A 58,676-nucleotide genomic window follows, 5' to 3' on the forward strand; every position below is an offset into this window, starting at 1 on the left:
ACCATCAGTGACTACCAAGGGAGTGAGATAAATCAAAATCAGCTAATATTGTCAAATTAGGAGCAGGGTAGAGAAATGTAGAGGCATCAACATGTTCAGAAATAAACATTTAACAAAAAAGAGTGGTATCATTGCTACAGAGGCCAGGATGTTAAGAGGGTCAAGAAAAAAAAATGACAGCAACTCGATTCAGAATGGAAATGTTTGGATCAAAGAACAAGAAGAGTCCAAGGCAAACATGATAAAATAACTGAAAGACTTAGAAAGGTATGGGGATGTTCATTGATCAATGTGATATAAAATTAAGTTGAAGTTACTTAAGCAAATTACAGAAACTTGAACATTGATCCAGCTTTAAATATCAATAATTAAACAGGTTATGAAAAGGAACCTGCAAAAAAAAGTATATTTTAAATAAAGAATGCAAGAACTATACTGTACAATTTAACAATGAGATCTTGGTTTAAAGGATGTTATCGGTTATCTATTTCAACAGTATGGATTTCTTCATCCAGAAAACATTTGGGGTAACTTGATCAAGTTCAGATAAAGGGATATGAGATGTATTATTTAAATAAAAATTGAAAAGGTGGGTAGTCTCTTGTACAAGAGTAACACAGCTGATAACATGACTGTTGTTAACAACACTATGGACGTTATTACAGTAGAAATCTTGGGAGAAGAAACTAAAGCAATTGTGTCCATAAAGCACCGAGCTACTGAGTTGAGGTTTTTTGCAGAAAAATATTATTGAGTTGTTTAGCAGAATCTCTATGTGGAGATTTTAACATGAATCTTGTGAATATGTGCTTTATGTACAACAAATTAATTTATTTTAAAGTATATTTTAGGTCTGTATCATTTAGTAAGAAAAACCAACAAGAATTACTACACAAAGTGCAACATTTTTGTTACTATTATCAGTTATGCTTCTAAGGGATTGAGGCTGGATCCTGGTGACCGATTCCAGCGATTATTTACCTGTTTGTGGTCTATAAAAATAACTATTATAAAACACAAGTCTTAGTGGAAAATACATTCCTTATATTTTTGCAATAGACTCTCTTTATATGTTAGAAGATCAAATAGAATTGTATTACTTCTCAGTCAGTTAGGAGTTTGATATTTGACTCATCAGCTCTCTGTGATTTTGCATGCTAGCTGATTAAAAATAGCTCCCAAGCATTCAATATTTACTGACATAGATTACAGATCTGTCAAATATTCACAAATAGTCCTGGTCTTAAATTGTGTTTTCTGTACAGCAACTTTCCACATGGTTACACTCAAAGCAACCTTAAAGAGAATAGTAGTGTAAAGATGGTAAAGAGTATAAAACTGTAATGCTGGAAATTTGGTAAAAAAAAAAAAAGATGTTATGAATGTAAAATGATCAAGAACTCCTTTTTTATAAAGTCTATAAAGATGAACACAGATGACCCCGACACTGCATTGGATAAACTTTTAAATGATTTAAAGGGAATTGGGAACAGACACTTTAGAATTCAAATCTCTTTTTTTTTCAAGTTTGTTTTTTGGTTTTGTTCTAGTAAATTGCTACTGCTATCTGCTGATTGCTAACTTAGACTAAGACTAATACAAACTTTATTGTCATTTTGTATACACAGAGGGCCGGATTTATCAAGATCCAATTTTGCGTGCAGTAATTTGCGCTCGCAAACTGGAATTTTGCGCGAGGGGCTGAACCATGGTTTGCGGGTGATTTAACAAGAGCGATTGCGTAACTGGTGGCAGGTGCAAAACTGTTGGAGACGCCCTATTTAAATGATGGTTTTGCGCGTTTGGTGGTTTGCGGCAAAGTAGTTTGGACAGCAGAAAGCGCAAAAGGAAATTCGACCCCATGGAAATGGAGGTGTTGGTGGATGAAGCCAACAAACATTTAAGTGAGCTACAGCAAAGAAGTGTGACTGTCACACAGAGGAACGCTATATGTGAACAAATCTGTAATAAGGTAAACGCTGTTGGTGAAACCTTGCGAACAGTGGATGAAGTAAAAAGAAGATACCAGGATATTAGAAGGCGAACCAAAGAAAAACTGGCATATAACAAAACATCTGCGAACAAAAGAGGAGGGGGCACAGTAGATGAGATGCCTCTGACCAGCATTGAGGAACAAGTACAGCAGACGCTCTGTGAGGAGCAAATCACTGGAATTGCAGCTCCAAAATGGCAATGCTGGATAAACGATATGTTTTGATCGTTTCTTGTTCATTCCAAAAATATTCACACGGAGTGAAAAAATGCGTTCTCTGCGTCTCCTTGCTTAATTTCAATGTCTCCTTCTTGCGGCAATAACCGCTGCCATGTGTGCGCAATTACGCATACAGACCATTTGCACCTTCTTTTGAAACGTGTTAAATATAGAGTCAGATACCGTTAGCAAAATTGCTTTCAGGTTTGATAAATCACTTTGCGAGTGCTAAATTAATATATTTACATGTTCTCCTCCAACAAGACGCATTTTTGCGTGTAAACGCCCCATATTGCATATTCATTGCAGAAAAAGTACTAAATGGATATCAGGCGCTATTTAGCACATTTTAAAGACCAAATCCTTTTAGCACGCTGTTGATAGATCAGTTTGTACATTTTTAGCGTGCGCAGTGAAATAGCTCACGTTTTTATACACGCAAACCTTTGATAGATCCGGCCCAGAGTGTATACAAAACGAAGTTTTGTTTTCTACAGCTTTCAGAACATTTCCATTCTATAAAGTACAGCAGTGACCAAAATTAAACAGTGTGGGAGGAAAAAACATGATGCAAAAAGAGCATTGATATGGAAGTTCAGAGCATTAAATATGTATGGTGCAATCATGCAGTATTTTGGTTTTGATATTATCAGTGTGATGCAGAGTCTGTGACACTATTTAGAGCTTTCTTAGCATTCATCTGTCTAATACGGGGGGGAAGAAGCTGTTGCAGAATCTGCTGGATGCTGCGAAGCCTCTTCCTTGAGGGCAGCAGGGAGAACAGTCCAAGGTGGATTTTGAGGTGTAACTTCCTCTAAGGGGGCTGCTCAGTGGCTCAGTGGGCAGCACTGCTGCATGTTCTCCCTGAGCATGCGTGGGTTCTCTCCAGGTACTCCGGCTTCCTCCCACAGTCCAAAAACATGACTGTTAGGTTTATTGGCTTCTCTAGATTCTCCTTAGGTGTGAGTGTGTGTGTGAATGATTGTTTGTCTCTATGTTGCCCTGCGATGGACTGGCGACTTGTCCAGGGTGTACCCCGCCTCTTGCCCGTAGACAGCTGGAGATGGGCACCAGCACCCCTCGCGACCCCGCTGGGGATTAAGCGTTTAAGAAAATGGATGGATGGATGGACTTCCTCTAAGTCCACAACGGAGTTACAAGGTATTGGTTGCTTTTGTATGTCTTTTCTAAAAAATTACATTATAGTAAAAAGAGTTTAAATGTGTTACAGTGATTATTCTATTTTTCGCTTCACCTCATTAGTTGTTTAAAGTAAATCTTAAAATTTCAATATAGTTTTCTCTAAGATTGATAATATCTTTTTAAGTATTTGCAAAAAAATATTTACCTCACAGTATAAACAGTTGTTTTAACTAATGCTGTTTTCACATTTTATGGTTGAATTAAACTCACAAAAAATAAAAATCACTTTAATTCAGGAAAAATATATTTCAAAGTTTATTCAGTGCACTTTGACACCATAATCTATTCAGGCAGAAATGTAGTTTCAAGTGCTACCAAAGCATCAAATGTTAGATAAAAAATGGGATTAAATACTAAAGATAAAATAAAACCCAAAATAAAATGCCTTTGATTCAACACCTCCTTTAGCTCATGTCCTTTAGCTCATATCCATGCTCTCTGAGGGACCCATGCCTCCTCCCTCCCCTCCCTGGACACTGTGGTAGATGGACGCCATGTCTGCGTTGGACCTGATCTGGTTGGCGAATTCAGCCATGCTGGGACTTTTTTCCACCTCCGGCACAGCCAGCAGGGCGGCGACAGCTCGCATGGCTGAGCGCCGCAGTTCCTCCTGCTTCTCAAACTCCTGCTTTACAGAGCCAGCCTTTACCTGCAGATTGTTAAAATGCATGTTATTTATTTATTTTCTGTTTTGCTTGTTTAGTCTTTTGTATTTTTAAGTTTCAATGCACTAAACAATACCAAGGCCCATTTAAAACTAGTCCTGATTTTGTAGATTATCAATAATTCCATGGCATGCATGTATTTCTGTACTTTGGTGGTGCAGGTGGCTTTTAGCGGTTCCACCAGACGGTCAAGTCTTTGGAGAACAGCAGCAGGACACAAAGAAACCAGTCTGGCTAACATCAGGAAGGTCAACATCTACAGAAAAAAGATGGATTATTTCAGACCAAACAGCTGAAGTGCTGATTGCTTACAATCTATAAAGAATGATAAACAATCTGAATTCAGCCTTTTTCCTGCTCACCCTGATATCATAGTGATCTTTCAGTCCCTCCTCCACATGATCCAGAAACTGCAGGACATCCAGCCCCTCTAGACAGCTGTCCAGCAGAGTGTACATACACTCAAATGCTGCTTTACGCACATCCAAACCATCATCAACAGTGTGTTTGAAGGGACCCATCTCCACCTGCAGTGCAAATGCAAAGCCTTATATCTGCACAGATCGCTATTTTCTGAAAATTTCCCATTAGCTTACACACCTCCCTAATGAGGTCTTTCCTGATCTGGGTTTCCTTGTAAAGGTGAGGCAGAACTGTTCCCAGCAGGCCTTGGACCAGAGACGGTTTGTTGTGAGCAGCAGAGTTAAACATCACCAAGGCGACACGCCGCACATTGATGTCACTGTCCTGCAGGGTCTTAAGAAAGTCACCTGTGGTTAAAAAAAAGGCAGTTTTCTTACTGATGTTGCCTTACCCAGCTTTAAAACTCAGAACAATTAAAATAAAAACTGCTAATATTCTGAAGTTGTTAAAACATTTAAATATAATACAAATAAATGTATTATTTTCATTTTGATATTTAGAAGGAAATTGTATGGGACCAGTCAAGAATAGAAGGGAAATTTTGAATGGCTACTATTGTAAAACATGCTTCCACACAAGTGAATGCAGTGCAATGGAAAGGGTTATAGTACATATGATGGGTAAATCATCGCTCGTGGAATACAGTCACAGTAACACAAGTCTGAGTATTTCTGAATCAAACATCAACCTGTAAAACATTTACAGTAAATAATATCAACAGAAACTAAGGCTGTCAATTTACAATCTTTCAGTATGTAAAAAAACATGTTCAATAAAGTTAGTTTAAAAATCATTCTCAAAGTGTAAATAAAGTAAATATTTTCCCATGATGCTGTGTTTTACCTATACAGTCTTTTAGCAGTGAGTCTATGGGAGCTGGATGGTCAACAATAGTGAACTTTACAGCAGTCACCACTGTACTTCGAGCCAAAGGTGAACCTGTAAGAAAAAAAGTGATGGAGGAATATTATATTACTTGATAGATCTTGTAATATAATTTACCAAAATTAATCAAGAAAAATATTTTTTATAAAAATTAATGTTTAATATTAAACCGCTAAAATATTAATGGAAATAACTGATATTAAAACCCAGAGGCGTAGCTAACATAACCACAGAATTACCTCATGAAACTAATCTAAGAGTAATCTGCTAATTTATCTTCCCCTAGTGTTAGATAAAGCACCCCTGGTTTGGTTATTATCTACCCAGGAAACCATTAGCGGTTTGTACCTTGCAGAGACTGCAGAGAGAATGCAGATATTATGATTACATTTAAATGATCATTAAAATACCTGTATTTTGAAATTAGATTTCACTGTGAGTTGTTAGCAAATACCATCATTGTCATCCGTTAAATATAATGGCAGAGATTGTTGAGAAGAGTTTGGATCTTTAAGTTTTCAGGGAATAAAGAAGATCCACTGCGATTTGGTTAATAAAATAATGACAATATGAATCACAATAGATATCTAATCAGTACCAACAATAAATACATCCAATAGATTGTTCTAAATATCAATGACGTTTGATCCAGAACCACACTGCTGAGACAGGATTAAGCCTCTCAACCTCTCACAGCCAAGCTAAACAAGGTAGGACAGGTAGAATTAAAGGTTATGTTTTAATAGCATATGGGTTGCAAATTAAATTCTGCCTTTGTTCTCTTGGTCATTATCTCAATAAACAAACAAAAAATTAATCAATGGTAGCAACACTACTCCAGACATTTTGAATTGAGAAAGCCTCCTGGGTGGGAAGAAAAACGTCTTCAAACTTGGAAAACATAGTCCATTCGTTTGTTTTTTTTACTTTTTTTGGAACATTTTCAGCAATATTCCACAGTCTTATTGGAAATTATTCAAAACAGATCATTTTGATTCCTTTTATCTTTTGGTTCATTAACTGGGAATATTTAAGCTCTTTATATTTAACAATGAGACATCTAAGGGTTTGAATAATAAAAAAAAAAATGGTGTGACACTTTACAGGGGAGATAAGATTCAACATGCTGAACGGACCCCCTCAGTTGCCACCATACCGGCTTTCAGATGTTGTTTTAGTCTGGGCAGAAGTTGTGCAGGGTTGACCAAGGTCAGTTTTCCCAAGCATTCAGCCACTAGGTTCCTGGTCCCCTCCTCCTGACTCTCACAGTGCTGAAACAGCAAAGCCCAGATTGACTCCACGTGTGGTGAGAGACTAGAGGCTGGGCATGCGCTGAGCAGACAAAGAGAGAAAAAACGTAAGGATCTCTATTAGGACTGAAGGACGTTGATAAAACTTGCCTATCTTTCTAGAACCTTTGATAATATATATATATATATATATATATATATATATATATATATATATATATATATATATATATATATATATATATATATATATATATATATATATATATATATATATATATATATATATATATATATATATATATATATATATATATATATATATATATATATATATATATATATATATATTGGCTGCAAGCCCAGCAGTTGTTGGGCTTGCAGCAAATGCTGGGAGAAGGGATACGGATCGGGCGAGCGTACTGCGCGGGGAAGCTGCCCCTGGAGATAGCAAGATCTCTGGTCAAACTACGTATCCACCGGAATCCCCAAAGTGGAGCACGGTTGTGAGGAGAGGAAAGCGACAAGCGGGATTACGCGGTACTACACCTGGAGTGAAAACAAATGCTAAAAGTATGGCCATTGTGGGCACAGGGGCAGTGAAAAACATAAAAACTGTGACAACAAAACTGGTGAGTGTTTTTGCTTCTAAATTCTCGCCTGACTTGGATGTACAGACTTTAACTGAATATCTTCAGGGCCAGCTGGGTCGTGAAGTTACATGTCTGAAAATAAGCTCTGATAATAGCAGGTTTGCCTCTTTCAAAGTCTCATCTGAGTGTAATGAAGTGGCGGAGATGTACAATCCTGATCTCTGGCCAGTGGGAGCTTATGTAAGGCGTTTTTATGAGCCGCAGAGGGCTGGAGCTGTGGGTATGAGTGGTGCCGTTCCCCCGGGGATGCAGATGAGTGGGGCCTCCTTTGCTTGTGGCACCAAGGCCAAATAAAACTGAACAGATGGCTCTTAAAGTTCTCTCATATAACTGCCGTGGCCTGCGCTTGGGCCATAGTGCAGAGGACAAAGCTCGCCGGGTTGTTGTAGACCAACTTCTGAGTCAATGTGATGTGCTGTGTCTACAAGAGACTTTTCTGACAAAGCAGGATTTAGAAGGACTGAACTCTATAAATGAGCGTTTCCACGGGGCTGGGGAGTCCAGTGTTGATATTGGGGATAGAATAATACGAGGACGGATTGCTGGTGGTGTGGCAATATTATGGGATAAGAGACTAGATCCTTGTGTTAAAATAATCCGACTGGAAGTGGACTGGTGCATAGCAATACACCTGACACAACATGACAGGGAATGTGTTATCCTGAATGTGTACACCCCATATGAGTGCATTGCTAATGAAACTGAGTATCTTAACAAGCTTGCTTTTATTAACTCTTTTATACAAGATAACAAATTTTTTAATGTGTTTGTTATTGGTGACATGAACTCTGATATCACTGACAGTAAATCTATCTTTGGTACTCATTTAAAGCAGTTTTGTGAGGATAGTGGGTTAATTCTCTCAACGAAAGTTCTGCTGCCTACAGATAGTTTTACATATATTAGTGAGGCATGGCATACAACCTCATGGTTGGATCACTGTGTAACCACAGCAGATGCACATGCCTCATTGACCGACATGAAAATCCTGTATGAATTCTCTACTGCCGATCATATTCCATTTGGGATGCAGATAAATTTACAGTGGTTACCAATGACAGAAAAGTACTCTGAAAGCAACAAATTACACTTAGACTGGAGCTCACTGTCAAAGGAGGATCTGCTATCTTATTCGATGTGCACAGATAACTCACTCAGGAATATCTACTTGCCCAGAGAAGCAGTTAGCTGTAGAGATGCTAATTGTAAAAATCCTGAGCACATAAGATCCATTTGTTCTGTGTATAATGAAATAGTTAATGTTTTGATTGCATCAACTAAACACTTTCATAAACAAATAAAAAAGAAAAATAAGATCAGGCCAGGTTGGAATACCCATGTGGTTGAATTTTTTAATAGAGCTAGAGAGGCTTCTAAGGAATGGATTGAGGCAGGTAGACCAAGATCAGGGTCTGTCTTTGAACATAAAAAGTATACCAATGCCCAATATAAGTATGCTGTGCGTTATATTGGTAAAAATGAAAGAGCAATGAGGTCTGACTCAATGGCCAGAAAACTCTTCTGTAACAATACCCAAGGCTTCTGGAAAGAAGTTAGAGGTATGACATCCTACAAAACATCCCTCCCATGTTCGGTTGATGGCATATCAGGCACTGCTAACATTGTGGAGCTGTGGCGCCAACATTACAGCAGATTATTTAATTGCATCCATAGTGAACCATGCACTGCAAACAATGTTGACCATATAGATGAAATCCTGCCTTATGAGGTTCATAAAGCTATTTCCAAATTATCTAACAATAAAGCCACTGGGCTGGATGGAGTCTCAGCTGAACATTTAAAGTATGCAAATGCAAGGCTAGCTCCTCTACTTTCCATTTGTTTCACATCGTTTTTTATTCATGGGCTTTTACCTGACTCTATTTTAAGTGTCCTGTTAGTACCCGTCATTAAAGACAAAACTGGAAACATTGGCAATTCTGATAATTACCGTCCGATAGCGCTGGCCAGCATAGTTTCAAAAATTATTGAATCAATCCTGCTGGACAGGATTTTAGAGGTTGTCAAGTCTACAGATAACCAGTTTGGTTTTAAGGCTAGGCTGGGCACAGATATGTGTATATATGCTCTAAAAGAGATTACTTATAAATATAATAAGCAGAACTCTTCAGTGTTTATGTGTTTCCTGGATGCATCAAAAGCATTTGATAGGGTAAACCACAGAAAACTATTCACAAAACTGACACAAAAAGGAGTACCAGAGTATATTGTTCGTATTTTGAAGTACTGGTATACTCAGCAAACACTGCAGATTAAATGGGGGGAATGTGTCTCTGCTCCATTCAAAGTTAGTAATGGGGTGAGGCAGGGCGGGATTTTGTCCCCAGTTCTCTTTAACTTGTATCTGGATGAACTGTCACACAAGTTGAGAGCTTGTCACACTGGTTGTGTGGCTGGTGACTCGGTACTTAATCACCTGATGTATGCAGATGATTTAGTAATATTTAGCCCTAGTACTGCTGGGTTACAGCAACTACTAAACATCTGCTCTGAGTATGGTCTGGAACACGACATAAAGTACAATCCATCTAAAAGTGTGATCATGATCTGTAGGAGTAAGGAAGATAAATCTACTGAGTTTCCAGATTTTTTGCTGTCAAATACTGTGCTGGGCGTAACAAATAAAACCAAGTATCTTGGGCACATCATCACAGAAAATCTGTCAGACGATGAAGATATTTGCAGACAGCGTAGATTGTTGTATGCTCAAGCTAATACCCTTGCACGTAAATTCGGTTCATGTACTGATAAAGTCAAAGTGGAACTGTTTAATGCATATTGTACCTCTCTGTACACTGCTCACCTGTGGACTACCTATAGAAAAGTCAACCTGCAAAGGCTGCAGGTGGCCTATAATGATGCTATGCGGTTACTTTTGAAACGTCCAAGATGGTCCAGTGCAAGTAAGATGTTTGTCACAGCAAGAGTTAATACCCTACAAGCAGTTCTACGAAAGTTAATGTATAAGTTTATTTGTAGGTTAAATGCATCTGAAAACGATATTATTTTGTCACTCACTGATACCACACGTAGTGCAATCCGATATCAGTCTAAGCTGTGGAGACACTGGTATTCCTGTCTTCTTAAAGATCCTATTTAATCGATAATGGTACTTTTATTGTGTTTTTATCATTAACTATTTTTATTTTATTTTTATGTATGTATTTATTGGACCATGAGTCCGGAATAAAGTTTATCTATCTATCTATCTATCTATCTATCTATCTATCTATATATATATATATATATATATATATATATATATATATATATATATATATATATATATATATATATATATATATATATATATATATATATATATATATATATATATATATATATATATATATATATATATATGTAGCTATGTTTCGGATGATAAAGAGACAAACTGTCCAAAGTTACTAAAGCAAATAAATAAATAATAGATGCTAATTGCATATGGTGCTTGGAAATCCCACCTGATGACCTCTTTCAGGGAATGGAGCAGGAGGTATTGCCTTCTTGGCTGAGCTGAGATCTCTTTCAGCATGAAGGGAAGAAACTCATTCAAAGAGCCGACTGCCATGCCTCCTAATGCGCAGGAGGCTGCTGTCTTTATCTGTAAACACAGAAAGGATGTAGCCTCACCATTTATGAAGGAAATCAGTGTATGTTGTTTTTCTTACAATTTGCAGCTGGGGTTAAAAGAGAAGTAGTGATGGAGCTCTTCTCATGGGTAATTTTTCTAAATATCTGTGTTTTGTCAGAATATGTGAGCTCGTTGTGGAAGAGGATTAAAATGAGGTGTACAAGGTACATTTTGTCAAAAAGCTTAAATAAACATGTTTATTTCTAAGGGTTTTGACAAATGGCCTTTAATTAAAGATGAGGTAGTACACTCAAAAAGCAAAATATGGAGTGACATAGCTAGTCCGTAGAATAAAGAACAAGATATTTGTTTATTCCATTCATCTGATCTCATTCCAAAAAAGTAAATCAAATAAAAAAAAATCCACTGCACCTTGTTTCCAAATGTTTCGCTTCACATCAAGGAACCTTTTTTAATTGAAAATTGTTTTTCAACTTTTTTTGGAATGACTATGACCTGGGTGACTGAGAATCTTCACCAGCATCTGATCTCGTTAACATTTATAAACCATCTCAAGTGTTTCATTGTCTTACCTCTTCATTGGTTGAGGAAAGGGCCTCTAAAATGACCCCCTGAACCTCCTTACTCCCTCCCAGACTGCTGTTCCTCCCCACCTCACCCAGACACAAAAGAGCCAGGACACGAGCCGACTCCGGAGAGCTGGAATTCTTCACCTGAAGGAAGAGGGAGAAAGACTTTAATAAGGCACACACTCAGGATACATACTCTTAACATCCATAATAACAGAAAAGAGTCTCTGATATATGAGAAAGGTATACATAAAAGAGGTAAGAGAAAAAAGGTATTTTTTCTTTATATAAACATTAAAAAAAATGTCCTACCTTCTCAACCCTTTTCATATCTTATGGTTGTGCTGGGCATTGGCAATATAATCGCAACTTTTAAAAAACCCAACAATTTTCAAATTGCAGAGGCACTCTATTTTGGTCGCATTAAATTTAAGAGGTAAGACACTGACTTTCTCCCTCCAGGATTTTATGTGGAGGTAACAAGTGTGAAATGGGTTTTGTCAGCACACAAAAGGGAAAGGAGGGCTGCAGCTACTGCACAGATCCAGCCATGCAAGTAGAAGTAAGCACATTTCCACACAACAGTAACAGCAAATTAATTCGACAATAGACTCTGGACAAACCAGCTTTAAGGTAATGAAAGCAATTAAACTGTGTTGTGAAATATCTACATGTTTTTAATAAGTGCAGTACAAAATCAAATATAGATTTGATTGGATTATCTGTGAAAGGTCCTTTATAAATATGCTGGCATGTGCATGCACATAACAGTCACACACCTGTTGTATTAGGCTTGTTACAGTGCCAGCCGTGTCTTTTGGTGAAGCAGAGGAAAGAGCAGCCACACAGCGAGCCACAGAGTGGTACGACTGTCTGTGCAGGATCTCAGCAGAGGACTTAGAGCTTTGAAATGGCTCCATAAGAGACTTCACCAACTGACTGTTAGAGAGGAAGATGTGGAAATAAGAAGAAAGAGAAGGAAAGGAGTCTGTTTTATATACAGGTGTTAAAGGAAATAAAAGGGATCAGAAAATGCCCATTAGGCTCCGTATTTTTTTCGTACATCAAAAATCATTGCAAATGATAAGAACTGATTTTTGTTACTAGACAAAATTCTTGACCGTTTGTTATCTATTTGTGATTTTCAGGGTTATGATAAATAAGAAAAATATGCCTTTAAATCCTTGGGTTTTAAATATTAAGACATAACAGAAACAGTGATGTCTTATACATTATCTATTTAGCTTTGATTTCAAGTGTTCATTTCAAGTATAAACAAATCTTTGACAGAGATCGATACAGTGTGTTACTGCCTGCCCATTCTGGAAAGATTAATTAATTAAACATTATTTGGAAATTCACAGTTCAATGTTAAACTCAACAGTTCTGTTACAGTAAAAAAAAACAAAAAACTAGTATAAATAAACTGTATAGATGTGTCAAAGTACAAGACATCTGGACCAGTGGTCATCTAACAGATGAGACAGCACCAGAGATCCTTGGTCATAATGTGAACAAGCATGTTTCATGGAAGGCAGACAGCTTATCAGGACTAATATTTCCTTTAAACTATCATCGTCAGGCATGGTTTTGGTGGGGTGATGGAAGATGATGTTTAGCGGAAGAACAACCTGGGCCCCTTTTTGTCATTTTATTCCCCGTTGGACCTTAAGCCTCTAAGTAGGTCTACTTTCTTTACGCCATGACCATGATCTTCGAATCATTTCAGAATATTTCTGTAACAGAATAGAGCAGAGGTATCTAGCTGTAAGACCCCTGGAATAGAACAGGGAACAGCCTGATCATTGACTTGATTATACATTAAAGGTTTGCCATGAAAAGCTGGATTGCAAGTTTCTAACCCAACCTTAGTCATGTTGCTCCTAAATCCAGGAATGTATTTTTTTTCTAATCCTGATTGATGTCATTTGAAAGAATTCTGCTGCGTTTTCTTTGTTGCACAAACAGAAACTCTATGCATACATTTCCATCTGCTCAACATTTGAAGTTAGGCTGGTAAGGAGGTTGTTCCCCAAAATCTAGCAATACAGTACATGCCCCCGGTTATCCTCTCCTTAATGCAGTGCAGTCGGCCTGTCCCATCCGCAGAAAAATACTTCCAATGCATGATGCTACCACCCCCGTGCTTCACAATAGGAATGGTGTTCTTGGTATGGTACTCATTATTCTCCTACCTACAAACATGGTTAGTGGAATTACTGTATGACCAGAAAGTTCTATTTTGGTCTCATCTGACCACATGACTTTCTCCCATGACTCCTTGGTCATTGGCAAACTTAAGACATGCCTTGACATGTGCTGGTTTAAGCAGGGGAACCTCCCGTGCTATGCATAATTTGAAACCATGACGTCTCAGTGTATTACCAACAGTAACTTTCGGAAACGGTGGTCCCAGCTCTCTTCATTTCAAAGCAGACCTTTTTTCATCAAGCTGCTTGGCAATATCCCGATAGCCCTTTCCAGCCTTGTGGAGGTGTACAATTGTATCTTTAGTGTCTTTGGACAGCTCTTTGGTCTTGGCCATGTCAGTAGTTGGATTGTTACTGATTGTTTATGGGGTGGACAGGTGTCCATATGCAGCTAACGACCTCAAACAGGTGTATCTAATTTAGGATAATAAATGAAGTAGAGGTGGACTTTTTGAAGGCAGACTAACAGGTCTTTAGAATTCTAGCTGATAGGCAGGTGTTAAAATACTTATTTGCAACTGTATCATACAAATAAATATAACAAATATATATATACTGTGATGTCTGGATTTTACTTTAAATTATGTCTCCCACAGTGGGAGACATGCTCCTACAATAAGAATGTCAGACCCCTCCGTGATTTCTAATTGGAAGAACTTGCAAAATAGCAGTTTGTTCAAATACTTATTTATATATTTTCCTCACTGTAAAGATGGATGTATATACCTTTTTTTATTATCATGGGGTAGACTGGATTCAAAATACAACCTATAATTGACATAGTTTTTTTTAATTGTCCCTCATTTTTTGTGTAATAAACAATAATCATGTGTAAATTTTTCTTTTGTTTTGAGTATAGAACCAGGTATAGACCGAATCATTTTAAGCTTGCAAGTGGTTTTTCATGACTTTCTTTTCATTATGGCTTAAGTCTTTAAGTAGAAGGATGGCTTTAATACATGTATGGAAAGCTGAATTTCTCAACTTGGCCCTTTTCAGGATTTCTTATTTTTTTTCAGTACACATGAGAGACTTTTTTTAATCTATACTTTCTATGTCACTTTGAGGAAATAAGTTCCACATTTTTGTGTTGCCCAAACAGAAACTGTTGCTGTCCTGTAATAACAGAGCCTCTGATGACATCTGACATGCCATCCTCATGTCACAGAAAATGTCCCCTGAAAGACGCTGGAACTCTCCAACGGGCAGATCAGGTTCCTCGCCACCATATGAAGCCAACAACTGTGGCAGGTTTAAGGTTAGGATATTTTACAGTCAGGTCATTTATCAGTTTTGGCACCGGTTAATGTTCTCCATGCGTCAGCCTGGGACAGCCTTCATTTTGACAAAGTTCCTGCAGAGTCACAGAAGGCATTACACATCAGTTTTACCAGCCTGAGTATTACTGCCTGTGATTAGTGAAGCTATCTTTATCAGCAGAATTTGCGGAGTTCCCCTGGAAAACACTAATCACATCATTATTGATTCCTCAAAACAACAAAGCTGCTCTGACTCAGTTGTGACTCAAGAGTGCGATCCACACACTGGAGACACAATTTCGTCTGGACTAGTGACGTGAGGGGAGCTTTGATTGAGTTTCACTGTTTTTATTTTCTGTAATATATATACTGTAATAGTTTCTAATCAGCTTAGGGGATTTTGACATTGTAATTGGAAGGTTTTCTTGTGCTCTGATGAAATAACAGCTGTTTACCAGCCTGGGGGACAAACATTTTAGCATGATTGTAATTTTATGGAGCTGGCTGAAATATATCGCTAATTGCAACATCAGCCCCAAAACTACGAGATTATTATCTGCAATTCTAAACATTCAAGGGTCAAAAGAATTTGTAGTAACAAACTACTAGCAGTTATTGCTCTTGAACGACTTTCCAAACCTATCTGCAGTTCCCCGAATACAGAAACATTTAGATGCTAGGACAGTTTGGACTCCATCCTACCTGTAGCCCAGATTAGTAGCCTTACTCGACACCAGGGCCTGAAGGAAATCCAGTATAGCCAGAAGTGCACCGCCCTGCAGCATTGGAGAGTGGATGAGCTTGAAGACTCCCGGCAGAACAGAGGAGCTGATCTTTGCCAGAGAGGAGGGACAGGCTTTGGCCATACAAGTCAGCAAGGTAATGGACACCTGAACAGGCAGGAGACAGTTTCTAGTGAATGGAACATTTAATCAAAAAGGAAACCAACCTGCACCTCTCCATCTTCACCATGAGGCAGTCATTAAAAATATATTGTAAATTATATAAACACAACCTGGTTGTGCACACAACATGATATCTTAAAAAAAACAAGTAAAATACTTCTATCTGCTGAACTATCTTCTTCCCAGATAACCATCCATCAGAGGCTTTTTGGCAGAGTAGCCCAACAGAAACCTCTCCTCAGACTCCAGAAGCTCTGCTTAGAGTTTGGCTGTTGAGACCAATATTTAAGTTTCAGGCTTTATTTCCAGGCAGAGTGTATGAAGACAACAGGCCACTGCCCATCAGCTGCCCAATACAACTTGTTATTGTCATGGAAGCAACGCAATACATGTTGGAACTAAATGACACACAAGGCTGAAAAAAGGTGGCTTTACTATTAGAGTGGTGTCATTTAGTTTTTTTTTTCTTTTTTAAAGAAAAAAAAAACAATTCTAATGGCAGTACTAAAAAAAAGGATGCTTCTACTCAATACTGGGCAAAGGGTCTGAATACTTATGACCACGTGACATCTCAGTTTTTCTTTTTTAGAACATTTCCAGAATGTTCTTCTTTCTTTTTTCAGGATGAGGAGTTGAGTGTCCAATCATGAAAAATGAAATTAACCTTTTTTATTTTTATCATGCAAAATTTTATACGTTCCATATCAATATTTTAGGCATTGTTTGAACACTTTGTCTCCCAAGTGTGAGTTGGAAAAGAAAGGCAATTTGAATTTTAACATTAAGCTTATTCCGAGGTGTTCCAGGTCTATGATGGTTAATATTTGAAATGTTTAAAGTATTTAGAAGGTTTTTTTTTTTGGTGCAATATCTGCTACTAAGAATAGTATACCTTAAAGGTTGGTTGAAGTCCTCAAACTATTATCCAGGTGGTTAAAATGTTGTTTGATGTGAAATCACAAAAAATTAAAAGATACAACTGGGAAATCAATGAAAATTCTGCTGCTGCGGCAGCCTGGGTAGCAGTGACAATAAAGAGAGTTTATCTCATTATATTACTACTGTTTCTACAACCTTTTATTTGTCTGTTTAAAAAAAATTATTTACAGTAAATCATTCCAATTTTCCTTTTTATAAGCACATCAGAGTGTGAATACCTGTGAAATATGCATGTCGCTCTCATCCACCAGAGGGGGGATCTCACTCAGCACAGGGTCCAGAGCTGCTGGCTTGATGCTGGCAGCGTGATTGCTGACCAGAGCCATGAGACACGCCAATGTGCTTAGTTTAAGAGCACGCTGGTTCTTCCGCAAGAAAGACCCCAACACGGACAGAGCTTCCAACAGAATGGATGTCAGGTCAATCTGAGGAAAAAAGGGGTTTAATTATTTTTATTTAAGGTTTTAATTGTGAAAACTTTATTTTAAAAGTCTTCTAATAAACCTTTAATGGAGATGCAGTGATGAGAGTGAGGGTCTTAACAGCTGTCAGTCTTGTTATCTCATTTTTTAACCTGTCCAAAAAGATCAGCAAGACTCCCTGCAGCTCAGACCCCAAGTGGTCACCAAGATGGCACACCATGTGACCCATACAGGAAATAGCTCTCTCCTTCACTTCCTGGTCGATGTCTGTTGCTTTGAGCCTCTTCATTGTAACTGAAAACACCTGCAGGAAGGAAGATTTTAATGAAGAACAGGTGACAAAATAAAACGCGTGTGGAGCCAAACAACAGCTGATCCAAGACAAATAAATGAAAGAGCAAAAACAGGGAGAAAAAAATAAATTGGAACAAAACAATGTAAACAACAACAGGCTTATTCACTAAAGGCAAACAATCTCTAAAATGGCAAAAAAAAAGCCTGCATGGAAAAAACCCAATATATATGATACGTGAAGGAAGCAGGACCCTATTTTCTCCTAAACACAAATAAAAGGCCTTCCCAGCTTAGTATGACTAGATACATTAGAATCCAATAAATTGAGGGAAAACACAGAAGCAGTGGAGATTTCTGTAAAAAGCTGCTTGCTAATATATATCGAGAGCTGTATCAAAAACATATTTTTTAAAGTCCCACTTTTTTTGTTTTACAGCTTTCTTGTAAACTCAAACTGTTTCTCTAGTGCTACAAAAATAAAAGCCCAAGGGGGCAATCATTTAAAAAGCTTAAAGGTATAGTGGATTATTTTAATAAATTTTTTAAAAGAACCACCCTCTCCACTGTTTAAAAAAAGCTGCACATGCCCAACCCTGTATCCGCTTCTGAGAGGGAACGCCTATTAAACGAGCGAAAGAGCATGCACAAGCCTATTTCTCCTCATGCATGCTCTGTTTAAAAGTTGCTGTTTGCATAGCTCATACAACCTTACTTTCCAAAAGTAGATTTGCAATTATTCGACTATGTCAGACTCACCACAGGTAAGGGAAAATGGAGACAAGCACATAGTATGGCCTTACATAAACATATCACCAGAATGAATGACAATTAGGAGGACCACTTATTTTAATTATCCCCCCATAAAAAGAACACCCTTCACTATACCTTTAATAAAAAAAGATAAAAAAATGAAAGGTACCTCCTTGATGAAAGGTTTAGGGTCAAATCCTCCAGACTTTGCCTCCTGTCCCTGCGGCCTCATCACTTTGACAAGCTGCTGAGTGACCAGCAAAGCCTCTGAGGTGATCTTATAGAAAGTGTCCTCAACACATGTTAAAACTGCAGGTAGCAGGACCTGTAGGAGCGATAGAGTAGATAAGCATGAAAACCTTCATATGACTGGAAAATATCTTCTCTGTTAGAGAACTTATCATTTTACTGCAACAGTGTAAAATTAACCAACAGACACTTTATGGTGGGATTTCAAGCATGATTAAAATCATGTTTTAAACATGTTTTGAAATAGTTCTGATATAAATTCATCACCCCCCACAAAAAAGCAATATTCTATATACTGCTTTAAAGTCAACAGGGCATATTAAAGGAGGTGTGAAGAACCTGCATGTGTGGCTGAAAAGCTTGAGGAGGGTGAGAGATGAGGAGAATGTGGAGGAAAGAGAGAGCATCGATCCTCATGGTGGAAGAGGTGGACTTGTCTGTCAGAGAAAAAACAACACCTGGAGGAAAGGATGGAGAGAAGGAAAGAGATGAAGGAAAAGAAATACAAGTGAAGAAGAGATAATTAAAGCTAAAGAGAAGGACAGAGATTATGTCAGTTTGAAAAGTAGAGACAAGCAGAAGAAAGCTTTAACTTCCTGAGGATACGTTGATGTCTGCTACAGAAATAAGGGTATTTTGTAGATATCCCTGTGCATGTGTACCAGGTAAAAGGGCGGGTATGTGATCTTCCAGGGATCCAGGAGCCGTGTGAGCGAGCTCCGTGAGAAGACAGAAGCAGCCCTGTCGAGATTTAAGGCTCTTTTCCTTCAGCTGTTTATGGAGAGACTTCACAATCCCTGGAATCTGAACACAGATAGACACATAAAAATGAATACCAAACAACTGGATTCTAGTTGCTAGATGCAAGTTTCCTTTCCTGCCTGGAAGCTTAAAAATTTTGCTATTTCATAAGGTTGGCAAAAAATATTTGAATCATTTGCTTTTGATACAAAGAGTTAACTTGCATCCCTGGTAAAGGTGAGTAGAAAGGCTTAAAACAAAAGTAAACTCATTGATGCTATCATTAATTATTTGGATTCCTAAAAAAAATGCTATACAATATATTTTTACTTTACACTTAAGGGCACCTGTTTCTTCAGCAAAGCAACCGCTGGTTCTTCCTCCCGGGCCGTCCCTGGCTCCAAACAAGCGGTGATGACGCCGTGATGACCTGAACCACCACGCGTTTGCCTCAAGAGGGTGGAAAAAGCAGCAAAGACGTCAGCCCTCACATTCTCCTCACGCTCCTTGAATCGGGCCAGCAAAGCTGGGCAGATGGAGGAGTAGAAGGAGAGCAGGAGGTCTCTGCGTGTGCTGATCAGGGCCTCTAGACACTTGATGGCGGAGCGGCGAACCTTCCAGCTCATGTCATCATCATCACTGTACTCATCATCTGATTCTGAAATGGTTTAGGATGCCTTTATAAATTACCTTTAATGTTTATGAAATTCTTAAATCAATATGATAATTATAAGCTGGCTAAACTGAGAAATGTAATTCAGAGTTTTTGTCATGAGAACTTCAAACAGAAACAGACATTTCTCTACTTTGAGAGGAGCAGTGAGAACTTTTTTGTACTATTTTGACAACAACAGTGAAAAAAAAAAGCTGAATTTACAGCATTAAAAAGTAAAAAAACTGATTTATTTTCTTTTTATCCCCAAGTTCTACGTAAAGAAAACAGCAGATCAGAGCCACAGACCTTCATCAGCTCTGTCCTCTATGTCCATGCTGTCCTCATCTTCCTCGCTATCATCATAGTTGTAGTTAGGGTCATAGGTCATGAACTTCAGACAGAGTTTGGTCACTGTGGCAACATGAGGTGACATTTCCTTTGGACACCTGTTAAAAAGATAATGACACAATTTCAGTATAAAACAGTTAAATCCCTTGATAAATATTATGGCAAGGATCTTTGTATTCATTTAGTAATTGCAATGTGGACATATTTGACTTAATGCATCAAACTCTTTGACCAGTTACACATAGAGCCATGGAAATGTGATATTTGCTCCTAGATCACTTTTTTATGGATCTATTTTATATTTTATTTAGATTTCAAAAAGATTGGTCTCTTTTCATGGCATAAATATTTAAAGGAAGATAGATGGATATCTCAGACGTATTTAGTAATGAAAAAGGAAACAGAACATGTTTTAACTTATCGACCCAATAAAGGACATTAAATAGTATTTGTACCACTTAAACTCAAGTAGAAGAAAGTAAATATGGTATGGTTTCTGAAACAAATATAAATCTGAATAGTGTATCATGCATTTCTAAACATCCTCCTAACACCTACCCAATTGCTACCAGAAGTCATCTACAGTGTAAACAAAAAGCCACCTCTATGTAATTTAATCCCAGTGTAAATAAATCTGTTCTGAAAGACTTCAAAGGTTTGTTAGAGAACATCAGTGAACAAACGGCATCATGAAGAATAAACAATTCTCCATACATGTCAGGGAGAAACTGGTGGAGAAATTTACAGCAGGGTTAGGTTTTAAATCAACAGTGAGCTCATGGACAAAAAACCCCTAAAAAAAAACTGGAAAGTGCAGAGGATAACTGCACACCAACTGTCAGGGTTCTGCTCTCCATAGTTATTTTCTGTCTGTTTGGTATTTTTTTTTTCTTTTTACAGTGTCCTGTCTGGCAATGTGGTAATAAGAATAATTGTCTTGATGCCAAAAAGAGCCCAACAGATTTTGCTTTCACAAGTGTAGCAGTACACCAATCGCCAGAGTGTTCTCCTTGATTTATGCATATAAAAAGTTTTAGTATAATTCATGCAGTGACTATTACCAATTATACGGACACTGCAATGTAAGTAGAACAGGTTAGGAAGAAGAGAAAAAAGGAGAAAAGATGAAAGAAAGAGAAGATAAAAGGGAGATAACAATAAAACATCTTCAGTCTGCATCATTACCATTAGATGTAAAAAGAACAGCACAACCAACGGATATAGTATAAGAGATACAGTAAAGTAACAACTTGATACTATTGCTGAAGTATAAGTAGTATTATTTAATCTGACATGAATACTGTGGTAGCTGAAGATAAGAATATGGGCTTTCTGTATGGAAGTGAAGTGAAAGTACCTGGATGCAAGCACCAGGTACTTTCACTTAAAATATATATATATATATATATATATATATATATATATATATATATATATATATATATATATATATATATATATGTATATGTATATAAATATACTTTTTTTTTTTTTTTTTTTTTTGTTACTTCCTCGTCTCTTGCTCCTCACGTGTATGTTCCCTGACGTTTATTGTTTGGTTTTCATTATTTTTGTATTTTTCTGGATTTTTGCCTCGGTTGCCTACTAGTCATTAGTTAAATAAGCAAAACTCATGTCTACCTACTCATCTTTGCATTTGGGTCCTCAAAGCCTCCACCCAAACTGATACCTATCAAGATATGGAAATCTGTCATAGACTTTATTACCAGAACAGCATTATTCAAGAGAAGCAGCAAAGAGGTCCCATGACAAATGTGCAGAGCTGCAGAGATCCACAGCTCAGACGGGAGCATCTTTTGAGAGGATAAATGTCATTCATTGAATCTAGGAATCTAAATAGCCAGATGATAGTCCTTGGAAAAGGAAAGCTATAAAGAGTACTTATCAGTTGTTTAAGCAATGTGGGGGCTGCAGTAGACATATGGATACAGGAGCTCTGGTCAAATGGAACCAAAATAAATGTTTAGGCTGAAATGTTAAAAGTCACATCAGTGAAAGATGGTGGTGGCAGCATCATGCTTTGGACATGCATTTCTTCAGCCAAGACTTAAAAGCTGAATATAGTTGTAAAAGTATAGAAATAAATAGCTTCTCTGGAAGAAAAATGGTTCAGAGCTGCAAAAGACTGGAACACAGGTTCACAGGTTCGTTGGGAAAAAAAACCAACATGGCATCCAGAAACACACCAAGTCAGGCAGATATTTTTGTGACGTAATTCTTGATGTTCCCCATCTGTTCTAAATACCCTTGAGCTAATGTTCAAAGAAAGAAATGACAGAAATCCCAGCCTCTTGTAAAATTTATTTCCCAATAGACCTGCAGCTTTTTAGTAGGGGCAAAACAGCATTTGGTCAGACACAGATTGTTCAAGTTCTCCTACTATGACAGATAAGAGAGGTCTGTAGATTTAATCATACACACATTTTAATTATAAGAGACAAAATGAGAAAAACAATCTAGGAAAATTTTATGAAGCTCTTCTATCCTCCAGTAGTGCCGTGTATTAATGCCATCTGTTAAACTTCAAACATTTAGCCTCAAAACGGAATTTGAAAAGAGTGAAAGATTTACTTTTTGTGTGAAAGTGTTTAGATCAAAAAACACCATTAGGACCATGTTATATATTGAAATAAATCTAAGACAGCCTGAGACATTTAACATTGAAACATTACAATGTGAACAAAAACTTCCCATTTGCAAAGCTTTCGTAATACTGATTTTTCTAATGGCTGATGATCTGGCTTATGGATGAGAGACATGATTAATATTCAGTGGATTATTGTCAATGGTTTGTCCTCAGATGCATTTAAGCAAATAATAAATGTTTACCAAATGAGAAGAATGCACTAACGCCTGAAGGATTTAGTCCTATAAAATGTTTACAGACTGTGATGAAAAATGAAGCATTAAAAAAAACACAAACTCAAACTGTTCTGTGTAAATACAAAAAGATAAATGTGTGATTACATTCAAGTGATTGATTTGTTGTTTAAACAACAAACACCTAAAAACCTGATCCAACAAACAGCCTTTTGTGATCAGAGCCAAAGAATGCTTCTTATTCTAAACTGGTGATCAGGTTACTTTGACAACCTGTGCTGCAATGAGAAGTGTAGCTGTAAATAAAATAAATGTTTCACATTATGAGCCAGTTTGTTTGTTTGTGACTTTGAATGAAACTTATGCTGTTTGTGATGACCATCACCTGACTTCCCCAGATAATGAACGACCTCTGTGGTCAAGGTCAGGTTAGCAGTAACAATGGATGGAGAGGAAATGAGGGAAATCCAATTTCCCTGAACGAAAGGAAGCAAGGTGTTTGTTTGTTTGTTTGTACCTCCGTATAAAAGCTTCAAAGGCCTGGAAACAATACTCCCTCAGCTCATCGTCCTCCACACTGGTGAACTTCACCACCATGGGGATCACTTTCTCTAAATGCTCTCCTACAAATAAACAGGAAGGAAATCTACAGTTACAATGAACTATGACACAGTATTGCTTCGATTTAAACAGTTACACCCTCTGCATTGTGTTTATTAGGAAAAACACAAACCTGTTTGCAATAAAACATTTCAAGAACGTCACATAAACATGTACTAAACTTTTTAAAGTTTGGCACTATTCTTATCATATAGAGAAAAAACCCTCAAAGCTACATATAATTGATTTCTACTTTCTGTGTGTTATATCTGTGTAATAAATGTATTTTAGATTCCCCGGATGACATAATGTCATTGGCTGCTTTTTGCAGCCACTTTCTAGACAAGATAGTCTTATCAATATCAAAAAAGTCAAAGAAGTTTATCCTCTAAAGCTTGATTGGTTTATCCTACGAAAATGAAAATAAATAAGTGTGCAAGTTACTTAGAATAAGATAGTACTGAGAGGCAAAGCAATGAGACAAACCTTGATCAAAAAGGACAAATTGATCATTTAAACTAAAAAAAAGTTTTGCTTTAAGAAGTATTGATCTGGGATTTCAAATAGGACAATTATTTCTTTGAGATATCAGTAGGAGGAAAATTCTTGTTCTAACCTAACGGTATAATATCTATTTGACAATGAATGCATCCTGAGTAAAGTGAAAAATCTCACCAACTCGATGGCCTCCCTGCCGACTAACGGTTGCTAAGCACTGGATGTACGTCCTCGTCTGGGATGTCTGCTGGTTCTTTGCCAGTTCTTTTAACAGGTGGTCAGTCAGCTGAGAGAAGAGAGTGGGACTACAGCAGGGCACTAAGTGGCCGAGGGCCAAGATGGAGCGCTTCCTGACTGCCATTCTGGAGCTGGTGAGCTGGAGCAGGAAGATGAGCACAGTGATTATGGGTAAGATAGACTGATATAAAGTTGAATTTAAATTTTTTTTTTTGGACTCTGTTAATTTCCCAAATGGTCTACAACACAGCATTTTAGCAATTCAATATTTGATTCTTATGATTGTCTTCACTCATACTTGTATTTCAGACATTTTAGCTTTGCTTGTTTAAATCAAAGCAGCAATAAACCAATGTGAAAAAGTGCAGTGCCTCGTTAAGTAACTTTACTCCATACATGTTATTAAATATTTGTTAATTCCACAGAGTTGTTTACTCCAACACATATTAGAGAAGATGAAGATGGAAAAGGATGTTTTCCTCCTTTACTCTTTACCAGTCAAAATATTTCCCCCTCCTAATTACACGCTACTTTATCTCAGTCTATTACATACACTGCTAAATCTGTGGTTACAAAGTGACCAAAAATGAAACGGTTTAGAGGTTCAAATAGTTTTTGAAGAAGTCTCCATATTTTCCATCTGTTTACCATGAGTTTGTTACCTGAGGCAGCAGGCTGGAGAGCAGAGAGCTGTGAAACCCAACTAGAGCACCGCCCAGCCTTCAGGGGGAAAAACAAAATTCTTCAAATACAAAACAAATACTTTAAATGCTTCAGTTTATCTGCTGTTTTGCTTCTGTCTCTCTTGTATTCTGTTGACCTGATAGCATCAAACATGTCTAAGATGGAGACAAAGTGCTTTACAGGTGTGGAGCTAATAAGGCGCTGACCTCCATAGGAGAAGAGTTCAACAGCCCCACATACATACAGTACACACACGGCCTACTGCTTGATGACACTTCGGCTTCAGCAGGGTTTTACAAACTTTAATGTTTACCATTCAGACAGCTAAATATAAAAGATGATACTTTATAATGCATGCCTATATCATGTCACTTTTTCTCATGTTATATTAAAAAGAAAACATTTTTTTACCTTCCCAACATGTCAGAAAGGATGTCCAGAGCCTCCAATTGAACCGACACGTCTTCTTGCTTCCCCATGGCACCAATCAGCTGGGAAGTAATCTTCTTACACACACTGGCTGTGAGATTCACACCTGTCCACCAATATTAACACAAAAATATACAGAGATATAGCTGAAGGGAAGAGCTGCTTCTTTATTCAAAACACAAATCTCAGTCCTGTGGGGTGATCATCGATATAGGTTCCACTTTCTCCGCTATTTGATGAAAACACACTGTTTATTGATCATCTCTATTGTGTTGGAGCTGCCTGGGTAATATCAGACAGAAACCGGATAATTGACTATTTTGGCTTAAAGAAGAAAGGAAAAATCCCGAACCAGTGTTCACCTGAGGCAGACAGCGGCAGCTCAGCAATCACAGCCTTCAGTCCCATGCTGGAAATGTCTCTCAGCTGCTCCTTGTCTGACATCATGTTGGCACACAGTATGTCCACCATCGCCTCCACCTGAGGCTCCTTCACTTTACTCACCAGAGGGGCCAGACTGAAAATCAACAGTATTTTACTTCAACAAAAGCCTTTAAGAAAGGTTTCTTTATGATGCAGACAAAACACTCTGTGTCTTAACTGCTCTATCAAAATTAAATAAAATAAAAATCAATATACACTTAACTGCTGATAATTTAAAGTTAATAAAAATGCTTCTTAAATAAAAACAAAAAAGTTAAAATAGGTCAGACATTCTTTGTAAATGTATAAATAGTAGACAAATTCCTTATAGCTGATCTAGGAAAACACTGGTTCAAGTTCATCCCAGATAAATTTGGTAAATTGTATAATTTCACTGCATCTAGACACATTGCAGATATGTCTAGATGTGTCAATATGTCAGTATACACTATGTCTGTGGTAAGTTTTACCATTTTACTGCCAGGTTCTGCACCTCTCCATTCTTGTCCTCCAGCAGTCTGAGCAGCATGTTGACCACTTTTCTCTCACTGTCCTCGTCCAGTTTAATGCTGTCTTTCTGCAGTTCCAGCATCAGGTCATTTGTGGCCATAAATCTGGACTCACACCAATGCAATGCAGAAACAAACAGGCATTCAAAATGAACAGGACAATAATAAGTAAAAAGACAGGGATTAAATCAGTAAACAGGAAGAAAGAAAACAAACATGACTGATGTTATTTTCCCACACAGTTTGATCATTTGCTTGTTAGAGCATACGTCGTTTTCTTGGTTGTCAGTTTAAGCTATTTGTTCTGCTCTTGTTCTAACTGGCCTATGCTGGACGCAGTTATTAGTTTGGTATGATAAACCTCAGTGAAACACCTCAATCTATCACCAGAGAAAGACAAATTATGTTAAGTATCCCAAAAATTTCTGACATGTTATTTTTTTGAAGGGTACAAACATGACCTAATTCTTGTCATTATGTGACAAGAATAATGCATAAATAAACAAGGTAAGACCTTGTTTATTTAAAGAGAATGCATTTTATTAAAAATGAAGAGGATAGTTGCTCTGAGTTCATGATAGCGCATGGAACGGATTAACAAAATAAAGATAAGCATCACAAACCTTACTTAGTCAGGACATTTGTCATGCAAATAGGGATATCCAAAAGATCAGATTGACAAACTAGAGTTGTTTAAAAAAAAAAAAAATAACTTTTTTGAGTTTAAATAAAATAGATTGTGATAGTCCTAATGTAAAGCAGTATACTGACACAATGGCAGTGGGAGTAATGTAGTTATCATCTTTCCAGGCAAGCTTCACATATTTAAAATTAAGAATCAGTCTAAGAAAAAAAAGGGGTAAATAATCTGCATACAAATGCATAAGAAAATCATATACAATTTGGGACTAACAACAATCTATTGAAATAATCTAAACAGTGGCAGTTCCAGGTCAAATTTGCTAATGGGGCCGGATTGGAGTCAGTGGTGTTTCAAAGGGGCACAGAAAAAAAGCAAGTTGCAAAAAAACAGGGCCACAGATCAATGTGTATTAAGTGAGAATTGGAACTAAAAAGCCAGTTGTGGGTCTGGATATCCCAGTATTGCAGATGGAAAGTAGGGGTGCACCAATTTATTGGCCCAGGTTTCCTTTATTTTGGAGATCAGTGATCAGCCGAGACTTAAAACCAGTCTGATCCCACTTACATCATTAAAGGTATGAAAAACAGCCACTGTCTCTACACTTTTCATTTATATTTTTGAGTGCTATTCTGTGCAGTTAAAAGAAGCACATAGTATTTCACAGGTATTGTTCCTTTTTTTTCAATGAATTAATATTAAAACATTTAAGCCGCATTGTTATCCTATAACAACTGCTACCAAGAAAAAGTTGGTATTACATGTTGATCCTAATGTCAGAATAAGGACCAGTTCTACAGGGGCCAGCTGGGGCCAGTTCCCCTGCTGGCCCCTGTAGAACTGATCCTGGCCCCTGTCTAGAACCGCACATGAATTTTAAGTAAATACGTTTAAGACAAAAGGGTATCAATATTTGATTCAATATAAAACTGCTATCAATACATTAAAAAAAGTAAAATGGGGAAAAACAAAAAAAAACTTCCAGTTTGCCAAGAATAGCCAAGGGATAGGTTCTTTGTGGTGTATAAATATTCAGAATAGTCTTGTACTTCATTTAGCTTTTTTTAAATATATATACTGCTGAAGAACTTGACTTTTTTTCCTCTGATTTAGCTGATTGACAGCATCACATGATTTGCTGAATAAGAGAGACTGTATGAGCAGTTTATATACACAATAGATCCAGGAAAAAATATAAAAACAAGCAGGTTTTACTTTGGGAGTAGTGCAAACATGTCAACATTTTGACAAAATGGCATTCACATGACATCAGACAGACTAAATGGGTCATCATGTCACTTCCAGAACTTCTGACTAACTCTTACTTTACCTGAAATCTTTGTCAGTTGATGTCATTTTCTCCAACAAGCTGGAGATGTGGTAAGAAACACTCGACATGGTGGTAATTTAACAGCTGACACCGCTACTATTAAATTTAAGATCTATTTAAGTTATTAAAGTTAAGATCTGTCGTAAGAAGTGAAAGCGGGGCAACAGGTTTACCCTGACAACATGGCGAGGCTGGTGGGCTGAAGGGAGAAGAAATAGCCTCTGGAACCTGACACCTGCTGGGCCCTGATAAAAATAGATGGAAGGTCAAGAGTGGGTTGGTTTGTGCTGCTCCCTGGTGGGCATGAAATATACACCATTGTTATAATTGACATGTCAGAATAGAATAGAATAGAATAGAATAGAATAGAATAGAATAGAATAGAATAGAATAGAATAGAATAGAATAGAATAGAATAGGAAGCAAGAGGAGGTTATTTATTGTCATTAATAGAAGAGAATAGAATAATATCAGATATATTTTAAATACAGTTGCCAAACTCATCCAGAGCCATAGGTCTGTTGAACCATCCATTCCACCTGCTCTTAGCAGTAGTGATTTCATGGGATTCTTTAAAAATGGGTTTGATTCTATTAGAAATAAGATAGTTGTCAACCCTCTAAATATGATTGGTTTATCTCTGGAAGTTGAGGCAGCATCTGAGGTAACTATAGAACCTGAATCATGATTAGACTGCTTTGATTCAGTTGAACTTACAGAGCTAGAAAAACTTCTATCTACATCTAAGCCTTAAACTTTTATGTTAGATCCAGTTCCAACCATGTTATTGAAGGAAATTTTCCCTCAGATTTCCTCCTCCATTTTCGATGTGATTAACCTATCCCTGATACAGGGATATGTACCTCGGGCTTTTAAGTTAGCTGTAATTAAATTGTCTCTTGACCAAGATGACTTGTTCAATTATAGTCCTACATATATCTATATCTAGTCTCCCTTTCTTATGTAAAATACTAGAGAAAATTGTTGCCAAACAAGGGTGTTACCAATTACACCATAATTAACTTTTTCAAGAGTTTCAAACTAGTTTTAGAGCTCATCATAGCACTGAAACAGGCACTGGTGAAACTCACTAATGATATTCTCATGGCCTCAGATAATGGACTTATCTGTTCTTGTCTTGTTATATCTCAGTGTTCTATTTGATACAGTCAATCATAATATTCTCTTAGAAAGATTTGAACATTTTATAGGAACTATAAAGGGAGGCACATCTTTTAGTTATCAAGGCAAGGCAAGGCAAATTTATTTGTATAGCACAATGCAAGGTGCCTTACATGATTAAAATATAGGAAAATAATCAGAGTCAGAGTCCTTTCCTGTAAAACCAACTACCAGTTTTAGTCCCTGAGGCAGACACCCTGTCTACTTTTAAGGGTAGGCTTAAAACTTTCCTTTTTGATAAAGCTTATAGTTAGAGTGGCTGAGGTTATCCTGAGCTATCTCTGCAGTTATGCTTAGACTGCTGGAGGATATTGGTACCACACTTTATCTTTTATTCTTCATTCATTTCATGCTTCATTCTATCTCTATCCTCCCAAAATGTGTTAGTACAATCCTTAACGTTGTGCTCTCTCTGCTCTGAGTAGCTTGATCTGGTCTGCTGCTGTTTGGCTGTGACACCATCCTGGAGAAAGGCATTGGCTGTGTTGCTGCCATCAACACCTTTGTTTGTGGATGTCAGAGCTTGACCTGTTTTTCAGTGTACTCCTGTTTCTATGACTGTGCCTAACTGTATGTGCTCTCTTCGTCTTCTGACATGGAAGCTGGCTCGGAGCTCATCTGCCTGGCTGTGTCTTATCTGCATGGGGCCACCTGTGGAGCTGGTTGGCAGTTGCCTTTTATATCTCTGCTTCTTTTGTATCTCTACATATGTCTCTTTGAACTCCAGTTGGTCTCTGAAGATGGTCGCTCACACTGAGCCTGATTCTGTTGGAGATTTCTTCCTGTTAAAAGGAGTTTTATTCTCCACTGTTGCCACAAGCATGCTTGGTGTGAGGGATTGCTGTCAAGTCAATAGGTTGATGCAATCCGCTTGTTTTGCCTTAGATAAAAAACTGAACCGATCTGACTGTATGATCTGGTTGAACTGTCTCTCTAAAGTGCCTTTAGATGACATGTGTGAATGGGTGCTATATAAATACACAGAATAGAATAGAACTATGACAAAAAATGAGAAAAGACTCTGCCAATAATTATAGCAACTAACAAAAACAATACATTTAAATGCACAAAATTACTTAACTTGTTTCATAAAAGAAACATAAAGGATGCATAATATAATATAAAAGGATGTTAAACTGGATTATTCTATACCATTTAATACTTCAAAACTGATGGATAATGATCTAGAGTTATTGTCAACACAGAAATCAATTAACAGAATTAGATCTTATGTCCTGTTCTTCAAATTGTTGAGATTTGTGATGAACATTGATTATTCTCCTTGATGCAAATGGTATAGACTGGAACTGAATGACCTTTCCATTATAGTTAATGTATCCTACACTGCTTTTCAGAAGGAATTCAGAAGTAACGTCTTCAAACTTGGAAACAAAGTAGAGTGGGTTTTTTTTTTTACTTTTTTTTATTGACCATGACCTGGAGGACTGAGAATCTTCACCAGAATCAAAAGTGATACTTTTCTATTTGTCATAATCTGTAGAACACCCAACTTTTTGACACAGTACCCTAACATTTGGGGCCTCCACCCCTCTTTCTTCCCATCTACAACCTAACAAAGCATCAGTTATGATCATATTTTTTTAGCCTTTTTTCTCGCTCTCTTCTAAAAAAAATAGTTATGTTTATTAATGATATTCTTTGAAAACGTGCAAAGCATTGTTTATCTTTTAAAAACTAATAGCTTTAGCAGTTAAACTCACCTTCATAGTAGTGATTTAATGTAGAATATGCTTGCTAATTCAGAATTTACCTTATTGTATTGTTTTGACTATACTTTTGCAAAAACTGGATGAAATATAAAACAATTGACACATGATTATGAAATAAAAGTATATGATGAGCATTCAGGAATATGTAAAAACAAAGCACTGCATTTGTTTAAAATGGTTCTTTACACTACTAACACTTTGCTCCATGAATGTTCAGTATTATGAAAAATTTAAAAATACGTTTTACTTTTGCCAACAACAGTTCTGCTTTAATCTGGAATGCCTTGTCCTGTTTGGGGAACCATTTGTGGTAATTCTTTGTTCCTACCGGTAGGTAAAGAGGTCGGACTCGGTGGAAGCGGTACTTGTTGCCACGTCGGACTGTTTGGTCAACTGGCTAATTTAAAAGAGACTTGCTGAAAGATTTTTATAGGGATAAAACCACAGTCATGGTGAGTGTAATTTCTTTTAAACTCTAATGCTGGCCAGGTTGCTTCAGGTCAACTGTGATGTCTTTCATTCACCGTTAGCTGCTGACGTGCTCGCATAGAATTAGCAATTCGTTAGCATAGTGGCTAATGGCAGCCGACTAATCTGTCTGTGATTGGTACATAATTTGAATTTTTCGCACTGTTTTTGACTTTAAGGTATCCGTTATTAACACAGTGGACACCTCGCACGAGGACATGATCGTAAGTATTTCGGTTCTATTTTCCTTTTTATCTTATTCGCTGTTGTTCTGAACTGTTAGCCTTTAGTGGCTTATCATTAAAACCTTTTTTTATTTTACCATATTGATATGTCTGTCAGCCTTGATAAAATTACCCTGAAGTGTTTAAGATTGGCTAATCACTTATTAAAACTTTCATTTGCAAAATTTGGAAGTTTTTTTAGGTCCGTAGTTTGTAGAATGTATTTCTTTTTTGCTGTGCGTCTCTATGATTCTTATAGAGAAACAGGTTTTATCTTAATTATGGCTTTCAATTAAGTTTCAGCAAATAGCATGTTAATAATTTAAATATCATTGTATAATAACTTAATAATTATTTGATAACTAAATCAAATATTTTAATTGATTATTTCAGTAATAGATTTATGTAACCTCTATGCAAACAGAATTGTCTTTGAAAGTCCCATATCCTGAGCTTTAGCCCCATGTAACAAACATATTACTTCAGTTCATATTTTGAGGTTATTTCTTCAGATTCTTCCACTGATGTCAGAAAAATTCTGTAAAAGTTTAACATTACTGTTTCTGTTTGTTGCAGCATGATGCCCAGATGGATTATTATGGGACTCGTCTCGCCACATGCTCCTCTGATCGCACCGTCAAGATCTTTGATGTCAGGAATGGAGGACAAATCCTGGTGGCAGATCTCAGAGGGTAAGAAACATAACCAAATGCACTTAAACCATAATTAAATATTGTCATGTTCCCAATTAAAATTCTTAGTTATTCATAGGTTTTAATTTTACTTTGCAATGCCCAAAATGTTGCCTTTTTAATGATGAAATTTTCCATTCTGTTCACGTAAGTAGCTTTGTAAAACGAATGAACTCTTGTTCCATAACGCATGTTCTACTTTTTAGACATGAAGGCCCCGTGTGGCAGGTGGCGTGGGCTCACCCGATGTTTGGCAACATTCTGGCTTCCTGTTCTTACGACCGAAAAGTCATCATCTGGAAGGAGGAGAATGGAGCCTGGGATAAGATGTATGAGTACAATGGACACGAATCATCAGGTTGGTAGTGAACTGTGAAGAAGACTTAATTATCTGCACCCTTCTGCTTAGCTTGGTAGTGACAATTTTTTTCCTTGAATGAGTAACACATTCAACGACACAATGGTTTTGTTAGTTGCTACATTTAGTGGTAAATCTGTGGTCCCTGTATATGGATGCTGGAAGAGTTTACGTGATTTGTTTTTGGAGCTCTCATCACTCATTTTATTGGTCAGATGAAACAAAAACAGTCATCTAATTTATGTGGATGTTTCAAGGTTGTAATTACTGCCAAAGGTGTATTAAATCTGTATTAAGCATTAGCTGACGTTACTTGATTATGTGATGTTTTTTTTTTTTTTTTTTTCCTGTTTGTAGCAAAATTTCCCAAAATCTCAAATTAAGCCTCGGGTGTAGAACTCTGAGAAAAGAGTCATTGTCTTTTTAATAAGTGGAGAAAGTTTGATTTATTATATCAGTAGATTGTGCGCATATTCAACAGCAGACTTAAATTATCTGGTGATGAATTGGTTGTGAGAGAATATTTTCCAGTCCAAAGTAGGATTAGGCCGGCATGAAATTCTGATGGTATGATAACCTTATCATAAATATCACAGAACTATGATTACATCGCTACTACTAAAATGTCTGAAAAAAAAAAAAAGAAGAAGAAATTATTGCTTAATGGGGGCTGATCGTCAGCAGAGTCTCCGTAGTCATATCTCACTTTAATTATCAGTGGAAGCTGTTTTTAGATCACAAGTGTCATGTCAAAATTTTTCTCCATGGCAGCGTCTCACTTCCCTTCTAGTGTTCCTTCATGATTGTGAATTTTAGCCCCTAAATAAATCATTATGTGCAGAAAAAAGCAACCGAATTTAAAACAATTTCTGATCTGGTTCTGATCCTGATAAAACGGCTACCCAGCCCGTGCCAATTCAAAAGAAATTGACCATGTTCTTCTTTCTGCTTCCATGTGTCCACAGTGAACTCAGTTTGCTGGGGTCCATATGAGTTTGGGTTAATCCTGGCCTGTGGCAGCTCCGACGGGGCGATTTCTCTTCTGACATTTACTGGAGATCAGCAGTGGGATGTCAAGAAGATCAGCAATGCACACACTGTATGTTGCAAAGGCACATAAATCCCCCTGTTCTTATTGCTTTTACCTCTAGCTTTAGGGGTTGAGGGCTGTATTAATTGTGAAACTCTTGTTCATTTTTGCTATAGATTGGCTGTAATGCAGTGAGTTGGGCACCTGCTGTAATCCCAGGCAGTCTTATTGATCAACCATCGGGACAGAAGCCAAACTATGTCAAACGTTTTGTCTCCGGAGGCTGCGACAACCTGGTTAAACTCTGGAAGTAAGTCTGCATGGTCCAAATTGGCTGCATTTGATATTTAATGTGGGCTGTGCTTTGAGCATCCTTTGAAAACGTTTTGTTTTTTATGTTGACGTATATTTTTATTTTATTTACATATTTAAACAAAGGCTGGTATCATCTGCAAGACAAAAGATAAAAAAAAAAATGAAAGAACTGAAATCCTCTTTAAGATCTTACATTATCCTAAACAAACTGTCTAATGTTTGGGTTACTGCTTTCCCCAGTGACCCCCGAAGTACTTTTCCAACAGCCTTGAAAGAAGGATTATAGAAAAAAAAAATGTATAATGCTGGAGGATAATGAAGATGACTATAAACCTTTGAGCAGGAAAGTGTATCAAACATTTGTACTATTACCAAATGTTATTTGCAGTTATTAAAATTCATTTAACATGATGTGGTAGTGAATGTCCCACCAGTAGCCTTTAAAGTTCCTTTTAAGTTGGACTCTTATTACTTATTATTGTAATAGTAATGAGAGAAACTGTTTATTTGTAGAGTTACCTTGGACCCTCTATAAAAAAATTGACTCTTTATTTGATACCATCTTAAATGGTCAGTATATTATATTTTGAATGTTGCTTCCTCCCTGCAGAGAGGAGGATGGTCAGTGGAAGGAGGACCAGAAGCTGGAGGCGCACAGTGATTGGGTGAGAGATGTTGGCTGGGCTCCTTCCATCGGCCTTCCCACCAGCACCATTGCCAGCTGCTCCCAGGTACATTTTAAAAGAAAACCATTTTTTAAATATATTTTAATATGAGACTCTGTTTCAACAATGTGGTCTTTCTGATTGTTTATTTGGGAAAACGAAAGACTAAAGAAAAAACTTGCTCTTTCACTTTGGGCTCAATTTTTACCACTAGGTGGAGCCAGAGATTAGATTTCTCAACTTGATTATTCAATATATCAATATTATTAACATATAAACTGTGCTTTTTTATGGTGTACATTTTGAATTAGTTCTCTACCATTTTATCATGTAGCTGAAAACAATGATGTTAAAATACATTTTCAAGGGACTTTTTTCTATGATTGACTTCAGAATTAGAGCAGGGTGTGATTCTTTTAAATATAATTAAAGTTAAGGTATTAGCCCTGCGAGTTTTGATTAGTAGATAACAGACTGGTGACAATCTGCAACAGCTCCTTATCTCACAGAATATGGTTTAACACCAGATATTTTTCACCTGAAAAAAGGGCAAACCAACACTTTGATATAGGAGGTCATTGCTAAAGTTGTTTTCTTTTGTTTATTTAGGATCGTGGTAAATTAAACAGAATTATATTTAAATTCTGGCCTACAATTATCTAATTGTCATAGATATAGCCTACTTTAGGTAGGATATTAATATGCTTTGTAAGGATTAATCCTATTCTATTATTCCTAATTCTTTTTTCTACCTTCAGGACGGCCGTGTGTTTATTTGGACATGTGACGACCCTGCTGGTAACACCTGGACGGCCAAACTGCTCCACAAGTTCAATGATGTGGTTTGGCATGTCAGCTGGTCCATCACTGGAAATATCCTGGCAGTTTCTGGTGGAGACAACAAGGTAAAATCCAAAAAGTTTATTTGTCTACAAGCTATGATGAGCATCTCTGTGCAAATATAAATACGTTTTAAAAAGTATTTGAGGTGCTGATGTTGAATTAAACGGTTTTTATTTCCTTCTGTGTCTGTAGGTGACGCTGTGGAAGGAGTCCATGGACGGCCAGTGGGCGTGTATTAGTGATGTCAGCAAAGGCCAGGGCGCCGTATCTACCATCACAGACAGTCAGCAGAATGAGCAGTGACAATCAAACCTTTCAGTGATGAGCCCAGCTTGAAGAGATATGGATTTAGAAACCAATGGACTTTCAAAGCGACAACAAACGGTTGTCCAGAGTGATGGAGCTTGTTTTTCAGCCATGATTTAGAGTTGTCTTTTTCATCCCAATCACTCCAAGCTCAGTGTTTAGTTTCCCTTCCTTCTGACTGCCAGTACAAATGAAACTCCTGCTGCCCCTCTCCATGCGGCTGTTTTTAAGCATTCCATTTTCATCAGTGATAAACCATTTACCCACAGAGGAACAGCCTCCTTTAAGGCATCTGTCCATCCAGCACCACAATTCAGTTTAACAGATTCTTTTAGCTGAATAATCCAACGTTGCATCTCTGGCTGTGAACAGATTCCTCAGTATATTTTATTTTAAAACCTGCCTTAATCAGTTTTGACAGAAGTTAATATCTGAACTGGGTGCTTGATTACAAATGCAACTTCATTGAAAGCATTTTGGATGAAAACGTGAGTTTTTTCATATTTGATGTTAATAAATAACTTAATGCTAAAAGCCTCTTGTCTCTGTATTAATGTAATTATTTCTGGACCTAAGCATCGAATCCACTGGGTCTGAAGTAGGTCTGCAGTGTTTGTTCCTGCCATTTTCCTTAGTCCCAGACAGGAAGTGAAACGTGCCAGTGGAAGCCCTTCCCTGGAAATAAGATAAATAGTTGTGGTCGAGTTGTTACTGCAGCTTCTTTTTGTAGGTACGTTTCTCCTATTAGTTTAATGGTTTTTACTGTTTACTGTCTGCTTAAAAGATAAAGTTGCTTTTTTTAATTAAAACCTATTTTCCCAGAGTATCTAGCTTCAACAGCAACAGTATATGTTAAAATGAAAATAAACAACCAGAAGTGATACTGATGATTAACCTTTATTGAGCTTTCTATCTCACTATGTACTCACATTTAAGCAGAAAATGGACTTTGCTCTGATGGATTTAAGATTTCATAGATGACGTAAAAGAAGTGCTTGAGGTCAGTCTTATGTCCTGTTGGATTTGCAGCTGCTGTACTTCCTCTTCTTTAATCTGCCGTCTCATTTCTCCTTTACAGAACCGCACTGAATGAGAGAAATTTTTTTTAGCAAGGAAGTTGTAACTATTTGAAGAACCTCTCATGAGAATTTTTTCCTGTTCTCATGGGAAAATCAGACTAATAGTGTCAAAGAGGGACACAGTCTTTGGAGAAGAGAAGATAGTTCCTTCTTGGAAACTTTACAAACTGCACCTGTGGGATGAAACCAGGCCTCTGAAAACAACATGAGGATTTCTAGTATCAAACTTTTATCCCTTTGGTCTGTGATGCAGAAAAGCAGTTTCGCTTTAGACGCCCCTATAGAGTCAGGAACTGGCCTTTAAAGTGCTGATACATACTGCTGGGCGTGCTGAAGTTCACATGTATGTTAGTGTGGTTAGTAGCAACAGAGCCACTTCCTGCAGGTTTGACAGCTGCTCTCTTTCTGCAAACTAAAGCTTTGGTTTCTCTAAAGGCACATACCCTGCAGACTGCTTCTGAATTAGCTTATTTCATCTAAAAAGGTAAGAACTCTACTAGTAATTTCAATCCGTTTTTCCAGTATTGGATCGTAGCAGCAGGAATCTTTATTTCATCTTAATTTTAAAATCTGTAAAAAAAATGAAGCCATTTCTTTCATTGATTTTGGGTAGATTTTAGACAGCTCTTCCTCTTTTTTTTAAAGACAGATGTTTTCATGCAAAGCATTTCTGGCAGTTTAACTGTTTTTCTTATCTTCAGTTTTAGCAAACAGAGGAGTTATCAGTGAGTCACAGTTGGCAGTATATCAGTCACATGACCTAATGCTTTGACTTGATTAAATTGAAAACATTGTAAAAACTGCATTTGCCTATATGTTAAGAAATATTTAAATAATATTCTTACATCTAAAAAAAAAATTAAATCTTGGGTCACTTTTCACCTTTTCCCTTAGCCGTAGTTTGTCTTGATCAATATAGTCTAAAGGTTCTCTGACACCCATTCAAAGATCCCTTTGACTGCTTTTTCAGTCTAGAACAGTGCTGGGAAGATGAACAGACCATCAGTCTTGTGTCTGTGTATACCGTATATATATATATATATATATATATATATATATATATATATATATATATATATATATATATCTATCAGTGTTGAGCTCAGCGTTGAGATCAATGATGACATTCCTGGATTCTTGTCCCTCTTTTCAGTGTGATTTCCTGACCCTTATGTCTTCTGAGAGGTTTTTAGGCCTCCCTTTTGTTTCAATAATTGTTCTTTTGTTTTTTTTTAAGACCATACATAAAGAAGCGTTATTCCTCTGTTTAGTTGGGCAGTCCCATTTTAAATTTAAATAGAGCATAGAAATATTGCTGAAATATCTAAAGGAGATGCTTATTTCACATTTCCCCACTCGGACAAGCGTGTCAGATGATGGATGGATGGATGGCATATGTTAATACCTGTTCACATTGCTTAAAGTATTTATCACTGTGCTTAGGGTTAACCCAAACCCCATATTTATGGTTTATGCTGTAAGGAAAATGTGCAACACCAGACTTCATAGAGCAGACAAGGAAACAGCTGTTATTAAAGGAAGCTGGGCCTCTTGAACTCAGCAAACTGCCTCCATAGCTCAGAATTGATGCTTCTTGACAAGCTAAAAGTTCTCCATACAGTATTGAGAGCCCATTTTGTTCCATACATATATTTTCAAGTAGACTGACATTTCTGTATCATAATCTTGTTTTTATACTTATCCATCCATCATCTTCTGCCACTTAAGCATCAGGTTCACGGAGGGCTTTTTTTTTTTTTGGACTGTGGGAGGAAGCAGGGGTACCTGGAGAGAACATCCACACTCCATGCAGAAAGACAGTAGACAAGGAATCAAGCCCAGGACTTTCTTGTTGCAAGGAAACTGCACTACGGGGCAGCCCTGTGTTAGAAGTTATTACCGCTAGAGAAAACAAGGATGGTTTAAGTTTAGCAAATGGAAAGAGACTTCATCATGGTAACTTTTCCTTTTTGACTGTTTTTTTGACTGTGTGAAACAAGCAGCTACAATTCAACCACATAGCTTCCTCTATAGTTATATTGTTGCCACTCTCCTACTGCTTCAGAATTTTGTTTTTCTATACTTTTTTTTTTTTTTTTTTTTTACATGTTTTTCATATAATTTTTTTCCCACCCAAACAGGCCAAAATGAAAGTAGCAGCATTCAATGTAAGGAACTTGGGACGTCAGAAAGTCACAGACAAAATGGTTTCCCAGTACCTCACTGAGGTAAAGGTTATTTATTTTTAACATGTTAGTGATTTACATTATAGATAGAGTAGGAATTGTATATTGTTTAACTTGGTTCTGTTTTTCTCAGATTATATCCAAATACAGCGTGATCGTGATATTGGAGGTGGTTGATAAAAGCGGCAAAGCCATGGAGAAGTTACTTAAAAAACTCAATAGTACCTCGTAAGTGTAAAGTACAACTACAGAAGAGTCATTTTCTGCCTCACATGTCTTTGTAGTTAGTATGTTAATAGAAGTGTCAGCATGGCTGCAGGCTTTTAGGTTAAAAAGAAGATTAGATAGTTGCTAATATAACATTAAAGGAAGTATCCTGGTTTTTAAAAAAAGATAAATCAGAGACTTAAATGTTGTACCTTAAATGAATGTGTTTTTGTTTTGCATCTCTTCCATCAGCGATCATCCCTATGAAATGATCAGCAGCTCCTGTCTGGGAAGAAACACCTACAAGGAGCAGTTTGTGTGTTTCTACAGGTGGATAGATTTTTACTACAAACAGTGCATACATCATTAGTCATTCAAGTCTAAAATAAACAAATGTGTCACACGTATTTGTGTTAAACATTGAAAGACAATAAAACCTGTCATGGCAACTGAAGAACTTAGAAAGTGAATCTTCCAAGAACAAGAAAAAAGACTACTTTTTTATAAGTGAAGATAGTGTTTACATAATGAATGCACATCTTGACATATTTAATGCCAGTCATCTTATCACCGGATGGATCTGTACTCTAAAATATTAACCTTCAAGGGGAGTGGTTCGGGCATTGTGCTTGGCTTCCAGAGGTTCTGAGTTCCAGCCCCACTCCCACTGACCGCCACTCTGGCCCCCTTAGAAGGACCCTTAACCCCACACTGCTCCCCGGGCAGCGCACAGTGGCAGCCCACTGCTCCCCAAGGGGATGGGTTAAGGGTAGAGGTGAATTTTTTCCTGGTGTGAGGTTATATAAAAATAGAAACTGAATTGCACTGCTCTAATCATTAACCCAACACTTTCCATCTAATATAGTTCAAATTATTTTTATTATTAAAATGGTAACAAGGCAACAACTAACCAAATAGTCTTCCAAGACTACTTTCCAGCTGATAGACCACGAACACCAACATTTGACAATACCAGGCTGAAAACATCACTTGTTCGGATAATCTTAATTTCGCTGCACATTCAGATAGTAGGCTCAAAATTTAAAGTAAACAACATGAAAGCATTGACCTATGCTGCCTTGTATCTTGTTCATAAAACATAAACTAACTTTATTTTATCACTGTGTTGCAGATCAGACGAGGTTAAGCTTACAGATCAATATCAGTATGAGGATAATCAGGTTGGCGATGAAGATGCTTTTGCCAGAGAGCCCTTCATCCTGCGCTTCCGCTGTCCTTCCACAGGTTGGTGCTGTTTGATCTTAAAATAACTTCAGTTCACACCACACAAGCTCCAAATAATGAAATAGTAATACAGTGATAAGGGGAATAAACATTTTATTGGAAGTCTGTTTTAACGAGAAATCAAACGACATAAAGAAGTTATCATTGGACACACAGGCATTAGAGTTTCACCAAAGAAGTTATTTGAAAGAAAAGTTGTATGGGTGAAAATGAAGGTGTGTTTATGATTTTAACCCTAAAATAAAGCCATTACTTATTATAGTTTCATTTAAGGTTTTAAAGTGTTTTTCATCCAGAATTTTTAGATGTTATATCAATATATAAGAAAAATCCCAGTTTAAATCTCTAGCATCATTAAAACATGCTCCCAGCACTATTTCACTGCAGTCAAAATCCTGAGGCTTATCTGTCTGCAATATTTGCTTTATTCAAACATCTAAGAGATCTGCGGAAAATATTCTTCGAATTACTTCCTTAAAAGTCCTGTTTGTACAGTGATGGAGCACCACAGAGAGCAGTTACTCTTTCTACAGCTGTGCGACAGAAAAAGTTTAATCCCATTTTAGTCCCATTGTATAAAATTTATATTTATCTGTCAGTTCATTTTTTCATTCATCCAGCAATCCATCGCAGTTTTTGATGAGTAAATATTTTAAGGCCCATGTAGACATATATACTATAAACTAAAAGAAATTTTGATATTACATGTGCAGCCACCTCTTTTGCTGTATAATGCCTTTTAATTTGCTATAACTCTAAACAATTAGTTTCTGGTCACATCTATGGTATTTATATATTTTGTAGTGTTTATTATTGGCTTTTATTTCCACTTTCAGTTGTAAAAGACCTGGTCCTGATACCTGTCCATACCAAGCCAGACGACTCACTGAAGGAACTCGATGAGCTGTATGACGTGGTGAAAGCAGTCAGAAGGAAGTGGAAAACAGACGTAAGCTGTTAGAATTTTTAAAAATGTATGACTTAAAATCTCTACGTAAAATTTAAGGTGTAAAATTTAAAGGTTTTTTTAACTTCAGAAGTTTCCTATTTAACTGATTCAATTTCTAAACCAGTGTTTCCCAACCTTTTTTGACTTGTGTACCCCTTTGGGCATTTTGCCTACCATGAATCCCCTTCTCAGTCACACGTATTGATAATTATCCAAAGGTTTTAAGTAAAAAATGTTTTACTTAATCTTTGAATTTGAGCATTTAATTCTCAGGAATTTAAAACTACATACATATGTTGTCTGGAATTTAGTAAAGAATTAAAAATAAATACAAAATCAAATCATATTATGAAACTTTGTTTATAAAACTGGAGCTCCTCTGAGTAACTCCCTTATAATCACATTTAAACTTGATGAATCGGGAACAAAAATTATAGCCAGGCTGACTTTATTAGTATAACTTTGTTTTCATTAAGACATCTTAACTGCTTTGATGAGCTCCAATAGATCATTGGGAAAAACATTTGATCCCAGACTGTTCTTTACTTCCAGCCTGTTCCTCTGCTTGGTTTTTGATGTGTGTCACAGCTGAAGATGAACTCAAACAGATAATAAAAACATACTTTTTGTGTTGATCAGGGTTTTTTATTTTTCAATTGGGTCCTCAAAATTCAAAACTGATCCCAGCCTTATTTTATTTCACTACCTCACAAATAAAGTATTTTAATATACCCCTTGCAATGCACTCTTGGACCACTGGGGGTACGTGTACCCCCTGTTGGGAGTCACTTTCACTGTTCAATTTCAACCATGTTATTCAGTTTAGTCTTGTTAAACATTTGTAGGCAATAAAAGGTGCTGAATTATGTGTTTCTGAGCTCATCCTTACAGTATGTTTGAATAAAACTTTGATCTTTACTTCAAAGATAAGTCATTTTTCGTTAGTTAAAAAAGTAGTAGCTGCTCAGTTGGCTTTTATTTGATGCCTAAAGTAATTGTTAAATCTCCCAAACATAGCAGGACACTACCACATTTTCAGGATTGAAGCAGTGGTTTATAATCCAGATTTACAGTTTTACTTAAGACCTCTGACAAAATTCGAACCTCCAAATACTTGTGCGGTTTTGACTCATACTTTATGTCTCTTTCAGAACATTATGATACTGGGAGACTTCAATGCAGATGGTCGATATCTCTCTAAGAAAAAGAAGGAATCAATCCGAATCTCCTCTGATCCTTTCTTTTGGTTGATAGATGATGATGTTGACACAACGACTAGTAATTATAATGACCACACCTATGACAGGTTAGACCCATGTGACGGCATGTTTTAAGTACATTTATCTTCTGCATTAAGGAAAATAATTATTTTATTTTAGTATTTATTTAAATAGATATAGAACAACTGATTGCTACTTTTAACTGTAAGGAATTAATAACTCAGGACAAAATAATAATGTTTTGAAGTTAGATGAATGAATTCCAAATGTTACAATATATTATATAAATCCATCTCTCTGTCAGAGCTTTTTCAATTGCTGCCCCAGAATTGTGGAATGAGTTCCCTTCCTCATTAGACAATCCTCTTCACTGTCTACTTTTAAAAAGCCATCTTAAAACCTATTTTAATTCTTTGGCTTGAGACTCTATCTGTTTTTGACTTTGTGGTTTCTTTTATTGTGTATTTGTTTTACTAAATTTATTTTATTGCATCTGTTTTGTTCCTTTAAACTTCTATGTTGTTTTCATACATTTTTAACTTTACTTGGTATCTACAGCACTTTGTCCCAGCTGTGGTTGTTTTAAAGAGCTTTATTAATAAAGTTTAGTTCACTTGTCATCCAAACATGCATTACTCTATGAACATGTTTCTACTGAACATGGTATATTTCAGTAGTTGAAATGTATTTATGTAGCCATCTCCTATAAAGAGTGAATTTCAATCAACTTCTTTAGACATTTTCTTCAGTTTGTAAAGGTTTAAAAAAAAAATTTGTTTTTTTTCTGAGCAGCCAAATCCAGCCAGTTTGCAGTGCTTTAAATGCTAATAATTACCTTAAATTCTATTTTTTCATTATTTTTTTTAAACTGACCTCTGTGTTTGGGTTCATGTTCATTGGTCCTGTTTTAATTATTATAATACTGGTGCAAACTTAGCTCACATCATCACTCCTCCACCACTATGCTAAATAGTTACTGAGAAGTCTTGGAACTGACTGAATGTTGCTTTACCAGACTTATGATTTGTTCAGAAAAAAAGAAAAAAATGGCATGCTTCTAATCTAATAAAGTCATTTGTTTATTGCTTTGAATGGATTAAGTTAATAGGAAAACAGATTGTCCTTCAATGTTTTCTTGCTTGTTAGTTTAGCCAAGACAAGCAGCTTTGGAAATGCTGAAGGTGCTATTTGTAAAAGGATCCTAGTGAGCTCCAGATTAGCTAGCACCTTGTCTTTATGCCTTCAAGTCAGATCTAGAAGAGTGTGAACTTTGGTTTTCTTTTCCAAGACTCAACCTGCATAGTCCACATCTATTGCCCTGTTTAAAATTCTACTGAATAATAGTACAAGTAAATCACTTTGCTGATTTCTTTGAAACCACATCAGTTAAATACATCATGATGAATCTTCTGTAAACAGGATTGTGGTGTATGGAGAAAAAATGCTAGATGCCATCCTTCCTGAATCCGCCAAATCCTTCAACTTCCAGGAGGAGTTTGGCCTGACTGATGAAGAGGTGATTATCATTAGCATTAAATAGTAAAAGCTGTTTAAGTTGTGCATTAGAAAAATTTAGTTAAAACAATTTCTGGGACAGAAAAAAATCGATCATTTATAATCTTACTGTTTTACTCTTCAAGGCTGAAAGCATCAGTGATCATTATCCTGTGGAGGTGGAGCTTGAGAGTGTCCAAACAAAGCAGAGGAAGCAGGCTTTGCCCCGAACAAGAAAAACATCCACTAAAGGAAAAACTCCACAGAAAGGTAACCTTCACCTTATAGATTGCCATGAACTATTTTGAAATTGCTTTTTTGTCAGAAATTGGTCAGAATTCATTGTATTACAATTTGATAAGTTTGTGTAGATTAGTGTTTCCATGATCAAAATTGTTGCATTAAGTATCATAAACTCACTCAATTCAATTCAAAGAATGTTATTAATCTCCAAGGGGGAAATTGAAATGCATGATAAAATACATTAATGAGATTAAATTAAACACAAATAGACCTCAAATAAAATTTTCTGCACTGATTTCCATATTTCTGCAAGCCAATTTTTCATATTCTTTATTTATAAAAATAAATAAATAAATAATAGCCATGATGTAGTTTTGGTTTCGTTTTACTACATATACTGGTTTGTGTTGGGCAGTCTCCTAAAAGCACAATAAAGATATTAGAATTTCTGTTGAGAAAAAAACTCCGTTTTCATTTCAACCAACAGGAATTAAGAAGAGGACAAAGCCCTGTGGATCCAAGAGTAAAAGTTCAGCAGGAAAAAAGAGAAAAGGACGACCAGTGACATCCAACAGCCCAACAAAAAGGAGACGTTAAGCTATCTTCTCTAGTCATCCGCTGATGTGCTGTTTAAAAGTTTTGATGAAATCTCCTTGCCTGTTTAATAATCAGATAAACACAAAAAGATTTTATAGCCTCAAAATAATTCTTTTTTGATCATTTCAGTTAAATAAGCCTTTAAAGGGAGCATTTGGTCCAGAAGTATGGGCCCTTTTAACACTCTGTAGTCCAATAACTTATTACCTCCAAACTTTATGTATTTTTGCTGGTTATTGCTTTGTGTTTATTGCTCACAGTTGTGTAATTTATATTTAAGGCTTGTATTTGATTAAATATAAAATAACAAAACACTTCACTAAATGAATCGATAGACTGGTAAGTAAATCGAGCAGAATTATAGGTCAGGTTGTCTTGAAAGCATCCCTGAACTTTGAAAAATGGATTATCTATTCAAGATGCAAATTTTAAAACATAGAAACATAGAAATTAGCACCTTAAACTCAGTAATCAGGTACTGTTAAAACAGAAATTGGTAAAGCTTTTATAAAGAATGATTAACACATAAAAATATTTACATATACATTTGTCTTGACTCAATCATATTAATATGTTTCACAGGATGTCCGTATTTTCTATTACAAAATAAAATAAATAAATAAATAAAACAAGTTTTTTCTACTTTAAATTATTTTTGGACATTTCAGATTTTAAGTTGCTGGATTTTTTTTCTATATGTTCTTAGAAAGCAGTTGTTTGATTTAGCATTTAGTTCTAAAGTAGGTTTGATTAAAGTTACAAATACAGTCATGGAAAACTATCCATAATATATGTGAAATACTCTTTGACTTTTCAAAAATGTGTGAAATTTGTATTTTTTTCAATATGAGATTAAACTTACTGAATTTGATTGTTGTATTTAGCAACAAAACTTTTATAGTTGTTCTATTTTTAAAAAATGTTGTTTTTCTCTATAGCTTTATAGTGCTCAAGACAGAAACATTACCACTGGTCCATCGATAAATAAACCGGTCAGTCATTGGATAATCTGACTATTCAATGGATTTTACCACTACACATATCTCTTATTCTTTGTTCAATGTTATTTTCTAGGAATTCTTTTTTTTTTTTTTTTTTTTGTAGTTTAAAAAAAAAAATGTTTTGTTATCAATTAAAAGAATAATGTTGAATAAAAAAGAAAAGGGAAAACATCTGAGAGGAAAGCACAAGCTGAGGCTGAAGAGCACAACATGTTCCCTTTGTTTGGATACCATTAGGCATACTTCAAAAGGTATATATGTTCCCACCTCATCACATAACTAGTTCAAGCCAGAAAACCCATAAACATCCCTTCACACAGTAACATCTGCCAAATTTCTCATGTATAAAGAAAAGCATACACATACAAAGAGACATATGGTATATTTATATACAATGTAACAAATTTACTGTAGAATTTACAGTAAATAACTGGTAAAAAGTTGCAAATAATGTGCTGTAAAATTCCTTGATAAACTAAATGCAGTATATTATTGGATACTGTTTGTAGGTTTTGGCTGTATATAAATAATGTATTACAATAACGTATTATTTTATATTAGGAACAACCATTTATTGTTATTATTATTATTATTATTATTATTTTATTCCATTCAAATTATAAGCATTAGCTGTCAAGTCAATTTGCCAAGTGGTTTTATAATCCAATATTTTATTGTCGTCAAAGCTGTGCTTGCTGATAAGCCAAACTGTATAAACGCTACATCAGATCATCTTCTGCTATAAATAAAACAGTCAGTGCTGCAAAAACAATACCTTTTCATTAAGATTTAATGCAGTGAAATGTATTAAAGTTGAGGTGACCCCAACACATCTATATTCTAATCAACCCAAACAGGCATAGAGGGCATAGAGATGAGACAAACAGCACTAAACTATTGGAAACAATTATTGCACAGTAACTTATACTACTGTAATAGGCCAAGACCCGCCCGTGACACTGGACAATGTTTCTCTCCCCCATTCGGGATTTCTGCGTTACATTAACGCACAGTCTGCTGTTTGTATATACACTATATTGCCAAAAGTATTTGCTCACCCATCCAAATTATTGGAATCAGGTGTTCCAATCACTTCCATGGCCACAGGTGTATAAATTCAAGCACCTAGGCATGCAGACTGTTTTTACAAACATTTGTGAAAGAATGGGTCGCTCTCAGGAGCTCAGTGAATTCCAGCGTGGAACTGTGATAGGATGCCACCTGTGCAACAAATCCAGTCGTGAAATTTCCTCGCTCCTAAATATTCCACAGTCAACTGTCAGCTGTATTATAAGAAAATGGAAGTGTTTGGGAACGACAGCAACTCAGCCACGAAGTGGTAGGCCACGTAAACTGACGGAGCGGGGTCAGCGGATGCTGACGCGCATAGTGCGAAGAGGTCGCCAACTTTCTGCAGAGTCAATCACTACAGACCTCCAAACTTCATGTGGCCTTCAGATTAGCTCAAGAACAGTGCGCAGAGAGCTTCATGGAATGGGTTTCCATGGTCGAGCAGCTGCATCCAAGCCATACATCACCAAGTGCAATGCAAAGCGTCGGATGCGGTGGTGTAAAGCACGCCGCCACTGGACTCTAGAGCAGTGGAGACGCGTTCTCTGGAGTGACGAATCGCGCTTCTCCATCTGGCAATCTGATGGACGGGTCTGGGTTTGGCGGTTGCCAGGAGAACGGTACTTGTCTGACTGCATTGTGCCAAGTGTAAAGTTTGGTGGAGGGGGGATTATGGTGTGGGGTTGTTTTTCAGGAGCTGGGCTTGGCCCCTTAGTTCCAGTGAAAGGAACTCTGAATGCTTCAGCATACCAAGACATTTTGGACAATTCCATGCTCCCAACTTTGTGGGAACAGTTTGGAGCTGGCCCCTTCCTCTTCCAACATGACTGTGCACCAGTGCACAAAGCAAGGTCCATAAAGACATGGATGACAGAGTCTGGTGTGGATGAACTTGACTGGCCTGCACAGAGTCCTGACCTCAACCCGATAGAACACCTTTGGGATGAATTAGAGCGGAGACTGAGAGCCAGGCCTTCTCGTCCAACATCAGTGTGCGACCTCACAAATGCGCTTCTGGAAGAATGGTCAAAAATTCCCATAAACACACTCCTAAACCTTGTGGACAGCCTTCCCAGAAGAGTTGAAGCTGTTCTAGCTGCAAAGGGTGGACCGACGTCATATTGAACCCTATGGATTAGGAACGGGATGTCACTTAAGCTCATATGTGAGTCAAGGCAGGTGAGCAAATACTTTTGGCAATATAGTGTAGCTTCTGTGTATATATATAATATATACACAGTATATGTGTGTATATATATAATATATATATATATATATATATATATATATATATATATATATATATATATATATATATATATATATATATATATATATATATATATATATATATATATATATATATATTCTATCTTATTTTGTTATTTTGTTTTGTTTTGTTTTTTGTCTGCACCAACAACACCAAGTCAAATTCCTTGTAAGTGCAAACCTACTTGGCAATAAACTTGATTCTGATTCTGATGTAGTAACACAGTCAACCACATGTAACATTTGAAAACTAACCATATTTTTATCTTTCACTTTTGGTAATTACATACAGTGTCCTGTTGCCCAGGCTCAAATGCATTTAAAGTCCATTAATCTTCTGAGAAGTGCAGAAACATAAGGGGCTGACCCCGCGCTGTCCCTCTTGTGGTTTACCTTCCTGCTTCTTGGATCAATCCACTTGATTGTTTTGGTGCCAGAGGTTTGGTTGATCGCAACAAAGCATTTGAAGTCACATAATCAGAGAAAAGGACACTTAATGAAATACAATGTTTACAAGAGACAGTAGAACCCATTAAGTTGTGGAGAAAAGCTCATCAGTTTTCCAAGTAGGTAAAACATGAAACCAATAATTGCTTTGATTGCTGATGTGCAAAGCAAGGTAATTTATTAATATACAGTAGCCCATTTTTTAAACAGTTTTCTCAAAGGGTTTTACATAGCACCATAACAACACCCCCTGTGCTTTAGACCCTCACATTTGCTTAGGAAAACTCCCCAAAACAGTTTTCCATGGGAAAAGGAGAGGTATCTTTTACCCATGACAGGCAGGAGTGCAATAACTAATGTATTCACACAAAACAGATTGTAAGGCAGAATATGGATGTATATACACTATATTGCCAAAAGTATTTGCTCACCCATCCAAATTATTGGAATCAGGTGTTCCAATCACTTCCATGGCCACAGGTGTATAAATTCAAGCACCTAGGCATGCAGACTGTTTTTACAAACATTTGTGAAAGAATGGGTCGCTCTCAGGAGCTCAGTGAATTCCAGCGTGGAACTGTGATAGGATGCCACCTGTGCAACAAATCCAGTCGTGAAATTTCCTCACTCCTAAATATTCCACAGTCAACTGTCAGCTGTATTATAAGAAAATGGAAGTGTTTGGGAACGACAGCAACTCAGCCACGAAGTGGTAGGCCACGTAAACTGACGGAGCGGGGTCAGCGGATGCTGAAGCGCATAGTGCGAAGAGGTCGCCAACTTTCTGCAGAGTCAATCACTACAGACCTCCAAACTTCATGTGGCCTTCAGATTAGCTCAAGAACAGTGCGCAGAGAGCTTCATGGAATGGGTTTCCATGGTCGAGCAGCTGCATCCAAGCCATACATCACCAAGTGCAATGCAAAGCGTCGGATGCGGTGGTGTAAAGCACGCCGCCACTGGACTCTAGAGCAGTGGAGACGCGTTCTCTGGAGTGACGAATCGCGCTTCTCCATCTGGCAATCTGATGGACGGGTCTGGGTTTGGCGGTTGCCAGGAGAACGGTACTTGTCTGACTGCATTGTGCCAAGTGTAAAGTTTGGTGGAGGGGGGATTATGGTGTGGGGTTGTTTTTCAGGAGCTGGGCTTGGCCCCTTAGTTCCAGTGAAAGGAACTCTGAATGCTTCAGCATACCAAGACATTTTGGACAATTCCATGCTCCCAACTTTGTGGGAACAGTTTGGAGCTGGCCCCTTCCTCTTCCAACATGACTGTGCACCAGTGCACAAAGCAAGGTCCATAAAGACATGGATGACAGAGTCTGGTGTGGATGAACTTGACTGGCCTGCACAGAGTCCTGACCTCAACCCGATAGAACACCTTTGGGATGAATTAGAGCGGAGACTGAGAGCCAGCTCTTCTCGTCCAACATCAGTGTGCGACCTCACAAATGCGCTTCTGGAAGAATGGTCAAAAATTCCCATAAACACACTCCTAAACCTTGTGGACAGCCTTCCCAGAAGAGTTGAAGCTGTTCTAGCTGCAAAGGGTGGACCGACGTCATATTGAACCCTATGGATTAGGAACGGGATGTCACTTAAGCTCATATGTGAGTCAAGGCAGGTGAGCAAATACTTTTGGCAATATAGTGTATATAAGGTGATCTGATTTGACTTGCAAAGCTAGTGAAAGTTCCGTTTGGAGAGGGAGCATAATGTTATCTTTTTGTTTTTTAACTAATTTTAAAATACATTAATATAGGATGTTTACAAGAGAGTTGAAAGAGTAAAGAGGGGTAAAATATGATAGTTTCCTGGCCAAAATGGGGAGACTAGACAATTAACCACAAACTGCAGTGTATCTAGAAGGGCTGTCTTGGGATTTTACCTCCAGCTCAGGTCTCTCTCTTACAGCAGCTGCTTGTATCTCTCGCTCCCATGCATCGTCTGCACGGGGCATGCTTCTCTGATCATTTACTGTGATCCTTCCATCTCCTGCTAATTGCCTCTGCAGTTAGCTTCTATAGTTAACCTCTCTCAGCCAAACACTGCATGAAAAGTGGGATTTTCGTCAATATACGGCACTGTAGATTGTCGTGGAACTTCAGGTTAGCGGCAGTTTACGGCAATTTGCAGGCTTCGTCGAAAACTCCCGTAAATTGTCAGAAATTGACGTGGAATTTCTTAGGCAGTGTTCCCCCATGCCTCCCCCCATGGAATTCTAGGGGAGGCTTTAACATGTAAATGAACATGCTGTGAGCTATACAAATGCAAACCAGGGTTGCAGGGGGGGGGGGTTACCCCAAGTGACATCTTTCTAAAAGGTAAGAAAATCTCTGATACAAAGAGATCAGGCTCAGTATAGCCTCTTACATTTTAGCTTGAATTGATTTATTTAATTAAAGTATAGAGACCAAAACAGATCTTTAGCTGACAGAGCAATACATTTAGAGCAGTAATTATTTTAAAAAAAATTTGCATTTAAGATAAAAAATAAAATGTTGTCTGTCAATATGCTCAATTCACAATTCCTTAAGGGGAAAAGTTTCAAGAAATGATTCTGAGATGATTCACTTTATAACATGGCGCATTATCCTGCTGGAAGTAGCCATCAGAAGATTGGTACACTGTGGTCATAAGGATATAGGTCAGCATGCTAAATTGGTATTAAGTGGCCCAAAGTGTGGCAATAAATATCCCCCAAATAGATGGTAGAAATAGATCAGGCTCAGTAAGGCCTAATTATAGACTCTTACATTTTAGCTTGAATTGATTTATTTAATTAAAGTACGCTATATTACTGTGTATGCAAATGTTATGTAAAAAAATACACAAAATAATTTATTTCAAAAATTAGTTTTAATCAGAATCAGTTGGCTGTAATGGCGGTTGGCAAACTATAGGGCTTGGTCGTCGTGACGTAGGCACTTCGCGTCGCCGCCATGTTGAATGCGTCTTTTACCGCTGCTCAGACTACTGCCTATGACTACCGCGTACTGTACTCCCTCTCAGCCGTGTTTTAATTTGATTAATTTCACCTTAACTTGATTTCAACCATGGTAAACCGTTGCTGTATTGTGGGCTGTAACAGCTCAACGCATGATCGCCATGGAAACATAGAAAATGGGTTAACTTTCTACCGCTTTCCTGAATGGACGCGTAACCATGGAGACCAAGCGTCAGAGATAAAGAGTCGTCGGCTAGCTTGGATCGCGGCTGTAAGATGACCGAACATAACTTTCCACAGTATTCCAATGTCATTGAGAGTGTGTTCCCTGCATTTTCATTCTGGTAAGTTAAAGATGCACGGTTTTATTTTATAGCCTACTTTGTTTCTTTCCATCAAAGTTGGGATCTTTTACGGGAAAATAATAAAAACGGCAGCGGGAAAAGGCTCAAATACGTGAGAAACCCGGAAGGTTGGCAGTTAACGTTACTAACTACATCTTTGAAACACATAGCAGCTAGTTAAAAGTACATTACATGCGTGAGTGGTTGTTAGCACTGCTGGCTTTATGATGTGCAGCTCCTGAACCCATCCATTCATGAACTGCACATGAGACTCCAAGGACTTGTAGCTTCTGAACTGTTTTGAAGTATAGGCGCTCACTCATCGGTGCTCCACTCATTGTTTGGAACTTTATATGGACCCAAATGATTAATAATGCTGATTTTGTCACCATACCGGTCCCTGGCTTCTCTATTTAATGTGTCCCGGCAAATTCCAGATCCTTTTCAGGATTTTAACATCTTTTTTCTCTCTACTTCTGTCTCTTCTTTCAACAACAACGTTGTGTCAGAGCTATGTTTACGTTTGCGTAGCCGTCAATATGACCGCGACGTCCCACAATGCAACGTGGATCCCGAGCCCTATTTTTTTTTTTTAGATTTCCTCTTTTTTTTTTTTTTTTTTTGAATATATAAGAAAACAATAACAATCTCAAATAACAAGTCAATAACAAATATTTCAATACAAGAAGAAATATCACAACTCCTGCTTTTGAAAAATACAATTAAATGCACAGGCTGGAACAAAGTATAAAATAAAATAAAATTAATAAAAATAAATAAAATAATAATAGTAGTTAAAGTAAATTAATCAGTGGGGACTACCAACTGAAATTCTTCAATTAACTCAAACAATTTAATTGCATTTAAATTCTGCATCTTTCTCAGACATCTTTTGAAAAGGGAAAGTTCATTTTTGAGAGCAGAGATTGAGAGGGAGCATTTTGCATAGCGACATTTATGGATATAATACTTTGTTACAATTATTAGAATATTGATTAAAAATTCCAATTTTTTTTTTCTTTAATGGATAAACCGAATTGAATGTTTTGCCAGGAAATAAAATCTAAATTTATTGTTTTAGAAGACAGAACGGTTCGAAGTTGATCCCATAAGTTTAATACTTCTTTACATTCATAAAAAAGATGTTTAGTTGTTTCCATTTGAGTTGTACAAAAGCCACAATTCTCAACATTAAACTTAAATCTCTCTCTTAAAAACTCATTTGAAGGATATATGTTATTTATTATTTTAAATTGTAATTCTTTATATTTAGGAGGAATTGGGAATTTCAAATAATTTGTCCTAATTTTGACTATCATAGATTTCTTAAAATTTTGTAAGAGAGCTGTGCTTTTTGTTCTTCCTGGGTACATATTATTTATAGAATATTGATTCAAAAACTTGTTGTTGCATTTATTATCTCTAATGTCCACCTGCTCAAATTCAATCTTATGGAGTCTAGGAATAAAGGAATTAGGTAAACTGTTTTTAATAGAATGAATGAGGACATCAGGGATACTACGTAAAACTTTCTTATAAATTCTTAGTGAACAATCGTTTCTAAACTTCCTGTTAAAATCCTCCAAACTTAGAAAATCACCATTACCATTTGGCAAACAATTTATAGGTGCATTACCGCCACCTTCCAGAATGGAGCGACGCGAGCTCTTCTCGCGAGTCCTTCCGTATAACAATGACGTCGTATGTGATTGGAGGAGCCTGATGAGCCTTCGGCCCCATCGTCCAATCACGTGTGAACTTTTGTGCACTACGACTACTCGCGAGACCAGCATATAAGCAGACATGTTTGTGTTACTATACTCAGAAGAACTTCATCTCCAGTTACCGTGTTTGTATTTTGTTGTTACGTGAACAATGGCTGCACAACGTCTCGCGTTCAACTCGCCTCCAACTGCTCTTAGTCCACAACTTTCGGCCAGCCCGCAGACTGACGAGAAGAAACTGCTGATTGCTATCAGCGGACTGTCTCGTAAGCTTACCCAGCATACTGCTGACATGAATGAGCGGCTCACTCAGCTGGAGTATTCGATGCACTACAGGTTGCAGTCCATAGAGGACAAGATGGCGGCTCTGCAGTCGAGCAACTTTGCGGGATATACGAACTCGAGGAAGAGAAGACGGGTGCACAACGCCACGCTAGCGGTAAATATATGTTCGATTACTGGTAGCTATGCTAAAAGCAGCCTAGCTTAGCTAGGCAAGCTAAAGACAACCTAGCCTAGCTAGGTAAGCTAAAAGCAGCCTAGCCTAAAGCTTTATTAAAGTGTATTTTTTGTGATTCACAGGAAGCAGTACGCCGTCTTCACAACTCGGAGACTAATTGCAGGCGCTATGAACCGGAGCAGGGGTAAGATTTTAAGAATATGCTTTCATTCTGCGGTAAAAGGACATGTATACGGATAAATACCTACCATAGCTGTACTTTTTTTTTTCACAGACTACTGTCGCCTCACAATGAGGCGGTGACCTATTTGCTCGGAGCCATCTCGGCAAGTCCAGATTTGCACGATGTTGATAAAGACGACATTGTGTGTAAGTGACTTGTTTTAATGTTTTCTCCTTCCTTGTTACTGTGACTTGCGTTTGATTTTTTTTCATTCATACCACTCTCATTTAATTGTTTTCCAGCTGCCTGTAAGACGTATTTTCAGACGGTACGCAGGAGCTTCAGATACACGCAGCCAGCCAACACGTTGAGTGCGGAGGCTGCCAGGCAATCTGCTTGGAGTCTGGCAAGAAGAAAGAGGGTAAGACTTTATTTGGTGACTATTTTTCAGGTGCATTGATAGATGTGTTGTGTCCATATGCAGTGCGCTGATTCATTGTTTTTTTTTTCAGCTGCTGAAAGCGAGGCAGAGTGTGCTAGCAGATGAGGAAGTGGAACTCTGGAAGTCCGCCACCGTCGACCTCATGTCCGACATAGAAGATGGCGTCGTCAGCGTGTCTCTGGATGGATTGTACGGTCGCCGCCATTTCGTAGGCCGGATCTCACTAAACTATGTGTTAAGCTGCAGTCCCGGTTAGAAGCGATGCCGAAGTACAGGGCCACGCACAGTAGGCGTCTGCACATCGGACCTGCCTCGGAGGGAATGCTGCCTGTTACCTCCAACCCAGAGGAGGCAAACGGACCGTTCACGGACTTTTAATTTTTAGAAACGCATGTGTTTGGATACGCGTTGTATATAGTTGTGTGTGTGTGTGTGTGTGTGTGTGTGTGTGTGTTTCAATAAAGCTCTTTCTTTGCATAAACAGCTTCCTGGCAAATGTTAATTTCCTGTATAAATTCATTCATGTCCTTGATGGTAGCATAATAATTGTGTAGTAGTGTAGGATAACATAAATACACACCATATGAATGAATAAATATATATATATATGAATAAATATATATATGTAAATATATATATATGCCAACCAATCATGAGCGACTTTACTTGTTTAAAAAGAAGTGGTTCCGTCCAATACTCAGTAAGAAAATTAAAGCCTGGCGTGGCCACGTGTGGTTTTGCTGCCAATCACGAGCGATTTCACTGGTTTGAGAATAGTGGTTTCAGCCAATACTGAGAAGGTTATTCAAGCCAGACCTGGCCAGCCGCGCTGGTTTGCTGCATTCATATGCTAATTAGGGCCATTAGTACAGCTGATCGCTCTCCACCTACGTCAGAGTCCGTTTCCGACAATTTGTGGCACGACAAACGCGGACAAGCACGGGTTGCAAATTGTCGGAAACTGACGAAAATCAGGCAGATCTGCGGGAGTTTACGGGGACGAAAATCTCACTTTTCATGCAGTGCCCCAGATTAAAAATTATCGGTCAGGGATTAGGAAAACTGGCATAATCGTATGCCATGCGCACAGTGTAAATATGGCTATCATATGGCAGTCTTCTGTACAGTGATGCAGGTCATACATTAAAAAATGTTCATTAAATTTCTTTCTCTTAGACATTGGAGAGGTGCATTTAAATGTTATAGAGCTAAACATGTTAAATTGGTGACCTGTTATGTTATTATTATTGTCTTGTTGCTGCATTTATTTTGTCAGGGAAAATAAATCCTGAGGCAGTTAAAAGTCAGGGAATTCTGAAATGATGTAAAACTGTGGAAATCCTGAATAAAAAAAACTATGTATATTGATTCTCTAGAAAAGTCACATTATATTAATAGTATTATCTTGTATAAACATACCGTGACTCTAAAATAAAAGTTATTCATTTGTGACATTGACTTCTGTCTTGGGATTTATCTTAAGTATTTAACCTGTCAAGTTTTTTTTTAAGATTTTTAACATTACAATTTATATTTTTCCAAGCACACAACAGTTTAAAGCAAAGTTTAGTTTGAAAAGAATGTGCAGGAAGGATTGAAAAGCATGTTAACACGGTAATGTAGGCTGGAGTTCATTATCTGACGCATGCATATACACACCAGGAAACTGGAAACTTAAAAAATACTGAATTACAAAAAACATTAAAAAAAACAAACATGTTTCATTGATATACACTATATTGCCAAAAGTATTTGCTCACCCATCCAAATTATTGGAATCAGGTGTTCCAATCACTTCCATGGCCACAGGTGTATAAATTCAAGCACCTAGGCATGCAGACTGTTTTTACAAACATTTGTGAAAGAATGGGTCGCTCTCAGGAGCTCAGTGAATTCCAGCGTGGAACTGTGATAGGATGCCACCTGTGCAACAAATCCAGTCGTGAAATTTCCTCGCTCCTAAATATTCCACAGTCAACTGTCAGCTGTATTATAAGAAAATGGAAGTGTTTGGGAACGACAGCAACTCAGCCACGAAGTGGTAGGCCACGTAAACTGACGGAGCGGGGTCAGCGGATGCTGACACGCATAGTGCGAAGAGGTCGCCAACTTTCTGCAGAGTCAATCACTACAGACCTCCAAACTTCATGTGGCCTTCAGATTAGCTCAAGAACAGTGCGCAGAGAGCTTCATGGAATGGGTTTCCATGGTCGAGCAGCTGCATCCAAGCCATACATCACCAAGTGCAATGCAAAGCGTCGGATGCGGTGGTGTAAAGCACGCCGCCACTGGACTCTAGAGCAGTGGAGACGCGTTCTCTGGAGTGACGAATCGCGCTTCTCCATCTGGCAATCTGATGGAAGGGTCTGGGTTTGGCGGTTGCCAGGAGAACGGTACTTGTCTGACTGCATTGTGCCAAGTGTAAAGTTTGGTGGAGGGGGGATTATGGTGTGGGGTTGTTTTTCAGGAGCTGGGCTTGGCCCCTTAGTTCCAGTGAAAGGAACTCTGAATGCTTCAGCATACCAAGACATTTTGGACAATTCCATGCTCCCAACTTTGTGGGAACAGTTTGGAGCTGGCCCCTTCCTCTTCCAACATGACTGTGCACCAGTGCACAAAGCAAGGTCCATAAAGACATGGATGACAGAGTCTGGTGTGGATGAACTTGACTGGCCTGCACAGAGTCCTGACCTCAACCCGATAGAACACCTTTGGGATGAATTAGAGCGGAGACTGAGAGCCAGGCCTTCTCGTCCAACATCAGTGTGCGACCTCACAAATGCGCTTCTGGAAGAATGGTCAAAAATTCCCATAAACACACTCCTAAACCTTGTGGACAGCCTTCCCAGAAGAGTTGAAGCTGTTCTAGCTGCAAAGGGTGGACCGACGTCATATTGAACCCTATGGATTAGGAACGGGATGTCACTTAAGCTCATATGTGAGTCAAGGCAGGTGAGCAAATACTTTTGGCAATATAGTGTATATACAAAAATGAATATTAGGAACTATATTTATCAAACATTATACTGGGCAAGTAAAAATTGTTTCTGGGCAAATGAAGTGTGAAAGTCACTTGCCCAAAGGGCAACTGGTAAAAATCCTTAAAGTCAACCCCTGCTTTGTTTATACATGTTTTTATTTTATCTGTAAGGTTTTGTTTTAATTAGTGTTCCTGCATTTTTCAGAATCAGAATCAGAAATACTTTAATAATACCAGAGGGAAATTACTTTTGTTACACGCTCCATTTACAAAATCAACCCCTGAGTAGTATTGCATATTTGAAACCTCCTCATTTATCCATCTACAGCATTTAATGAAAATGTTTTAATTTTTAAA

At 37.4% G+C, this 58,676-nt stretch overlaps 3 protein-coding genes across 3 annotated transcripts; 2 read left to right on the forward strand and 1 right to left on the reverse strand.

Annotated features, from left to right (window-relative positions):
- Positions 1-3,641: 3,641 nt before the first annotated feature.
- cand2 (cullin-associated and neddylation-dissociated 2 (putative)) lies at positions 3,642-28,647 on the reverse strand. The gene is made up of 24 exons (XM_038306204.1): positions 28,440-28,647; positions 26,431-26,574; positions 25,900-26,054; positions 25,520-25,643; positions 25,087-25,144; positions 24,365-24,563; positions 23,607-23,712; positions 20,207-20,346; positions 19,593-19,903; positions 19,167-19,308; positions 18,844-18,962; positions 18,425-18,580; positions 17,294-17,515; positions 17,008-17,214; positions 15,648-15,835; positions 12,256-12,415; positions 11,480-11,620; positions 10,777-10,916; positions 6,545-6,720; positions 5,347-5,442; positions 4,681-4,850; positions 4,443-4,607; positions 4,229-4,336; positions 3,642-4,064 (listed from the first exon to the last, which is right to left on the reverse strand). Exons 1-24 carry the CDS (start codon positions 28,505-28,507, stop codon positions 3,834-3,836), a joined length of 3,726 nt encoding a protein of 1,241 aa, XP_038162132.1. The 5' UTR covers positions 28,508-28,647; the 3' UTR covers positions 3,642-3,833.
- A 3,017-nt stretch (positions 28,648-31,664) lies between these two features.
- On the forward strand, positions 31,665-36,789 carry sec13 (SEC13 homolog, nuclear pore and COPII coat complex component). Its single transcript, XM_038306203.1, has 9 exons — positions 31,665-31,803; positions 31,999-32,043; positions 32,620-32,735; positions 32,942-33,093; positions 34,059-34,192; positions 34,300-34,433; positions 35,049-35,169; positions 35,862-36,008; positions 36,139-36,789. Exons 1-9 carry the CDS (start codon positions 31,801-31,803, stop codon positions 36,247-36,249), a joined length of 963 nt encoding a protein of 320 aa, XP_038162131.1. The 5' UTR covers positions 31,665-31,800; the 3' UTR covers positions 36,250-36,789.
- A 485-nt stretch (positions 36,790-37,274) lies between these two features.
- LOC119797220 (deoxyribonuclease-1-like) lies at positions 37,275-46,566 on the forward strand. Its single transcript, XM_038306202.1, has 11 exons — positions 37,275-37,674; positions 37,767-37,815; positions 39,473-39,559; positions 39,651-39,745; positions 39,977-40,054; positions 40,857-40,969; positions 41,806-41,918; positions 43,070-43,224; positions 44,558-44,654; positions 44,779-44,902; positions 45,363-46,566. Exons 3-11 carry the CDS (start codon positions 39,479-39,481, stop codon positions 45,470-45,472), a joined length of 966 nt encoding a protein of 321 aa, XP_038162130.1. The 5' UTR covers positions 37,275-37,674; positions 37,767-37,815; positions 39,473-39,478; the 3' UTR covers positions 45,473-46,566.
- The last annotated feature ends 12,110 nt before the right edge of the window (positions 46,567-58,676 follow it).

This window comes from Cyprinodon tularosa, unplaced genomic scaffold (genome assembly GCF_016077235.1).
Source record: "Cyprinodon tularosa strain WSP-4 unplaced genomic scaffold, ASM1607723v1 ctg575, whole genome shotgun sequence".
In the NCBI taxonomy this organism is placed as follows: domain Eukaryota; kingdom Metazoa; phylum Chordata; class Actinopteri; order Cyprinodontiformes; family Cyprinodontidae; genus Cyprinodon; species Cyprinodon tularosa.

Excerpts from the sequence above, each read along its gene's own strand:
- cand2 (XM_038306204.1), bottom strand. The coding sequence starts at position 28,507 with ATGTCGAGTGTTTCTTACCACATCTCCAGCTTGTTGGAGAAAATGACA. Across the intron at positions 24,564-25,086 it reads TCTCCAGCCTGCTGCCTCAG|CTCACCAGCTCCAGAATGGC; the intron begins GTAACAAACTCA and ends TTCCTGCTCCAG. Across the intron at positions 4,851-5,346 it reads ACTGCTAAAAGACTGTATAG|GTGACTTTCTTAAGACCCTG; the intron begins GTAAAACACAGC and ends TTTTAACCACAG.
- sec13 (XM_038306203.1), top strand. Across the intron at positions 33,094-34,058 it reads CAATGGACACGAATCATCAG|TGAACTCAGTTTGCTGGGGT; the intron begins GTTGGTAGTGAA and ends ATGTGTCCACAG. Across the intron at positions 36,009-36,138 it reads TTTCTGGTGGAGACAACAAG|GTGACGCTGTGGAAGGAGTC; the intron begins GTAAAATCCAAA and ends CTGTGTCTGTAG.
- LOC119797220 (XM_038306202.1), top strand. The coding sequence starts at position 39,479 with ATGAAAGTAGCAGCATTCAATGTAAGGAACTTGGGACGTCAGAAAGTC. Across the intron at positions 40,970-41,805 it reads CTTCCGCTGTCCTTCCACAG|TTGTAAAAGACCTGGTCCTG; the intron begins GTTGGTGCTGTT and ends TTCCACTTTCAG. Across the intron at positions 41,919-43,069 it reads GAAGGAAGTGGAAAACAGAC|AACATTATGATACTGGGAGA; the intron begins GTAAGCTGTTAG and ends TGTCTCTTTCAG.